General features: G+C 56.6%; 1 protein-coding gene and 1 non-coding gene across 4 annotated transcripts; one reads left to right on the top strand and one right to left on the bottom strand.

Moving 5' to 3' along the window:
- Window positions 1-2,158: 2,158 nt before the first annotated feature.
- On the bottom strand, window positions 2,159-58,883 carry SOX13 (SRY-box transcription factor 13). 3 transcript variants are annotated; one of them, XM_075529201.1, is made up of 14 exons: window positions 58,309-58,883; window positions 16,577-16,778; window positions 15,032-15,143; window positions 14,866-14,952; window positions 12,446-12,618; window positions 11,995-12,063; window positions 11,359-11,473; window positions 8,345-8,430; window positions 7,752-7,914; window positions 7,314-7,423; window positions 7,055-7,202; window positions 6,623-6,766; window positions 4,442-4,658; window positions 2,159-3,822 (listed from the first exon to the last, which is right to left on the bottom strand). In XM_075529201.1, the coding sequence occupies exons 2-14, from the start codon at window positions 16,775-16,777 to the stop codon at window positions 3,549-3,551; spliced, it is 1,899 nt and encodes a 632-aa protein (XP_075385316.1). In that variant the 5' UTR covers window position 16,778; window positions 58,309-58,883; the 3' UTR covers window positions 2,159-3,548. The 3 variants fall into 3 exon arrangements, with proteins under 3 accessions (XP_075385316.1, XP_075385333.1, XP_075385325.1); XM_075529218.1 differs by having other exon boundaries at window positions 7,106-7,202; XM_075529210.1 differs by having other exon boundaries at window positions 11,359-11,470.
- Window positions 14,252-14,354, top strand: LOC142438169 (U6 spliceosomal RNA). The gene has a single exon (XR_012782597.1). It is a non-coding gene; the product is annotated as a U6 spliceosomal RNA (small nuclear RNA).
- Window positions 58,884-61,753: the final 2,870 nt, after the last annotated feature.

Here is a 61,753-nt window from a genome sequence, read left to right as displayed (position 1 = left end):
CATCCAGGGCTGGGCTGCAGCAGAAGCCCCCAGAATGCGGCCAACATGTTCCGAGGTCCGGTGGGTGGACGCTGCCTGCCAAGGCCCAGCTGTCATGGCAACGGCTGGAGTTGTAGGTCCTCCTTCAAGGTCATGGGGCCCCTGTGTGGCAGGAACCAGGCCTTGAGGAGCACCTTAGTGTTGGGCACGGAAGTGGGGAAGATGTGCCCAGAGCTGGGCAGTTGGGCCACCCTGGGTTGTTATGGGGTCAGTGGTGGTGGCCACGGCCTTCCTGTGCTCCAAACAGCATAATTCCTCTGGGCACCACCTGGGCCCTCAGCTCCGCTTCCAGCTGCCGGGCCTCTCCGTAGATGCAGGGCCCCGAGAACAGCTGCCCTGTGCTCCCGGACCCCAGACCCCACCTGTACTCCAGAGGTCACCAGCAGATAACCTCCCCCGATCTAAACGGACCACAACCTCTGTCCCCAGAGGGTAGGGGTGCAGTGGAGGGCCCACTGCTCCCTGCCTGCTCACCCAGTGTCTACCAGGGGTCCTCAAACTTTTCAAACAGGGGGTCAGTTCACTGTCCCTCAGACCCGTTGGAGGGCCGGACTCTAATTAAAAAAAAAACTATGAACAAATTCCTATGTACACTGCACATACCTTATTTTGAAGTAAAAAAACAAAACAGGGCAAAAACACCTGGCAGGCTGGATAAATGCCCTCAGCGGGCCGCATGAGGCCTGCAGACTGTAGCTTAAGGGTTAGAGTCCTGGCTGGAGAAGTGACCTGCAGGGATGGCCCAAGAGCGAGCCTTGCTGGTCATGGCCATGACACTCAGTTCCTGACCTCTGCAATCCACCTGAGACTCCAGAGGGCCTGCCTGATTTCATCTGGAATTCGTCCAGTGAGGACGGCAGTGGGAGGGGCGGGGACCTAGAGATGCAACTCTCCCACACACCACTAGAGGGCAGGCGCCGCAGGCCACGGGCGCCCGCATCTTTCCCACCTGGGTCCCTGAGGACTGGTCCCTAAGGCTGGCCAGGGAGACCCAGGTTGGAGAGTAAAGGGGCGGACCCACAATGCTGGATCAGGTTTCACACTGGTTCCTTCCAAGTTTGAGGCCCACAGGCCTGCACCCACCACGACCCTCCCCAATCTGCAAATCCCTTTTCCGGGGCTTTGCTGGAAAACTCCGGGGTGGGGGTGGTGGTGGTGGTCTGGAAGTGCGCTACCACTTTTAAACACCTCTGTCGTAAATCTCTCTATGCCAAGCCAAAACACCGGCCTTGGAGAATTTCATCTGCGAGACCGGGCTGTACCTCAAGAACTCCTTGTCCCCTGGCAGCTCTCGAGAAAGCAGTCTTGCCCCCACTCCCCCCGCCCCGCCCTATCCAGGCTTCTCTGTTCCCGAGGAAGCACTGCTGGTTCTCTGGCCACTCTTAAGGGCAGGCTCGCCCGATGCAGCTAGCCCCAGGCCTGTGTGCTCCCTGTCACCTGCCTGGTTGTGGACACTGCTGGGCCACTCCTTCTGAACAGGCCTAGCCCTCTCACAGAGCCGCATCCAGGCCGGCTGCCCCAGTCCATCGTCAAGAGATGGATTTCCAACCCAAGAGTGAGCCTCCCAGTGTGACAGGCAGGTTTTTGACCCTCAGTCAAAGCATAGTCTCAGATAGAGCCCTGGGTGGTCATTAGAGGCCCAGCTGACTAAATCAGTACCAGGGGTGGGGGACTCCCCTGAATGAGTGGGCAGTGTGTGTGGGTGTGTGTGCGCGCGCGCCTGGAAACCCTTTTCTTCCTCTCAAGGGACTTGTCCAAAAGATATGGATGAGACCGTCTCCAGACAAGGCCACTGACGCCTTCCAGGCAAGACACCAAGCTCCTGGACGCGGTTACAGCACCCTTGCCCTGCCCCGGGTGGGCACTTGTGGCAACTGGGCTTGTGCGCCCAAGGCAGGGTGGTGGTGGGCATTCGATGTGGCGCCTCTGGGTAGCGTCAGGCCCTTCCCAGGCCCACGCCTGTAGCTCCGCAAGCTGCCACCAGGGGGCAGGGGTGCCCGCGGCACACTTGGGCAAATCTGAGTTCAGGCTGACCCCCGCCCCCCGCCCCCCAGTCCACCTTCCGGAGCCCCAGATGCAAGGGCGGATTCTGAAATGGTCTGTCTTTATTATGCCAGCAGAACACACAGAAACGCCCCGCCCCAGCCCCCCAGCCCCGTGTAAACAGGAGAAATGTGCTGGTTAAGTTACCCCTCATTATCTTATTATTAACAAAATAAAGCACTATCTATGTTTACAGTCATAAAAAAGAGACAGCCTGGAGAGAAGTGGGGGTTTGGAGAGGAGATGGGGAAGGGTGGTGTTGCTGTGGGATGTAGGGTTCCCTTCCCAGCCTGACCCCAGGGCTGTACCCGATCTTTGGGAGTCAGGCTCCTATAGGCAAGGGATTTCCATTGGGAAACACATGGGACTCGCTTGTGTGGAGTGGGAGGAGGGGGCAGGGATGGGGAGGGCAAGGGAGGAAGCCTGAGTCTTCAGGAACGCCTTCCAAGCAGCAGCAGCCCAGCCCCCACACTCAACACACACCAGCTCTACAGGGTAGATTGGAGGCCAGGTGTCACCATTCTCCAGGGCCTCTGCCTCTGACAGAAGGGGGCACCACTGGTCCTCCTCCCCCCCCCACCACACACACACACACACACACACACACAGCCAGGGGCTGGGCACTATGATAAAGACCCTCAAAGGCTGTGGTCCAACTGATGCTGCTCAGAGCCAAACATGGAGTGAAGGAGAGGCAGGGAGGGAACCAGGAGACTGAGGGCCAGCGCTCAGGCCCAGACCAGGGGCCAGCAGAGACCGAGAGGCTCCGGGGGCAGAGATAAGACAACCCAGAACAGGAAGCAGAAACACAGGGCCCTGGAGACACAGGACAGACAGAGAACCTGAGACACCCAGACTGACAAAGAGGTAGCCATTTGGGGACACAGAGGAGCAGGGAGAGGCCCCCAGAGACACGCCCCCGAGAGCTGAACGAGAGTGCCAGCCGCGGTGGGCGCTCGCTCAATAAATACTTTGTGCAGCGACTGACAGATGACCGCGCACACACACAGCAGTCAGGGGCACAAGGGGCTTGGCAGAGGAGGAAGAAGACATGGAGGGACAGCCAGGCCCTTTTACATGAAGTACAAATGGATCCTGGAGACAGGAGTAGTCTGGTGGAGGGTGGGGGTCGTGGTCCCATGGTGGCTGGCCCAGCCAAGGTAAGAATGGAGACAAGAAGCATGTGACCCCCAGGAGGACAGGTCTGTAGATGCCACACCCCGAAGCAGGAGACCCCCAGGCAGGAGAGACTGGTCATCCACTGTGACATGGCCATGGTCTCTCAACTCAGCCATCCCAGGCCCTCCTCTGCAGCCCCCCGGGGTGCCTGCAGCGTGGTGTGGAGGGGGCCTGGCCCCTCTAGAATGTTATGCACGGGTACACAGCTGTACCCAGCTCCTGGGCATAGCCAAGTCCAAGTACCAACAGAGTCCGGGTGGGCTAGCTGTGCACATGGGGGGCGGGGCTCAGTCCGTGAGCACCACCAGCTCCCCATCGCTCTTCTCCTCGCCGTCGGAATCTTCGTCCTCGCTGTACCGGTACATCTCGCCATCAGCCACCGAGTGCCTGTCCTCGGTGCCTTCTCCTTCCTCCCTGAGGCTGCAGGTGTTGACAATGACAGGCATGTTGGGGTCCAGGTTCCGGGGCACATACTCCACCAGGGGCTGTGCCAGGGGCATGCCAGCCGCCCGGGGGTACAGGACATCGGCGGAGCTCAGCTGCACCTGGCTGGCCTGCGGCCTGGGGGTGGAGAAGCAGAAGATGGTTACAGACACACCCTCACTCCCCTCTGCTCTAGCAAGGCTGCCCCGGGGCCTCTGCAGGCCACGTGCCCACCTGGCCTGGCCTGAGTCCGTGGCTCCTACGCCCTGTCTCGTTCTACCTCCTGATGGCCAAAGTCCCTATCACTTCAGCATCACATGTGAACCCCGGCCCTCCCCCTCCCGCCTTCTCCCCAGACAGGAATGTGACCAGCAGGCAATCCTCCGGAGAGGTGGTTGTCGACACAGGGTTTGGAAAGGATCCTGTTTCCAGCACCCCGTGATTAGAGAAGCCCACCCAGCGGACTGACCCCTCTGGGCCAAGTCAGGAACCTTCTGTCTGTCTGTCTGCCTGCCTGCGGAGTGTCTCTGAGTGTGTGTCCTGCTGCTTGACAGAGGCAGGACCGAGAAAACACCTAAGTTACAAAGAACCCACCGCAGCCACGCTTGCCGACCCTGGAGCCACGCCACACCCCACACCCCCCAGGTGTGGTGGCATGCCAACGTAGGCATGCTGCATACTAGCTAGCCCCTGGCGTCAACACCACTCACAGGTGGGCCTGTGGGGAGGGCCTGCCTCCGCCCACCTGCCTGCTTACGGGATGACGTAGCTCTGGCGGGCGTCCTGGCGCCGGGTCCTCATCAGGGCCTTGTACTCGCCCACCCGCAGCCGCTTGCCTTCCACGATGCAGGTGCGCTTGGGCCTCGGCTTGTACTTATAGTCGGGGTACTTCTCCAGGTGCTGCCGGCTCAGCCGAGCCTGTTCTTCGTAGTAGGGCTGCTTCTCCTGGTTGGTCATGGCCTTCCAGCGGGAGCCTGGCCCATGGGGGGGAGGGGGGTTAGGACAGTCAGTGGGGACCTGCCAGCCCCAGCAGCTGTGGGCCCCAGAGTCTCCGGCCTCCTCCAGCATGATAAACACAGTAGTGACTGCCGGGTGTGGGCACCCTCTTTGGACATTGGGCAAATGCACACTTGGGGAATCGCCTGTGAACGTCCGTCCAGTTGCCAGCTGAAGGCCCAACACCATCTGCCTCCCAAAGAGCCCTGGAAGTGGCTCCCAGGCCTCTGCTTTGCATAAGCAAAAGAGCAATGCCCTCCACCCCCAGCCCAGGCAGCCTCTCTGCTCAGAACAAAACCTGGTCTGCGTGGACAAGGGACCTGCTCAGACACTGGAAATGCGCCTCTAAAACTGCTGCCCTGCCCTCCTCCACCCTCCTCGGAAACCTCCAGTTAGGCCAAACCCACTGCCCCGCGAGTCAACTCCAATCCACAGCCACACTGTCCAGGGCTTCTGAGGCCTCGCATCTTTCTGGGGGCACACAGTCTCCTCTTCCTCACGAGGAGCGTCTGGCAGGTTTGAACTGCCAACCTTGGGCTTGAGCAGCCCAAGCCGTAACCCATTATGCCAAGCCAAACCCACCCAAGCCACCAGCTGCCCTGTCAGAAGAAAGAGAAGGCTTTCTGCTCCCTTTCCAGATTTATATTGCATCAGTAAACAACCATGACCACTCTCACACACCACAGAACATTGTGCTTAGCAAACTCGGTCCCTCCCACAAAGACAAATATTTAATGTCACCGTTGCTCTAAGGAAAACACAGAGGAAGAGATGTGGGTCAGACACCAACAGACTGGGCTGTGACGACTGAGGGGCCGGGGGGCACGCACAGGGAGAGGGAGGGCTGGGTTGTCGAGGGGGCAGGACGGGGAACTTGGAGGAAGAAGGACCACAGACATGGAGGGCTGAACAGGATATTGTTGGTTTCGTTTCTTGAGATGGGCTGTGTAAATCTATATGTTTCTGTGTTTAAGTTCCCCCCGTCCTTATCCCGCAAACCTAAATAGTGGGCTGAGTGGCTTTAAAAAAGTTTTTTTAAAGAGGAGGAAAAGTAAAGTGGGAATGAACCTGAGTCTTAGTGAAAGCAAATTCATCTCCAACACACTAGAGGTATAGACTGGGAAGCCCCCAGGGGCACAGCTACCCGGCCCTGTAGGGGTTTCCCTGAGTCTGAATTGATGTTGGTTTGAGTTTTTTGACCAACAGTTGGTGCCCTGATGGTGTACGGCAGGCGCCCTCAACTACGGCCCACGGGCCACATGTGGCCCACTGAGGACATTTATCCGGCCTGCCAGGTGTTTTTGCCCCATTTGCTTTTAACTTCAAAATAAGATATGTGCAGTGTGCATAGGAATTTGTTCACAGTTTTTTTTTTTTTAAACTAGAGTCCGGCCCTCCAACAGGTCTGAGGGACAGTGAACTGGCCCCTGTTTGTAAAGGTTGAGGATCCCTGGTTAGGGGTTAGGTGTTGGGCTGTGATCCACATGGTTGGTGGCTTAAAACCACCAACAGCTCCGCAGGACTGGGCATTCGACTCTTAGACACCCACAGGGGTCGGTATGGGTCAGCAGTGACCCGATGGCAGTGAGACCAACAACTGGAGACCGGGTGGTGGCGCAGGTCTGAGAACCACAAGGTCAGCAGATTGAACCCGCCAGTAGCTCCATGCGAGGACAGTGAGGCAGTCTGCTCCCTAAAGATGGACCTCAACAGTCTTCCCTGCTACCTGCCCAGGGCAGCGCCCAGGGCCTGAGCAGACTAGGGAGAGTTCAGAGGGGCTACAGAAAGCACGGGTGCAACTCTCTCCCCTTGGTGGGTCCTGGGGTCTAGATGCTGCCAGGAGCCCCACAACCGCACAAGACTTAGGTCCCAGCTGCCCCCTGGCCAGACTCCCTCAGGGCAGGTCACCCCCTGCCCTGCGGGCTGCCGTGCACTCACTCACCGAGGATCTTGCTGATGCTGGAGTTGTGCATGTCCGGGAAGGCCTGCAGGATCTTGCGCCTCTCATCCTTGGCCCACACCATGAACGCATTCATGGGCCTCTTAATGTGGCTGCTGTTCCGAGACTCAGGGAAGTGGCGGGAACCTGGAGGGCGGGGGGGAGACTTGAGTCAGCCAGGTGGCCCCTACTTGGCCAGAGGGGGATGAGGACACCAAGGGCCCTGTTCGGCACACAGCAGGACATCAGCAAGGCCCAGCCAGGGACCCCGAGTCCCAGAGGGGCAGATGCCTAAGGCCCCTCGGGAGAGAGCACAGAGGCCCCACAGTCACCAAGTGCAGGAAAGCAGACACAGACGGACAGCACAAGCCTGGCCACCCAGAGAAGACACGGCAGACACAGCAGGGGGTGAAGGGCAGATGGGAAGGGACCCACCCTGGCCCTGGTGTGGCAGCAGCAGCGGGCCGTCCTGCCCGGGGCCCTCACCGTCCATGTCACAGCTCAGCATGGCTTCATCCAGCGGGTGCACACAGCCCTCATCCAGCCGCTCCTTGGCTGGGGACGTGTCCAAGCTGAGGAGGTCCTGGGAGGGCAGGGACAGCCTGTGGGACAGCCACTTGGCCCCCTGCAACTGTCTCACTCCGCTGAGTTTCCTAGCCCAGTCCACACCAGGGCTGGGGAGCTGGGCCCCTACCTTACGGAAAGGTGTGCTAGGAGAGCTGTCCAACGCCCCACCGTGGCCGTGCAGCAGCTGCCGGGCATCCTGGATGGCTTTGGTGACCGCGTCCCCTTCTCCAAGGAAGCCTATTGGTAACCGAGCAAGGGGGATGCTGGGCCCAGGTCCCCACGATCTCCGGCAGCCCTATGAGGGCGGCCTCCTTCCTGTCCCAACAGCTCGGGCCTAAACTCTCACGCAGCGCCCACAGATCGGGAAGCGGGAATGGCACCCCATCTTCCCCAGGGCTGTGCAGTGGGGGGGACCCTGACACCGAAGGGCCGAAGGGGAGGCAGCCTTATGCAGCGCCAACTGTCGGAACTAAAGGGGCCGAGGGGCCTGGGAGTGCAGGTCCAACCCTGGATTGACGGGACTGAGAGGCTCGCCCTGGAAAGGGGCAGGTATCAGAGAGCTTACCCAGCGGCAGGCTGGGGGGGCTGGCCTGCAGGTCCCGAGTCGGGGCACCGTGGCTCGGGGGGCGGGGTCCGCAGTTGCTCATCTTCAGGTTCGGGGGGCTGGAGGTGTTGGGCAGCTCGGAGGCCTTGGGCTTGGCTGTCAGGTTCAGGGGCTGGGAGGGTTCCTGGGGGGGGGCCAGACATCGGAGAGTGAGACACCTCCCCCAGGAGACCCCCACAGAGGGAAGCGGGGACATCGGTGACCCCAGAAAGACCAGCACGCCCAGAACAGACAGACATAGACACACCCATACCCCACACACACCGCAAACTCAGTGCCATCGAGTCGATGCCGACTCACAGCGACCCTGTAAGTCAGGGTAAAATTAGGGAACTCCTTTCAGGAGCAGAAAGCCATCTTCAGAGTGGCTGGTGGTTCTGAACCTTTCAGAATGCAGCTGAATGCATCACCACTGGGCAACCAAGGCAAGGGGACAGACAATGGAAGAGCCGAGGGGCAGGGACCAAGAACAGGATGCCAGGCCGACACGGGTTAAGGAAGGCAGCCAGCATCCAGGCCGGGACACAGCCCCAGGCGGGCCTGGCGGGCAGTACCTGCAGGGAGTGGTGGGCGGCCAAGGCCCCAGACCTCTTCACCACAGGAGCCGGGGGGCTGTGCAGCAGCTGCAGCGGGTACTCCACTGTGGGAAAGGTGGCAAAGAGAAAAGTCCCGGGTCGGCACAGAAGAGCAGGCGCCCGCTCAACGAGCCCCCAGTACCACAAGGTGGGCACTAGAGCCTCCCCTCTTCCGGGGTGGCCCAGCTCAGCCACCACCCTATTGAGTCCTCCCATCTGTTTACCCCATTCCCAGCCCTGCCCTCCACCACATATTCTCCCTGCTCCTAGCAGCCCCCCCTGCAGAGTTGCCAGACATGGAGGCCCGGCCCAGCAATGCCCGAAGTGGGCACACCCTCTCCCCTTCAACCAAGTCTTCTGTCCATGCCAACTGCCTGCGGGCAGCACTTCTCAGAGCACATCACGACCCCATTTTACAGATGTTAAAAAAACAGAGAGAAATAAAACAAACAACAGAGAGGCAAGCCCTGTTGGTGTAGGGTTACACTATGGGCTGCTAACCGCAAGGTCAGCCGTTGAAAAAACCAGAGGGGTCTGGAGCAATCACACAGGTTGCTCACATGGCTGATAAATGACAGAATCGGGATTTGAACCCAGGTCCCTGAGCCCCTTGCCTCTACATGGTGCTCTCTCCTGTATCTCCCTTGCCTCACTTAGCCCGACTTCCAGGGTGAGATGGGACTGAGTGCCCACAAGACAGGCAGGGTGCAGACAGGCCACGAGGGGGTGTCAGGGTGTGAGCGGATGGCAGGAGAGACAGGATGGGCATAGGGGTGAGGTCAGATCAGAGACGTTGGACTGCTGACCCCGGTGTTTGGACTCTACTGTGGGCGGCAATCACCCCAAGTCCCTCCTGGCCTGGCCTCTGCCTTCCTCATCCCTGCAGCTCTGCTCCACAGTCCTCTGCAGTTGTCATGGTTTGGGGTGATTTCCCCATCTTCCCCCATCAGCTCACTTTCTGGGACCCCAGCTAAGTGGAAGCTTCCAGCAACACAGAGCCTGACTGTGCCATCTCCCAGGGCTTCCCCTCAGCCCCGCCCTGAGGGCCAGCCCGCTGGGCTCAGTGCTCTAACCCCGCAGGCCCTTGCAGGGGTAGTTTGGCACATGGCTCCTTCTCACTGGTGGAAGCAGGAGCATGGACCGAGGGGGCGGACCTCACAGCTGTTTGCCAAGTGTGACCCTTCGTGACCCACTGCCACTGAGCCAACTTTGACTGCCTGGAACACTTCCGCACAGCGGAGACTGGCCCCCGTGCGTTCCTGAGATGGTAACTCCACGGGAGCAGAGCCTCTTCTTCCTCCCTCAGAGGAGCTGGTGGTTTCCAACTGCCGACCTTGTAATCAGCAGCACAGCCCATAACCCGCTATGCCACCAGGACGCCTTATCCCTTCATAATTAAGACCTCATAACTCTGTTTACTCCCCCGGTCAGCCCCCAGTTTAACAGTCATCCCCAGTCACCAGCATTGCCTCAGCAGCACCCCCCGCCCCCGCCCCCGCCTCCCAAGCTGGTCCTGCCCCATTCCTCACCACCCCACAGCCAGGGGGACCACTTGCTCAGTCACACAGTCAGATTGCATCTTACAGAGTCGATTCCTAGCTCCACGCGCTGGATGCAACTGCCTTCCCGTCTATGGCCCGTGCCCTCAACAGGGCCTCCCTTCCACCCTCCGTGACCCCCCGCCCCTACTACAGCTTCCTCCCCAGCTGCCTGGGTCACCTTTTCCCCGTGCCCTCTGACCTCAGCCCCCAACATCACTTTCCCATGACCTGCCCGTTCTCCAGGGCCAGATCGAACGGGGCTCCCCAAGAAACTTCCCCTGGTTCCCCTGTCAGTCCTAAGCTTTTCCTTATCCACACAGCCCCCCCCCAGACCTGATTTTATTACTATCACGCCCACCCAAGTGTCTGATGCACGTGGTGCGTGTGTGTGTGTGTGTGTGTGTGTGAGATCTCAGTGACAGGGCGGGAGTGAGTGCGTGAAGGAGAAAGGCCAGCAGCTGCAACTTGGAAGAAGTGCAAGTCTCGGTCGATCCTGAAGGTCCTCGTGTCCACAACATGAGGCAAAAAAACCAGTAATCCTCCCAGCTTAGAGCAATAGGTAACGTTGTGAGAAGCAGAGAAATGACTGACATCAAAGATTTCATTTTTCTTGGACCCACAAATCAGTGTCCATGAAAGCAGCAGTTAAGAAGCAAGCATGTTATATCACGGGAGGTCACCCTCTTGAAGTGCCACATAGTTTTCTGTTTTTCGGTATAAAACTAGGATTGATGAACCGATAGGGACAGCAAGTAGAATAAGGATTTTAGAGGGGGGGGCGTGTAACTTGGGATTGATGAACCGACAGGGACAGCAAGTAGAATAAGGATTTTAGAGGGGGGTGTGTAACTCGGGATTGATGAACCGACAGGGACAGCAGGTAGAATAAGGATTTTAGAGGGAGGTGTGTAACTCGGGATTGATGAACCGACAGGGACAGCAGGTAGAATAAGGATTTGGGGGGGGGAAAGGCGCTGTTTAAAAGGGAGAAGACGTCAAGGAGTCCAGGAAGAAAAAGAATGTTTGGAAACTGATTGTGGTAGCACATGTACAATTCTGCTTGACGTGAATGAACTATGTATGGGATGATATGATATATGTAATTAACTCCCAATGAATAAAAGTAAAATAATTTTTAAAAGAAATAAAATGACATGTTGCGTGCTTTTCTTTTTTAAAAAAGGGCTTCATGTTCAGGGTTCTGCTCCCAGAGCTGGGAAGACACCAGCCCAAGCCGGCGTGGCGGCCCTTACAGCCCGCAGCACCTGACCGGTTCCAAGGTGGTCGTTTCTTCATTCGCCCAGTGGAGCGGGACAGGAGAGTTCCTCTTCCCCGGTCAGACCCAGAAACTGGAGGCCAGAAGAGCCAGCAGGAAAAATGGATCCGGGCGCCTCCTTCCAGACCACCTCACAGCTAGCCAACCTCCCCCACCCAAACCCCACCCACACTCACCTGGCTTGCAGGGGATGGGCTGAATAGGCAGAGCCAGCTGGGAGTCTGGGGTGACAGGCAGAGGTTGGTGGCTTGGCGGGAAGGCTGGGATCATGACGTAAGGCATGTTGACCTGCTGAAGGCAGAGAAACACTGCGTGAGTCCCCAAGGGCCCACAGAGCTACGTAGCTGGGCCAAGCCCAGGGACACTGGTGAGAAGCAGAGCCTAAGGGACAGGGTCTGTCTTCAAAAGGGTCCATCTGCCCATACGCCATCTCCAGGAGCTCCTGTCTACCTGTCCTAGGTAGATACTCTAGGCCCCTCCCTCCCTTGTAACAGAGAAAGAAGACCAGGGGGGGGGGGCAGGGGCTGGAGCAGACATGAAAACCCTCCCACCACAGGGAGATGCATGCCCAAGGGAGCCTGCCCTGGGAGCTCTGACAGAGTGTCCATGGCCGGCTCCTCTCCTCTCTGACCAAGCCCCCACGCCCAGCTCTCTCCTCTCTTACTGAGTCCTCATGCCCGGCTCCTCCTCTTCTCTGACCAAGCCCCCATGCCCAGCTCTCTCCTCTTTAACTGAGTGCCCATGCCCTGCTCCTCTCCCTGCTCCTCTTCCCGGCTGGGGTCAGCCCCTGGCCCCCTGGCTCTCCCCTCTACCTGGATCTGCTGCTGAAGGAGGTTGATCTTATGCTGCTGCTGGATGAGCTGTTGCTGCTGCTTAGCGATCTGGAGGAGAAAGGGGGGGGCATGAGGTCGTGGGCATTAGGCCCTGGTGCCCCAAGTTCCCACAGACACAGAGGCCCCTGGCACTGCCCAACCCTGCCTTCCACTGAGGCCAACCACTGGGAAGCCCAGGCAGCAGGCAAAACGGAAGGGCCACCTCTCCCAACTGACCCTCCTTTTGTGGGGAGCCCACTCTCCCTTCCAGGACAGAGGTGGGGTCCTCAGCATCCCACTACTACCCCTCCTGGGGACTGTGAGTCGGCCAGCTTCCACCCCCCAACCCCCACCCCTGGGCTCAGCCTACAGTGGCTAGACCCACACCCTCCTCATGATCCTCTCCAGAGTGCGACAGAGCCCTCCCCATCAAACGCCATGCTGGGCCTACCTGCTCCTGCTGCTGCCGGGCCAGCTCCATCTGCTGCTGCTGCTTCTCGAACAGCATGGCAGCCATGTTCTTCTGCTCCGAGTGGGCCGTCAGGAGCTGGTCCCGCAGAGTGGACAGCTGGTGGATCATGACCAGGAGCTGGAGCTCCTTCTCAGCCAGGCTCTCCTGGGTCCCTGCCCCACAGAGACACGGTCACCATCACGGGTTACATTGGCCTATCTGTCCACCCGTATCCGGGCTGGCAACTAGCTGGGCCTAGCCCTTCCCTACAATTAGCCACCAGTTCCACTGGCTGCTCGAGTCTGTGCGGACTCACAGTGAACCTATAACACGGGGCAGAACCCCCCTGCCCCGCCCCCATGGTTTCCGAGAATGTAACTCTTTATGGGAGTGGAAAGCCTCATCTTCTTCCCAAGGAGTGGCTGGTGGTTTCACACTACTGACCTCATGGTTCACTCCTAACCACTACGCCACCTGGCAATTCTGGTGGTGGGTCCTCTCAGCACCAGACCCAGACCCGCCCCTCAGGCACCCCACCCTGTGCAGTGCGACATGTGCAGGCTTTGAGGCAAGAGAGACCAGGGTTCAAGCCCCACGTCAACCCATTCCACTCGGGAGCTGTCAGGCCCAGTGCCTGATCTCCTCTGCAGCTTAGTTTCTCTGTGAGGGAGCCTGCTAGGGGCCGCGTTCACAGGGCGGCCTCAGGGTGAGCCGAGGTCCCAGACCGGTGGAAAGATCTTAGTGCAAGGTCTGTGACACCATTCTCCACCAGTAAATGTCAGTGACTTTGCCGCCGTCCAATTTGACTAATTGTCTGATGCAATTATTTATGGCAACAGTTTATTCCTGAGCATCAGGCTGCAGGCCATTTGCAACAAAACCATGCAGAGAGCCTTTGGAAAATCCTGAAGCCTTTTTCCCCGGGACATCTGCCTGGTTTTAAAGATCCCTCTGTGGGTGTACTGATCACACACTGTAAAAACTGTCGCTCTAATAAACTCAAGAGGCAGCCCCTTCATCATCATGTCCTGCTGGCTGAGAGGGGACTTTCGGCTCGTTTTGTAGCCGGGCTCTGGGCGTGGCTATGACATGCTCAAGGTCAAAGAGGAAGAGCCAGAAATCTTTATGGGAGTTGATTCCAAATAGGTCACTCTCGTACGGGAAGGAGCCAAACCTAATGCTTGGGGTCCCCCACAAAAGGATGGTGACCTCTCCCCAGCTTGTTCTGATGACCCCAGAATCCAGGTCTCTGGCCCATGGAGTTGGACGATGGTTTCCTTTGCGAACCCCAATCCTTTATGAAACCATTTACCTAAAGTTCCTTCAAGTGAAGCAGGAGCTCTAGTGGCCCAGTGGTTACACACTGGACTGCAATCCACAAGGCCAGCGGTTCAAAGCTGAGATGAAGCTTTCTACCCTCTGTGACATGTTACCATCGTGGAAACCCACTGTCCTGGGCAGTCGCTACGAGTCACAATGGATCGGATGGCACTGAGTTTGCTTTGTTTTCAGCACATGAACTCCAAGGAGCCCTGTGGCACAGTGGACGATGCACAGGGCTGTTATCAAGATCTGCAGTTCGAAACCAAGATGAGGCTTTCCAGCCGAGGGAAAAGTCTTGGATGCCCTATGGTGCAGTTCTGCTCCATCCTATAGGATCACTATGAGTCAGGATCAACTTGATGGCAGTGGGTTTGGTTTGGGGTTTAGTAAGCAGCTTAGCAAAGCCAGCAGTTCGAACCCACCAGCTGCTCCACAGGGGAAAAGTGAGGCTGGCTGCTCCTGTAAAGATTTAAAGTTTGCAGTGCTCGCTTCGGCAGCACAGACTAAAATTGGAACGATACAGAGAAGATTAGCATGGCCCCTGCACAAGGATGACATGCAAATTCGTGAAGCGTTTCATATTTTTTAAAGAAAAAACAAAAGATTTAAAGTTTGTGGGTTTTTTTTATTTTTAAGCACCTTGGCAGAGGCCCTCTTTGCTTTGGGCCCTGAGTCCTTTTAGAGAATTATGTCTGTGCAGGCAGTTTTTGAGTGGCAGGAGCCCCAGGGTCTGACTGGAAAGTCTATGTCAAGTTCTCAGTGACTCCGTTTCTCCAGCCTCCTGGAGCCGGCCCGTGCATTCTGATATGATCTATCTGACCTGCTTCCACAGCTTCTCTGGGAAATGCCTTCCTGGCAGGTTTAGGCCGAAGCAGCCAGATTCCCAATTCCAATTGTGTCTACTCACGACCTATGTATCCGGTGACACTAACGTTTGGAGTCTCTCTAAGCGTCCATGTTATTGACACCTGCTAGGGCCAGATCAGATCCAGGCAGGCTCAGACCAGGCACGAGGGTGCTGCGACTCCAGCCTCACGGCCAGGCCAGGCTCGCAGCAGGGGAAGGGGCTGTCCAACACCTCTCCCTAAGCCACCCACCTTTGACATCTTTGGTTTCCACAGAACTCCTCCCCAGAAACCTCTCCTTCCAGTCACTCGACAGCAGCTTCTCAATGGCCGGCACAACTGGAAGACAGCAGGGGTCAGTGCGGCCGGCCCACACAGCCCGCCAGGCCTCAGACCCTCTCTCAGGCAGACATCTTACCTTCTTTTAAATTCCGGTTGAAGTCCAGCTTCTCTTGGCTCCCAGAAGCGGCCTCTGTGGCTCCTGGTCTCTTGGGCTCTGGGGACCCAATGGTCTCAGGAGAGCTACAGTCCTGCGGGATACCGTGAATTGTCACTGTCAGCCTCCCAGATGGGGATGAGAATCCCAGAGCCCCCCATCCAGGGCCACTGCACCACTGGACAAGGCTCTCCCCACCCGCACCGCACCTTTCCAATGACCTTACTCCACACAGTGACAAGAACAAAAGGACTTCCAGACTGGGTTCCATCTGGAATGGTGACTCAGAAACCACTAGGTCCCACATGACTCTCTGAACTCCTCTGAACCTGACTTTCCTCTTCTGAACCTGGAAATGCTCAGCCCACTCCCCTCACAGAGCTGCCGACGGGATCAAGGGTTGATGTCCATGAAGCGGGTTGGCCACAGCAGTCACGGGGCTGGGCACACAGGCGGCTAGGCTATTACTGATTCCTCCCTGGGAGACACCCACCACTCCGGCCAGGCTGGTTCCTCGCTGGGGCCCCACCCACGCCCTTTCTTCCAGAAGTCCTCTCTCCCTCTTCTCCGGTAATCCTGGCCATCCTTTAAAGCCCAGTGTAGACCCACTCCTCCTCCAGGAAGTCTTCCTTGATCACTGCCCCCGGCTGAATCCTGCAGACTGGCTCCTCGTCTCCTCAACAAGGGGTTTCCCAAAAATTCAGGGGAAAGAAATCTCGCCATCATTTCATATCTTCCCCCCCGCCCCCCGTGACTTTTTGGAAGCCCCCCTTCATTTGTCTTTTCTTCATGCATCCCTTTTCTGTCTCCCAAATGAACTCACAGAACGCTTGAAACGCTTGTCTTTTAAGAGGGATTTCACTCTTGTTCAGGTCAGGCGGCTCATTCCCCCCACCCCACCACCCCACCGCCCACCCCCTTTCCTCAAAGTCATATGAAAAAGCTGGTTTGCACTGTCAGGTCAAGTTTTATGCGTCTATCTCACATCTCTCCCAAGCTGGGAATCCTGTAGGCATCCATGGGTGGGAGCAAATGGCTGACAGCTAACCTAGGGTTGAAGGTTTGAGCCCACCCAGAGGCACTGGGAAGAAAGACCTGGTGACCTTCCACCCCAAAGCCGGCCATTGGGAACCCTTTAACACAGTTCTACCCAGACACACGGAGCTGGATTCAGCAATGGGGTGGATACAATGGGGACACCCAGAGTTGGATTGAGCAACTCGTTTGGTTTGCTCGGACGGTCGGAGGTGAGCAGTTAATTAACAGCAGGTCAGTAAGTTCATGGGGACCTCACTGCCGGGTAACCAGCTCTCCGAGCCTCAGGCTGAGCTCCTCAACTGCCTCTCCCCACTCACTGAGCAGCGGCTGTCCCAGCCAAGGCAGTTCCTGACTGCACCTGGGGCCCAGTGAGGGGAGGGTGCCTGCCTCAGCCCCGTGAAGTGGCCAAGTGTGGCTGATGGGGTGAGGCTACAGGGGAGGGGGGTGGGGAGGCTGACCCCCAGGGACCCTTGGGAAAGTGCTGGGCACCTGGGCTGGCGCTTGGGGGTCCGCACCCTCCTGGGGAGCCTGGGCCGGGTCCTCAGGTTGGGGCTCCGCTGTGGCGGCAGAGCCTGGGGGCGGCTCGAGGCAAGTCTTCTCCTTCTTCTCCTCCGACTTGACCGTGCAGTTCACCATGCTGCCAACGCCATCCAGGGCCAGCTGGGCAGAGATGGGGCTCCTCATGGACATCCTGCGGGGGACAGCAGGTGTCAGGCAGAAGCCCCACCCGCTCGAGCTCCCACTCAAGGCTCACTTACACAGGGGGTAAACTTTCATTCTGTGCCCGGGCAGGAGGCATGCAGAAAAGGCCCTTAAGTCCCTTTATTTTCATTTTAATAGAAGGGTCTAGAGAGCATTGGGCGGGCCCAACCTTGGCCACTGCTGGCTTTTTGCCATGTTGGGACTGACGGGTGGATAAGTTCACCTATGGAGGTCCGCAACTTAGTCCAGCAGAGCCAAAACCTTTACACAGAGATAACAATATATGTCCACTATGTTTTCTAAAAGAGGAGGTCAGAGGAAAAAGATGTCGACGTCACGCACACACCCTATGACGTGAATGTATCCGTAGCACCGCGCAGACCGTCTCTGGTTCACACGGCTTGTGGGGAGTGGCGGGCCCGAGTCCGGGCAGCTACACTCTCTGGGCGTGTGCCCCTCTCTCAGCTTAGGATGGGTGGAGTGTGTTTGCCCCTGCCCTGGGGACAGGGGTGCCTGAGCTCGGACCGAGGGTCTGCAGTCCTACTTCTGCCCTGAGGCCCCCATGTCCACTCCGGCATGGAGGATATGGGGACGATGACCAGAGGCCTCTCCCTTCCCCTCCTGCTCCACCCCCCTCACCCCCGACCCCCAACTCAACAATATTTCATGACCACCTCCTGGACCCACCCTACCAAGAAGCTCTGCTTCACCTCCCTGAGCCTCAACAAGACACCCCCGCTGCCCTGCCTTGCTCTCCCTGGGGCACTTGGAGGAGGGACTGTCCGGCCTGAATGCCCAAGACATCCGGGAAGTTGAGATTGGGAGCCATGCCTGCTGGCCCCCTCCGAGAGGAAGCTACCCCCACCCGCCCCGAAGGCCTTTCTTCAGTGAGGGTGGGCCAGGACACACGGGTGCTGAGGCCCCTTCTCTGGAGACCCAAGAGTAGGGACACCTTGGAGCCAGAGGTCAGCTTGGTGAGGCCCAAGGAACTGGACCCTGCATGCAGAAAAGGGGTGCCTGGCACTGATGCCCCTGCCCAAGCGGGTGGGCCTGAGCCCTGAGCTGGCAGAGCAGTGCATGGAGATCAATTAATGGGGTGCTACCAGCCATGAGCCCTTCCGTGATGAACTGTCACTGCCAGGCTCTATGGCTGTGGTATGGGGTGAAGGCAGCGAGCTTCTTGTTCCACGCTGGAGGGAGTTCTCCGCGGTGCTAGTAGAGAGGCTTACGGTGGGGTGTGTCCTGACCTCCACCTCACTGGAGGGTGTGACTCTAGTCACTGCCCTTTGCTTCCTGGGGATAGTCGGCTGGAACCCCAGTGAATCAGTGTGCTGTCTTTGGAACCAGAGAGAGGGAGCTCCCGGGACAACCAAGGAAGAAGAGCTCCTTCCAAGTCCCTGCCTGCCACAGCGGATGCAGAGACCAGGGGCCGCCGCAGAGAAAGAGTGAGACAGAGTAAAGGAGGCAGGATGAGACCTGAGACCAGGAGAGGATAGGGTGGAGAGGAGATGGCTTCCCGGTCCACCGAGGCCGCAGCCAAAGGACCAGGTGGATCGGCGCTGCCGGGGACCAATAGCTGTATGCTTATTGCTGACCGATCCTGGCTGGTGGCAATCTGTTTACGTCCTAATCTCACTGCCACGCAGTCTATTCCAAATCAATGTTCCTATAGGACAGGGTAGAACTTCCATGGTGGGTTTCCGACCCTGTAACTCTTTATGAGAGTAGAAAGCCTCGTCTTTGTCACACAGTGCTACTGGTGGTTTTGAACTGCTGATCTGGCTGCTAGCAGCCCAACGCACAACCACGATGCCACTAGGGCTTCTCTACATCCTCACAATCCCCACAAGTGAGTGTTATCTATGAGTTCTGGGTAGTCATTGCAACAGAGCAGAAGAGCAGAGAGTTGGAACAGGGTAGAAAGACGGAGGTGAGGCATGTGGGAATTCTGCCCTGGGGTAGTTGGCCATGGCTGGGATAGTGTTCAATTCTCCTTCTCTCTGTGTAGCCAAAGGGGGGCAGAAGCAGCCTCCGCAGGGTCCTTGGCAAGCAGGAAGGGAAGTGGCAGTGAGGCCTGCAGCAAGTGCATCACTCTGCGGCTGCAGCGCCAGCACCCACATGGGTGGCATGAGCTTCCCATGCTGCTCTGGCTTCCTCCAGTACCGAGACATCCACACAGGCCAGAAACACTCCATCCACACAGAAACGGCCTTCAGCCACGCTCATGCTTCACATGGGACCTGGGCGCTCACCCAGAGAGAAGCCCTACTCACGTGGTGAGTGCGGCCCAGCCCAGCTAAACTTCAGCCAGAGCCCCAACCAAATGCGAGCCGGCAGCTGCACATGGCTGAGAAGCCAGATGCCTGCAGCCATTGTGGCAAGGTTCCCCCCAGTGAGCCCCCTGCTCACTGAGCAGCAGTGCATACACCCAGGCACAGAGCCCCACAGCACAACAAGCTGCGAGGGTCTCGGGGCCTTCTGCGGCCCCTTCCACTTCTTCCCACACCAGCAGGGCCACAGAGGCAGCGCCTTGCGCAAGGCCTTCCCCCAGGACACACAGCTCACCTAGGCTGGTGGGGTGTAGGCGGAGTAGCTGGGCAGAGCCGGTGGCTCCAGAGGGAAGGGCTCCTGCCTGTCTACCCTCCCCCACAGCCGCCCAGCTCTGCACGCCCTTGATCTCCCATTGGCTCACTCTGGAGCTTAAAGAGATGCCCTTAGGAGACCTGGGACATACAAGCTTGTAGTCAGATGTTATCTGAAAGGATGCTGTGGGGCTGAGAACCTGAACAGACAGCAGTTACCTGCTATAAAGTCGTAAACACACTGGGCCGGCCTTGTTCTTTTACCTCAGGTGGAAATGGCCTGAGATGTCCCAGGAGTCTAAAGATAAGTTCAAAGGAATTGCGCTGGAATTTATTAAAAAGTGGCGCTATCAGTTCTCAACATATTCTCCATCTAAGTCTGGTATTAGAGCCTAAATTCTGAGCCCAAATCCATCTGCAGTCCGTTTTGAAGTGCAATGTTATCTCTGGTAGGATCTTACTCATCTGCAATCCAAGAAGTCCAGTCAATACAATGATTATCCAAATTTATGCACCAACCACCAAAGCTAAAGATGAAAAAAAACCACGCAAGAATTCTACCAACACGCAGTCAAACGCATGACAACTATTGGCTATTGAAATGCAAAAGTTGGAAACAAAGGGGGAAAGACTGGCAGTTGGCAAATGCAGACTTGGGGAAAGAAAGGAACCTGGATATCTAATGAAAGAATTTTGTGAGACCAACAACTTGTTCTCAACAAATACTTTTTCTCAAGGACACAAATGGGGACTACACACATGGGCGCCTCCAGATGGAATACCCAGACGACATCCACGTGAAGAGGGGATGGAGAGAAGCTCAGTATCAACAGCTAACACCAGGCCGTGGAGCAGCCGTCAACTGCTCTTATTCCGTTCAAGATAAAGCTGGGGGATTAAAACAAGCCCAGAAGGGCAACCTAGAACCTTGAATCTGCTGACACACTGAACGCCGGTGTGGGGCTGTGAGGAGACACCAAGAAGGTCACGTATGAAGAAAGCGAAAGGTATTCAACAGTCCAGAAAGAAAGAGAAGATCAGAGAATGTCCGAAGAGCCTCATTGGACAGCAGTTCTGGTAGATGGAAAAAACGACGAAATCAAAGAGCTGAACAGACGATTTCAAAGGGCAGCTCAAGGAAACAACGTCCTGTATTAGAATGAAATGCCCAATGACGCAGTTAGAAAACCAAACAGGACGCATTCAGCCTATCTCAAAGCAAGATAACTCAAGGGAAAAGCCAAACCTCAAGTTGCAACACTGAAAGATTCTATGGGCAAGACATTGAATGACGCAGGAAGCACCAAGAAAGACAGAAGGAATACACAGAGTCACCGCACCAGAAAGAACTGGTCAACATTCCACCATTTCAGCGGGTAGCTATGATCAAGAACCAAAAGTTCTGAAGGAAGCCAGTCAAGCTGCCCTGAGAGCATCAGCCAAAAACAAGGCTCCAGGAATTGCTGAGATACCAATGGAAATGTTTCAGAAAGTGAAGAAGCACTGGGAGGACGCACTCACTCGAAATTTGGAAGACAGTCACTTGGTCAACTGGCTGGAAGAGATTCATATTTGTACCCGCTCCAAAGAAAGGTGAGCCAACAGAAGGCTCAAGTTGTAGGTATCACATCTAAGTGACATTCTGCTGAAGGTCATCCAGCAGTGGTTGCCCCAGTCCTCTGCCGGAGCTTCAGGTCAGACTTCGAAGAGGATGTGTTCTTTTATTTATCCCGCATCAAAAACAGCAGTGTGGCCAGCCTCACTAAAGAGACTCTAATTGTTTCTTTAAATGTTCTTCAACTTTGGGGAAGGGGGTGCAGGTGAGGGAAGGACTCGGCAGGGTTAAGATCAAGCCTGTAGGCTGGAGGGAGGAAGGTTTCGCAGGACAGCCCTCAAAGAATGAGCAGCTGCATCTGATGCAACCATATCTTGTCACAACTTCTCTGACATCCCCCCCCACCCCCAACGGTGGAGTTTTCTTTTTCTTCAAACTATTTCCCACTGAGACCTTGCTATGTTCTACGTCCTTCAGGAATATCTGTCGAGATTACCTCTTGAGGGATGAACACACACCAAAGAAAGATGCCCAACTTTCTGAGCTGACTTCTTCGCCTTGCATTTTACCTGGCCCAGTAGATCCCCCCACCCCCATCGGAGGGCAGGAAACTGGGAGGAATGTCTTGCTGCGAGGCCGTGGCTGCAGATGTCCACTGACCACAGACGCATGCTTAAACGGGTTTTGTTTGGGACACACCCATGCAGGAGTGGATTGAAACCCAAGTAGCAATATCTGAACAGAACCATTTGTGGACACAGACTGCAAGCATGAGAGTTGACTGCCTGAGTCTGTGCATGCGTGCGTATGTTTGCGTGGGTAAATGTGTACGTGTTTGTAATTGGTAACTGAAATTTTAAAATACGCATCATAAAAATCTGAACCTTAACTTTGCTTGGGTGTGGCCTTTGGCAGCCAGGATCTGTCAGCCTCCACCTCTCCTTAATGTCTCCCCGCACTTGGAGGTGTCACTCACCTGACCCTATAGGTCAGTTCTACTCTGTCCTATAGGGTCGCTATGAGGCTGAGTCAACTTGACACCGACAGGTTAGCTGTCCAAACGTCGACTGCCCCGTGTTTTACCCGGTTACAAATAGAACTTTGTCCCCTTCTGAAAAAGGAGCACGCCAGCCGACCAGAACTGGAAAGGAACTTCCCTGTGTAAGCTGAGGCCCCAATTTGGACTTCTAGCCAAGTACACAGCCTCCTTTAGACTGGTCTCATGTACTCTGGACCATCCTCAGGAGAGACCAGTCCCTGGAAAAGGTCGCCATATTTGGTCAAGCAGAAGGTCAGACAAAAAGAGGCAGCCCCTCCATGGCATGGACTGCCACAGTGGCTCAGACATAGCAACAGTTGTGTGGCTGGCCAGGACTGTTCGCTGATTTGTTCTTTTTTGTACGTGGGGTTCTGCTGAAAAGCGCTGGAACCGAATAGCAGGAGCCTACAAATTGTGAGATAATAACGTCCCATCTTCAAGGCCATGCTCGTGTGTGGTGTTTGTTACAGCAGCACCAGCATACTAAAACACACACACACACACACACACATGCACACACACACGCGCGCTTTTCCCCTAGGAGCTCTGGTGGAGCCAAGGGTTAGGTTAGCAGCTTTAACCAACCACCTGCCACCCTGGGGTGGGACGAGACCCTCCACTGCTGGAAAGAGTTCGAGGCTCCCCAACTCTACGCAGCCAGAAAGTGGGTTTAAATGCTGTCTTCTATCCGGCTCATGTCTCGTGCAGAGTCTGGCCTCTGAAGCTTCGGAGCTTAAGCAGCTGCATCACCAGGCAGACTGTGCAGACGCGGGCTACTCTGCTCCCCAGCAGGGCCGCCTCCTGCCCCGCCACTGGCTGGGACCTCCAGAGCAGCTGTGCGCTATCACCCAGTCTTGCCAGAGCAGCAGGTGTCCACAGCTCACCTGCCCTCCCTTCAGCCACTGGGCAGGCATCCAAGGGCAGGGCTTGGGAGGCCTGGACTCCAGGGGCATGTTACTCATCCGGCAGCATGAAGATGCTAAGTGCTGGCATCCGGGAACTGGGGTGAGGATGAAGACTAGGGATTTGTAAAGTGTTCAGATCAGGGGCCAGCCTTAGGAAGAACCCTGTGGGCATCCGTCATACCCTGATGAGTGCAAACGGTAATGTGCTTGACGACTAACTAAAAGGTTGGGGGTTCGGTTCCACTCAAGGCCCCTCAGAGGGCAGGTCCGATAGACTACTTGGAAAAGCCATGCATTGACCGGAAACCCTCTATGTGGTGCACAGTTCTACTTTGACACAGGGTCTAGAGACAAAGGCAGCTGTGTTTATTTTATTTCACTGAGAGCATCTTGGAAGACAGCTTCAGCATAACCCGGTGTGTGTGATGGGCAAGGTCATGACTCTCCCCAAGAACCAGAGCTTCTGGAGGCGGGGCCCAGAGATTCTGAGACAGGAAAATAACAACATTTTGGTTAAATCTTACATGGGGATCCGAGTCTTAGCTAGCATGTCTGGCAAAAATCAAGTACAGGAAAATCTCCCCAGCGCATGAGCTATGGTGTAATATTCATGTCAATGCTGTCCAGTTAAATGGCTCTTGTAACACAGAGAACTGAAACTCTGCCTTTCCACAGTGTGGGGCACACCTGAGTCCACGGTCGGTCGCAATTTTTAAATAGTTAAAAGGGCAATAGAGGTGAATGAAACACATATTATGTATTTGACTTGGTTCCACCCTACAAATCAGACCAAACTAGACTTTCCTGCCTGCCCTTCCACCTTCAAATTGCAGGGTGCCACGGGAGCTGGAGGGATATGAAAGGTGGGCACTGTCAGGTGCAGAAATGTGGCCTACATCGCCCATCCCACCTAGGCTGGAGGAAGAGACCCCAGCCCAGCTCGTCCGGCTCTGGGGTGGGGGTGGGAGGTGACCTCCCCACCGCCCAGGGGCCTGGATTGCGTCCAGGAAGCGGTGGCCCAGCCCATCCGGGCCCTGGGAGGGGCGAGCCAGCCGGGGCCCCGAGGGGGAGGGGCGCCGAGTGGGGGTGGGGGCATTATCCTGGAGCCAGGGCAGCAATTACATAACAAACAAACCCCGGGCTCAAGCTGTGAATTAATCAAACCACTGAAAAGAAGACCTTCCTCTCAGGAACTTCAGACAAAAGGAATGAAAACAACCAGGCTGGCTGGAAAATAAAAGGCAGTAGCTCTGAAAGGGGACAAAAGGAAGCCAGACAATAGGGTGTTGGACAAAAGCAATAAAGCCAAAGGAAGTGTGACAGGCGAACAATGCGGGCCTGTGGGCTTCTGATCCCGGCCAGGCTCCAAGCCACCGCGGCCCACACCCACCGTCCCGGGCCTGCGGGCGCTCCACGGACACCAGGCACCAAAGGCTCTCTCCGGCATTTTCGGTTCCGGCCCAGTTTTGAGCTCCTACCTCCCTCCAAACCCTTCTTCCCAAGGCAGCCCAGAGGCCCCGCGGCAGCCGCCCGCAGGAAGCCTGGCCGGGCCCATCCCGGGAGCTGGGGACGGTCCCCCTGCTCCATCCCAGGCTGCATGTGGCCACTGGGCTTGAAATGGGGCCAGTCCCAGGGCAAGTGCGCTCAAAGTGTCAAAGACCCGCCGGATTCCGAAAAACAGAATATGAAACGGCTCGTTATTAATTTCCGTTCCCAGTGACATGTTGTAATTGTAATAATTTGATTACCATAAAAACCACACCCATGGCGACTTAGTGGCCCTATATTGGGTTTCCGGAGGCTATAAATCCTGGAGGAGGGGCTGGGGAGACAGCTTCCTCTTTCTGCTGACCCTGCAGTGAGTGAGCAGCCGGCAGGTGCCACCACATTGGTTTTAATGATGCCTTAGAAAGGTCATGTCCCTGGAGTCCTGAGGCACTCTGCCATGAGGCTACTCCAACTGGGGAGTATTTATTTGACACTGCCCTCTGAGCCAGGTTACAGGTTACAAAGAGAATGGCTCCCGGTGACCAGCCAGTTCGGTTTGACAATGACCCCCCCTCGCAGGGCTTGGTGCCTACCAGATACCACCGCCAGACCCTGCTGCCCGGGCAAGGGCCACCCCCATCCTCGCAGGCTCGGACTCAACTCCAAGGCCCTGGGTCCTGGCCCTGGGTTGGTCTCCTGAGCACATGTGTGGCTGGAGAGGCACCAGTCCAGACTCGATGGATCGCCGAACCGCTGTGCCCCCATCCCAGCCACCCCATGGTGAAAGCACATGTTTGTGTGCCACCCCCACCCCTTCCCAGCACACACCTGCTGGAGAAGAGCCAGCCTTCTCTGCCCTTCCTCAGCCTGCTGTGGATGGGTCTGTATGTGTATGTGTGTGTGTGTGTATGTGTGTGTGTTTCAGTCACAAGGCACCTAGCTCTGGGCTCTCAGAACAGGAGCCTGGTGGTGGTGGTGGTGGTGGTGGTGTGTGTGTGTGTGTGTGTGTGTGTGTGTGCGTGTGTGTCACAAGGCACCTAGCTCTTGGCTCTCAGAATAGGAGCCTGGTGTGCATGTGTGTGTGTGTGTGTGTGTGTGTGTGGCACAAGGCACCTTCCCTCCGAGGGTCAACAAGTTCATTAGCCTCGGGGAGCCTCATGAATGATACCACTGGACAAGTTCATTTGCCTCAGGGAGCCTCAGGCCCCGTACAATGGGAATAGCTCACTTCTCTCAGGCGACTAAGAGGCTTAAATAACCCAGGGCAAGCGTCCACTGCATTGGTGCTCTGTGCTGTCTAAGGAGCCGTGCTGGCGTAGGGGCTTACGCAATGGGCTGTGAGCACAAGGTGAGCAGTTCCAAACCGCCCTGGGAGAAAGGTGGGGCTTTCTACTCCAGTAAAAAATTAGCCTTGGAAACCCACAGCCCTACCCTGCCCTGTAAGTTGGAATTGTGCCCATGGGGATGAGGCCTAGGGAAGCAGAGCAGGGGGCACCCGGCATGGTGTAATGGGTTTACCAGTTGGGCCGCTACCATTCGACTCTCTCAGCTGCTCCTTGGGAGAACGAGGAGGCTCTCCCAAGAGCATCGACAGCCTGGGACATCACAGGGTGCCCCGTCCAATTGGCAGCAAGGAGCCCCTAGGAGCCTAGGTCCTGGGCTTTCACCTGACCTCCAGAAAAGCTGGGCCCCAGGGCTCCCCAGCATCACTGTGTTCACAGCCAGCCTCTCCTAGCATGCCCAAAGCACAGCCTGAGGCCCCACACAAGGAATGTGGGGTCTTCTTTCCACTCAGTGTCCAGCTTCCGGGGCCCCAGGGAGAAACTACGCCCCTGGGAGAAGAGAAAAACTCCTCTGTGTTGCTTTGAATGGGCCCCCTGTCTCCTGCCTGTGCCCCTGTACCTGGTGGCTCCTGTTCCCCAAACGTGGGTACACAGGCCGACATGCGTGATCACCACGGGCTTGAACATCTGGACACCTGACCATCGGCATATCTCCCCACCCCATGGGTGGCAAGTGCCTCTGATGGGGTGCACACACAGGACCCTTCACCTGTGTGGAGACACAGTCATGCACACAGCACTGCTCTGCCCCTCACCTGCCTGGGATGGGGATGCTCAGACCGTGCTGTGCACTTGGATACCTGCCTGGGCCGCCCATCAGGCCTTTCTCACAAGCTGGCGATGTAGGGAGAAGGCCCAGGTTGGAAGAAGTGACCAGTTGAGAGACTGCTGACCAGCAGTTCTCAACCTGTGGGTTGAGACCCCTTTGGGGGGGGCGGTGTCAAAGGACCTTTTCACAGGGGTCGCCAAATTCATAACTGAAGTAACAATGAAATAATTAGATGGTTTTGGGGGTTCACCACACATGAGGAACTGTATTAAAGGGTGGCAGCATGAGGAAGGTTGAGAACCACTGCCGCTGACAGTCAGAGAGAACGTGGGAGGGCTCAAGGTCTCTGATCCTCGACAAGGCAGGAAGATTCCAGGCAAAGTCTGGAGCGAGCTCGGGGCCGGGCCATCAGCCCCTCTGAATCAACCACTCTGAAAGCTGGCTCCCTCCGCCGCAAACTAGGAAGAAGACGCCTAATATGAATGGGGGTGCTCTTCTAGCACCCCAGAGAGGTGCCTGTGCTGCCATCTCATGACACCCTAACCTTGGCCCTCAAAGTACTCATCACGCTGTGTGAGGATACATATGGCACCTGAGTCGTCCCAGTCGTCCCCCAACACGGTGCTATGAGACCTGGTCTGCTCATCCCGGGAGTCCTGGAGTCTATTACAGTGGCTGGGGTGCAGTGGGCTCTCAATGCATTAGGTAAGACACTACACACACAGTCAGCCACCTGGCACAAGGCAGGCCTGTGTGTCACAGGCGAGAGCTAGTCAGTCCTCTCCTTGACAGTAGGAGCTCGTTGCTGCTCTGAGGTCGTTCTGCCCATGTCCACCTTCTAACCTCAGTTCATCCTCATCAGCTGACTCCGCTGTAAGGGACCCAACTCCTCCCAGGAGCACAGTCGGTCTGTTTCCCTCTGGTCTGACCTCCGGACAGGTAAGATGCATCTTCGGCTTAAAGCCCCTGTGGGATCTTAGCACACTGGAAATAGAATAGACGCTCTTAAACGTTATCAACTATATCCGCAGGAAAACCTACAGGATACATTAATCTTATAAATGAAATGCAGAAACCATTTTGCCTGAGAACAGGTATTAAAAAACAATGCCCATTATAGCTACTTGCAATAAAACCGGTATTAGATATGTTACTAGAGATGCCAATGCTTAGTGATTCCGATGCTTAGTGATCCGATCGAACTGGGTAGAACCGTTCCTGTGGGTTTAGGAGACTGTCACTCTTTACAGGGGTGGGAATTCACACCTATTGCCTGAGGAGCGGCTGTGATTGGTTTCGAACTGTGACTTCAAAGTAAGTGGCCCAACTCGTATCCCACTAGGCCACCAGGACTCCCCTGGCCCGCCCCACCCCCCTCCCTCTGTCTACACACACAACGCATACACGTAGACAGTGGTTATACACTGGGCTGCTAAGCACAAGATTCGCAGTTGAACACCACCAGCTGCTCTGTGGGAGAAATACACGGCCTTCTGCCCCTGTAAGAGTTTTGTGGGCAGCTCTACCCTGTCCTATTCAGGGTCACCATGAGTTAGGATTAACTCTATGGCAGTGAGTTTGGTTGTGCGCGCGCGTGCTAGAGTTAAAAAAGGGGAAATAAACTACATAAAGATTTTGCGGGGAAAGAGACAAGACCCCGTTGGGAACCTCCCTGAAGTCTCTTCCAGAAATTAGACCCTTGGAAACCCTTCACCCATTTCTTCCACAGGGAGCTCTCTGCTCTGTTCCTCGTTCCTCAGTGACTCTGCTTTCAGGTCAGGAGCCACCAAGCCCCTTTCCCCAGATGTCCAGAGGCCTCGGGCCACCAGAGATGTGAGTCTCTGAGCTCCTTCCTTGTCCCTTGTCTGATGCCTTGGGCCAGTGGCTCTCAACCTTCCTAATGCCGCGACCCTCTAACACAGTTCCTCATGTTGTGGTTAATCCCTCCAACCATCACATTACTTTTGTTGCTACATCATAACTGTAATTTTGCCACTGTTATGAATTGGCACCCCCTGTGAAAGGGTCGTTCGACCCCCAAAGGAGTCGTGACCCACAGGTTGAGAACCGCTGCCCTGGGTCCTGTCGAGATGCCACATACCCACCAGGCACCCCAGGTACATGCAGCACAGGGCACCATTGTACACACAGGTACAATCTCTCTGCTGCTAGCCCCCTCCAGACAGAGTGGCCAGGGCCACGTGGGGCTGAATCCGACACCCCGGACCCAGAGTCCACCCTCGCTCAAAGATGCCTGGGATGTGCACTGCCATGGCTTGTTGGGGCAGCATGGTTTCGGGGGGAGAGCTGGAGTGTCCCCGGCAGGCTCTGGGGCAGTGTCAGGAAGCTCAGCAACAGTTCTTTCCACTCTTCTTACAGCCTCCCTGCCCCCACGGGCCCTCTGTTCTCCCCTCACCTGAGCATCGGTAAGAGGTGAAGGTCCCCAAGAGGGGAGGGCTCTGGCCAACTTCACTCAGGATGCCTGGGTGTGCAGAGACCCGAGCCTCCCGGCTGCCGCCCCCAAATACAGTGCAGAGGGGACACGCCGGCCTCCACGGAAGCCCGAGGCTCAGAGTGCAGGCTGCAGGTGACAGGCCTCTCCCTTTTCTCCTCCCCACAACCAGTGCTCTCTGGACCCTCCAGCCCCTGCCCACACACAGGCCCCCACACAAAGCCCCTTCCTCCCCAGTCACTTCCTCTGCTACCCTACAGGGTTGGAATCTGAGGGGTTTTCACTCCCAGCCCTTCCCCCCTCTGCAACAACAGGCTCCTCCTGCCCCCAACACACAAACACACACCCCACAAAATCTCTATATGCAGATCGAGATAAAGTCCAGTCATCGCAGCATGATGAGTGACTCAGACCCGGGGTACAGGAAGACAGCCGGCTCAGACAGGCAGACCCTCTGGGAGAGCCAAGGGCAACAGTCATAACCCCCACTGCCCCCAGCCGGGCACACAACCACCACCCGCCTCCTCCTCTTCTTCCCTGGTGGGCAGTGCCAAGGAAGGAGATCCACATGGCAGGGGTGGGGCAGGGCCTGAGTCCCAGGAGAATTGTCACTTCCTCTTAAAGCCCCAGAGAGTCAAGAGCCTCAGGCGGTCCCAAACAATAGCCCGAGGCGTGGGTGCCCAGACCATGCCCCTGTGCCACATCCTGCCATTCTTCTCCCAGGCCTCACCCCACCACCCTTCCTGGCTCCACCCGATCCTATCTCCACTGTTTACTCCAAGATGGGAGGCTTGGACAACGCTTCCTGGCCAGGCCAATTACCCTGTCCAGCCACTGTGGGCTCTGGGATGGTCCAGAGGGGTCTAGCCCCGCTCAGGGAAGGCCACAGAGACACCGAGTCCCTAGGCTGTTTCTGGGCGGGCCCAGGATACATTCACTGGGTGGAACAGTCACCTGTGGCCAGACAGAGGCTCAGTCAGCACCTGCAGAGAAGGCACCCCTCCTGGCCTCTTAGGCAGAGTTCTGCTCCAAAAAGAGCTGCAGGAGCCAGCTGAACCCCAGCTCAGAGGCAACAAGGGCTGACGGGGCTGCTTATTCCCATCTTCCTCTGCTAACAGGTGATTGGTTCACAGACTTCTGAAGCACCTGGATCTTCTCCCAACTTCAGGGTCTATCTTTACGTGCTCTTGAAGGTCCCAGTGTGGGGCGGCCCTGCCCGAGGCTCGACCAGCACAGTGTCTGCAGGCCTCACCGCTCCAGGTGGCCTAGGCATGACCAACAAGCAGCCCCCTGGCTCCCCTGCAGCCAGGTCCAAGGCTGTATCCTGGACAGGGAGCAGCAGAGACTGGGGGGGCCAGCCTGCCGCAGGAGCAGTGCCCAGCCCTGGCCTAGTCAGAGGTTCCCTTTAAGATTAGCCTGGGATATAAGCCGTCGAGACGACTCCAACCTGTAGCAATGCCTTTCTGCCGTTCCATCAAGTTTTCCAGCCTGTGATCTTTTGGAGCAGACAGCCCGGCCTTTCTTCTGAGGCACCTCTCTGTGTGGGTTGACAGCATCAGCCTTTTGGTTACCTGACTGTACCTGATGGGTGAGGGGCTCTCGATTCATTTTCCCCTTTCATTTTCTAGAGAACCCTGGGGAGGGAGGCAGGACGCTCTATCCAAGACCTAACAGAGGGGGGGGGCACCTCAACCACCCAGATTTCACTGGTACCCAAGGCCATGTCTTGTCTCCTACCAGTAGATGCCCTGGCCACTCTCTATCCACCTTGGGCTATATCGGAACTGCCCCAGTGGGTTTCTGAGACTATAACTCTTTGTTGGTAGAAAGCCTCATTTTACTCCAGAGGAGCAGCTGGTGGTTTTGAACTGCTGGCCTAGTGGTTAGCAGCTCAATGAGTGGCCCATTATGCTGCCAAGACTTCTCTCTGGTTCAATGACACCTATGAAAAGAATGTTTCTAAGAGAGTGTTTTAACACAAAACTTGTATCAGAAATTCCCTCAGCAGCTCTCAAGAACTGTTTTAAGATAATACCTTATGACCAACCCTGTGGAGCCTCCTTAGAAATGCCTTTAAACCGATTCAAAGCATAGGCCTCCTTTATGCTTCCGACCCATCATCGAAAAGCCCCAGCCCCTCAAAGTTGCCCAGCCTCTGGCTTCCCTGGTTTTGCAGCTTCCAATCAGAACGCTGTGCCTGAGTTCTTGACTTCGCCTCATAAATAAGGCCGCTGTGTCCACGCCGTTAAGGAACGTTTGATTTCCCTGGTCCAAACTGTACTGACCTTGCAATAAATCTCTCTGCTTCTATTTGAACAGAGTACAAGTTCTCACCCGTCCATACGATGCAATGTGTAATCAACGAATTGGGTACACACTCTGCACTCAGAGAAGGGGGTGGGGGCAGAGAAACCCGACTCTCTGCCTGCCCTGGGAGTACATACATGTGTGTACACATACACAAACACACACGCGTGCACACACATGGAGGCAGAGAGTAGATTCAAGGAAGGGCGGTGTTGGGAACCATCGTGGCCTAGCTAAAAGAAAAGTGGGCTTTGCTGTCAGACAATCAAACAGACGGACATGTGCTGGAAGCCTGGCTCAACCTCACATACATATAAGCTGTGGGAAGTTTTGGTTTCCCAGTCTATAAAACAGCACGAGCACTACCTCCTTCAGAGGGTCAGTGAGCGAGCGGGTGGATTGTGACGATGTTTACAAAGAGCCAAAAATGTTTGCTCCCTGGACCCTCCCACTTCCGCTCCGGGAGGCTTGCACAGGCGGACAAGCGGAAGACCCCCAATGAGCACAACAGCTTCTGGGCCTTATCTGCTCCCCGTGGGTCTCCTTCTATTTATTGTTCCCCTCAACAGGCTACTGTCCAAGTGTTTAGGTGGGTGTCCCCAAGCGCCCCAGAGACTCCTATAGCGAGTCAGGCATGAGCCTCCCTCAGAGCACAAACAGGCTGAAGGGCTCCCATCCGACTGTGCCAAGAACCCCCCCCTCCCCCAACCAGCAAGGCCTCTGCTTATCTGGTCAAGCCCCGTGCCCTCCCAGCCAAGGACACAGAAACTCTGCAGAGCTCAGGAGCTCCCTTGTTTCCTGTGGGGCCCAAGAGGGCGGAGCAGGACACTGTCCACTCTGAAGTCCCCAAGCCCTCCAGCAGGGAGGGGTCAAAAGGAAGCAGTATGAAAGCAGCCTCCTCTCCACCTGATGCCGGTGGGGGGGTGGGCGCTGGGCAGGACTTGGTAACTAGTCTAAGGCCTGTGGACGTGGACGAAGCTTTCATGGGAGGTGGTGGCGTGGAAGCTCTGGGGACAGAGTTGGTTCAAATCCCAGGGCTTCTTCTCTGTATCAGCTGAGTGGACTCAACTCCCTCGGAGGTCAATTCCAACTCACAGCAACCCTGGGTAGAACTGCCCCTGTGGATCTGAGACTTTTAAAGCTTTCAGGGAGTAGACCACCTCATCTGAGGAGCGGCGGGTGGATCCGAACCGCTGACCTTGTGGTTACAGTTCAATGTGTAGCCCACTATGCCACCGGGGCTCCTGCAGCATGAAGGAAGCGAATTTAATTAGCTCTCCTTGCTTCCTTCTTCCTTGACCTAAATCCTGGAACTGGGCCTCTCCATGCACCATAGTGTGCTTCTTAGGCTGGAGGGTAGTGATGCCGGGTGGGGGCGCAGGGCCAGGCTCACGGCAGGGCTGCAGCACTGAGAGACTGGTCTTCAGGGTGGGGTGAGGCTCCTCCATGGCACAGCTGTAAGCAGAGCTCCAATGACTGCTCGAGGGTGAAGCTCTGTACCCCTGAGTCTGTACAGCAGGGCTCACTGGGCCCACCCACCTCTCGGGGCTGTTGTTAAAGCGAGTGTATGTAGGCAGTGGGGCTGGCAGTCGGTAGTGCTGGGGGGAACGCACGCATGCATGAATGTTCCTCTGCCGCCAGAGCACTCGGTCCCGAGCCAGGGTGCACACCGCGTTACCACATTCTCAAAACAAGACCACGCAGTCTGCCAGACAGCACCCAGCAGCCCAGTCTCAAGGTGGACGCCTCCACACACCGCATTTGGGGTGTGTGGAAGCTTAGCAATAGAAATCTATTTCCCTCCCTCGTCCCTCTCCCTCCTCTGCCTCTGCAGCCGGACTCCCAGGGCAGGGGCGCCTGGTGAGCAATCAAGAAAGGGTCAGCAAGGGATACAAGAAGCCAAGCAGCATCAGTCCGTGCCGGCCCCCAAGGCAATGAAGACCAAGTACTACACAACCTTGAACCGCAAGGTTGGCGTGTGATTGTAGACAAGGATGTGCGATTGTCGACAAGGATGCTTGGGCCTCACCCTTTCTAGCCTGGGTGGTGCCTCCCCACAGCGCCACAGAAGACAAGCCTTGAGTGAAGGGCTGGGGGGTCTTCCAGAGGCCTAAGAGGGTGGAGCTTGTCAACCTGATAAAGAGAAACTGGAGCAGCATTGTCCTGTGGCTGAGACCACGGGGCTGCATCTCAGCATCCATCGCACGCCTGGAGGCACCTGGCTCAGGTCTGCTGTTTCCCCGCCCCTTTCTCCTCTTCACCTGCTCCCAAAGGTTCTAGGTGGGACTCTACTCAAGTGTGTGTGAGTCTACTCCCTGGCGTGGTCCCTAAATCAAGCAGGCCCGCCCATCAGAAACCCCAATTTAGCAGCTCTTGCTCAAGCACCGTTCATTCCTCCGGCGAACAAAGTGTTCCGTTCTCTCTCTCTGCAAAGGCCATTTCCTCTCCCTTTATCTGCCCCATCAGCAGCCCAGCCTGCGCACCCGCACGCTCTCCTCTGCCGTCCTTCTGTCGCTTCCATGGCCCCCTGACTCATGAGTCCTTCTGCCTGTTTCCTCCCAGCACCGGCTCCTTTTCAAAGAGGCAGCGGCACGAGGGGAGGAGGGCGAAGGAGAGCTGTCATCCCCGTAGTTAATGATTTCCTCTAGACGCTGACCCAGCGATGGGGACACCCCCTCCAAGCTGCCCTGGGTCCCATGGTCCACCACCAGCACCTCTAGAAACCAAGGCAGGGCCGCCTCAACTAAAAATAATCCAGATCCGGCGAAGGGGTAGGCCGAGGCACGAGGACCCTAGGGGGGACTGTGATGTACAGACCCCATAATTTTAAAAAAAAGTGAGCATTACCACACAGTCATTGTGATGTTATAGGACAGTTAGTGCTCCGAAGGACTGCCAGCCTCGTCTTTCTCCCGTGGAGAAGGCTTGAATCCTGGATCTTGTGATGAGCAATACCGTCTTCAGCATTCGGGGCCCCCCAAAACCCAAACTCACTGCAGTGGAGTCAATGCAGGGTAGAACTGCCCCCCTGTGAGTTACTGAGGCTATAAACTCTACAGGAGAGTGCCTGGTAGCTTCTACTCCCTCTAGGACCAGCTGGTAGTTTCGAATTTCAGACCGAGCTGCCAACTCATAACCACTATGCCGCGAGGGGTCCCCTCACCTGGGCCCATGAGAACAATAATCATCAAATCAATACTGGTACCCTTCCAAGTGTCCAACAAGTAGGGCAGGCACTGACCAATCAGGATAAGAGGGCAGGTGCCGGCTAGGCTTGCCAGACAGACACCCAGTTCAGTTCTGCTGGTGTGATCGGCTCCAGGGTCACCAGCATTTACCAAGCACTGGGCACTGTTTGAAACACGTCTCCTATTCATTTATCTCACCTTGACAGTAATCACCCAAGATGGGTGGTCTTATGACTCCTGACTTAACTGTAGAGAAAGTGAGGCACAGGAGATGTATCCCCTACTTCCCAAGCAAGCCACAGGAATGGAGCAGGAGCACACAGCTAGCCAAGTGTCACCTACAGGGAACGGCTCTTCCCATTCTTCTGACTGCCCTGACTGTAACATAGTTACCGCCGCGATCAGGGCATGGTCTCACAGGGCCAAGCTTCAGCCCACGGCCACAACCAGAAAGGGTGGCCCAGGAAGTGACATCCGACACTGGCTGTCAAGTTTCAAGCGCTGGATGATACTTCCACTTGCCTCAGTTTCCCAAGAGCTGTGTGGAAAGCCATCCTCCCGGAGCCTAAGCTGCCTGTCCTCCAACCCCCAGGCTTTGCTTGGCTGATCCTGCTCCCATCGTGGGTGACACATGAACTCCAGCCCTTGGACTCCACTAAGTGGCAAGAGACGTACCTATACTCACAGATCACGGGCCCCACTTGCTCCGGCCAGCCATGCCAAGCTGCCAGCTGAGAGCAGGTCACTTGCAGAGACAGTGACCAAGCCACAGTATCTTTCCATGAGCCGGGCAAATTGTGGTGTTTTGTTTGTTTTTTTGAGTCACCATGTCCCAGCAATCCAGAGGTGGCCCTGCTGGCTGACCAGCTGGCTGATGTCCACCCAGCAGAGACGCATGGTTGGCTCGCTCGTCTCACTGTGGCACGCACAAGGTATTTCATCTCTTACTGCCGACCCATTTCCTAGTGTATGGGAGTGGTTTGTCTGGGAGTTCAAAAGGAAATAGGCCGTGGCACAGCCATTTGCAATGGCTGCATAGGGCGACGGTGCTCACTGGAGCCCCTCCCCAGAGGAGAGACCTTAGTATCTGCCCCCATAAAGACTACAAGCTAGGAAACCCGACACTTCTGCACCGGGTTCCTAATGAGTTGGGATCGACTTGAAGGCCCTGAGTAGCAACATGGTTGTGTCTCTTCCTCTCTGGAGCTCGCCTTTTCTCTGCTTTACCCCCATGAAGAGTAGAAACAGTTCAACTGAGTGGTGGGGAGCTGGGCTGCTAACCACATGGTCGGCAGTTTGAGGCCACCAGCAGCTCTGCGGGAGAAAGACGGAGCTTTCTACTCCTGCAAAGAGCCGCAGTCTCGGGAACTCACGGGTGGTTCCGCCCTGTCCTATAGGGATGATCTGAGTGGACATCGACTCGATGGGAGTGAGTTCGGTTCTCTGAGCGTTGTAAACCTCCTATTTCTGAAATCTCTCCCTCATTCCCAACATCATCCACCTGTCCCAGGTGAGGGAACAGGGGGCCCTGCCGGTGGGTGAGTGGACTGGGCCTCCTCTGGATGGGCTGAGGTCAAAGAACAAAGCGGGTACAGGCAGGAGGTGGGTGCCGTGCCCGGAGGTCAGAAAGCCTGACCCAGGGTCTGACTGCTCCGGCCATGAGGAGAGTATGCCTTTGCATTGATTTCCCCTGAATCAGACAGCGCATGAAACTGCTCACAAGTTACCATTCCCAGCACCTTTAATCTCGCAGCCGGGCACGGGTGAGCCCATAAACACAGCCTCACAGACGGTGAGAGCCGTCAGGTCCGGCGTCGGGGAGCGCTCGGAGCTGCAGACCTGCTGCCTTGGGAGAACCCTGAGCTCACACAGCCATAATTAATGTCACTAATTGAAGTGTCTAGAAAAGCCCAGAGCCAGACAGTGTCAGACCTGCCCCACCGGCTAGGAGGCCCTCTTCCCTCAATGCCTCCCTCGCCTCTGGGGAGAATCAAAGGCTTCCACCTGCAGCCCAGAGACAAGGTGTACTTAGGATTCTTTCGTGGGGAGTTCAAGGGATCTGGGGAACAGGAAGTGAGGAGAGGAAGAGATTTAGCCTTTCCTCAAAACCATCGACTCGGCTTTCCCGGAAATCCTTCCCTCGGACGTCCTGCCAAGGGTGGCAGTTCCCAGAGACGCCCTGGGTGGACGCCTGGTTCCTAGGATGGGGTGCCCTGGCCTGCCTGCTGTTCCACAGGGGCAAGGCACACTCAACTGCTCCGGGTCTCACTCCACGGTACACGAGGAGGCTCTACATCTCTATCTGGGAGACGGAGGCCATGGGAAGTTGGCCCTGCAGCAGGGAGTGACTGGGAGCTGCTTGGAGACAGAAGGAGGGACAGAGCAGCCTCCCGCTTTGCAAAGAACAACCATGGCAGTGCTCAATGCACTTTCAGTTACCGGCACCGGCTCCTGTAACTGAAAACAGGAACGACAGGCTGGCACCCACGTCCCACTCGGCCCTGAGATTCAGCCCGGGCTTCCACTTCTTAGCACAGGAGCCCTGGGGTGTAAGGTTTACTCAGTGGGCTGCTCATTTCAGGTTACAGCCTCGGAATCTCACCGGGGTAACCCTACCCTGCTCTACAGACTCGCTGTGAGCCGGCGTCCACTCGATAGCAGGGCGTTTGGCTGTTGGTTCCGGCGCCATCGCTGGTAAGAAATCCTGGTGTTGCCATGGTTCCAAGTGCCCGGCTGCTAACCGCCACGCTGGTGATTCGGACCCACCAGCAGCGGTGAGGGGAAAAGATGGACAGTCTGCTTCCATGAAGATGAGCCCTTGGAAACCTGTGGGGTCGTTCTCTGTCCTAAAGGGTCGCTTGGGGTCGGCAGGGTTGCTGTGTTCTAAGGGCCAGCGGCACTCCGAGGTTGGCAGGCCGTGCTGGTCGCAGCCTACCACAAGGGACCCTTGGGCGCTTCCTATGAAACAAACAAACAAACTAAGCCACCGGCCCTCTCTGTCCAATGAGGAAGACAGATGAGCCTCCTCCCAGCCTCCCCTGCCCAGGCCCTCCCTCAGCCCCATCAGCCTTGGAGCTCCATCTAGGCTTCCCTTCCCCCCACAGCCTGACCCAGGGGATGGGGGTCAATGATGGGGTCACTGGAGGCGCCCAGCTCAAAACCAGCTCTGTCGGCTTAGGAAAAAGTTAACCCTCTCCCTCCTGGCTCATGCGTAGCCATTCCCTAACAGACCTAGACAGGCTCCAGGTTAGCGCGAGGGGCGCAGAAACAGCTTTTCAGGCAAAAGGGGCAAGGTGTTTGAGCCCCAACGCTGTCACCAACTGCGAGTGCCACCGGGAGGGAGCCCATGTGCCCACCTGTAAAGCAGGGGCCAGGATACACCCCAGAGATGGCCCGGAGTCTCAGGACAGTCACCGGTGGGGTTCAGGAACGTCATGGAAAAAAACTGCAGTCAAAGGTAATGAAGGTTTTCCACGGGAGTTTTGAATATCATCTGTTCTAAAAGTCAAGGCACGTTACACACAGGGTCGTTCAGAAAGCCCCCAAACACAGGCCAGGGGCTCGGACAGGGTGTGTGTGTGTGTGTGTGTGTGTGTGTGTGTGTGTGTGTGTGTGTGTGTGTGTGTGTGTGTGTGTGTGTGTAGGGGCTCGGACAGGGTGTGTGTGTGTGTGTGTGTGTGTGTGTGTGTGTGTGTATGCATGAGTGCTAGAGGGGGCGGGGTGTGGGCCTGGGGCAGGTCCTCTGGCCTCTCGGGGTCTCAGCTTTCCCATTTGCACACGGAGTGAATTAGCCCTTCTCCTCCCAGAGATAAAATGATAGGTGAGGGAGGGTGTGGCGGCCTCTGATGCTGGGCAACTCTACGCTGCTAACCCTTGATTTCCACCTCCACGCTGCAGCCAAAATCGGGTCACACCATCGTCAAGCTCCCCGATAATAGCAGGGCTCGCCAACTGCCTCATGATCACAACCAGCTGAGCTCGGCACAGCGTGCTTCTGCAGCACCAACACCTAGTTTATAGACGAGGAAACCGAGGCAAGCAACGTGGGCCTGCCTGCCTGCCTCCCACAGGGGCCTCTGAGAACAGAGGCGACTTACTTCCTGCCGGAACGACAGACCCCAAGAGAGGCCCTCTCTGTCCCGTGGTGGCCGAGGGTGGAAGGGACAGCCAGCGCCACGTGGTCAAGCGGTCAAAGGGCGAGACAGCCCCACACTCCCTGCACTTCCTTCCAGACTCCCCGAGCACCCCAAAGTCCAAAGGCTAGTGAAACGCTATTCTGAAACAATCAGCAGATGGGTTTTGTGACTACGGTGGGTTTCATCCTCAAAGCTTCCCCGACAACAAGTGAATGTCACTGGTCTCACAAAGCTAAACGCTGCTTGGTGCAGTGGTCCCCTTAGCGTCCCGTGTAGGGCGCAGAGAAGAGAAGGCCTCATGCTTTGAGCCAGAACCTCCCTTCCTGAGGAGCCCTGGTGACATCGTGGGTGTGCGTTGGGCTGTTAAACACAAGGTCAGCAGTTCGACCGCCAGCCACGGGACAAAGAGGAGGCTCTCTGCTCTGGTAAAGAGTGACAGTCTCACACACCCACAGGCGCAGGTCTACCCTACCCTATAGGGTGGCTGTGAGTCGGCATCGACTCGATGTCAGGGACAGAATGAGACAGAGCCTCTTTGGGACACCTGGCGGCACTCCACCTGCAGCTAGTCTGGGATACTCCTCATGTGGGGTACAGGGGATTCACCCCTGCTCCTCTGTCGTACACCCCTACCCTTGCTCCCAGCTTCCAGGAGAGCAGGGCCACCTTGCTCCCCATCATTTCTTTCAACAGCAAAATGGCAGCCACACCTGCCTAAGATCGCCGTGTGCCAGACACTGCTGTAAACACTTTCTTGGTAGTTGCTCACATAATCCTCTTTCATTTGATCCTCTCAATATGGTAGGGGACACAGTCACTAATACAGGAAACTGAAGCAAAGAGAGGGCTAAGTAACTAGGCCGATGGCGGCCGGCACGTCTAGGTGGCCGTCCTTGAAAGAGGAATATTGTGAGAGGCAGAGGCAAGTGTCACAGTGCCCGAGGTCTGTCCCTTTCCCAGATCCTGCGCGGTCTCACAAGCCTGCCCTGGAAGAAGCACAGTCAGAATGCTCCTTAGAAGCGAGGCCGGTGAGACTTGGAGTACAGCTGCCCTCCTCCCCGGAGAGCGATGGGATCCCTCCTCCCCGGCCTCCCAGGACAGCTGTCAGCATCAACCTCAAAGGCAACAACATCCCCATCCACCCATTTCCTGGATCCCTGTAGGAAGAGTTGCGTGCATCCCATCGAGAAATCCTTTTAACCCTACCAGGTAGGTAGGATTCTTTCCCCGATTTCTAGGTGAGAAACCTAGAGCTTAAGAAACCTCTGGCACTTGCCAGAAACCACTCCGCTCAGAAGCAACATGGCCAGCAGCAAACCCCGGACAGTCAGACTCCGCCTGGCATCCAGTCTATGGAGACGGAAATTTCTCCAGCGCTCCTGGCTCCCAGGCCAGCCCTGCTGAAAGGAGCTTTGTTCTCACAATACAGCTCTGTTTCCCTGATCCCGGTTCACGTCCCAGACCCGACTGGCGCTTCCCTGAGGGCAGGGTCTGCCCTTCTCTGCTGACCTCGCCCCAGTGCCTTCACAGCATAACCACAGCTCACGAAAGCTTGTCCATCCCTGCATAGCTCATTTATTCAAAGCTATACCAAACCAGTGCACTTTCAAAAGGCACCAGGAGCTGAACACTCTGGCTTCTGAGTAGCCTGAGCTTGCCCTGACCAGAAGCCCACATCCCAGGATCTCTTCTTGGGCCACACTCCCATCCCTGGGCACCAACCAAGCCCAAGCCGACATTGTCAGTAGATTGGGACCCCACACAGGGTTTCCGAGGTTGTACATCTTGGCTACAGTCCTGGGTCGGGCAGTGACTGGGGCAGACTGGGAAAGGGAGCAGCTTGTCCCCACCCCCGTGAAGCCCGCTAGCCGGCAAGGAAGAGGGAGCTCTCCCCATCAGTCTCGCCCACTGCGAAGGGAGCAGAAACACCTTTGGACTCGGAGGGAGAGGGGCTGCTTCTCAGTGTTTCCAGCGAGAGAGGCGCCTCAGCCTGACTCCACGGCCGTCCACCTGAAAACCCCGAGACATTCGCCACTGTGCACTATCCACAATGGACTGGCTTCCTGGTCACCATTCAAGGTGGTCTGAGCCTCACTTTCCACCGAAGCCTACACCTTCCCTTCCGTGCAAAGGCTCCATGAGCCCACCCAGCTGGGTTATCCATCTTCCTTCCCGAATCTGGCATAGCAGATGGCCCACCAACACTCATCGGAGCAGGACACCAGGGTTGCTGGTGGAACACAGAGCCCAGCACTAGGCTCGGACGAGGAGCTCAAAACACACAAGTGAAACCGATCCGTGACCAGCGGTGCCTCAGAGCTCATCCTCCCAGGGCTTTGAGCCCATGGGGAGGAAAACTGGTGACTTGAGAGGAGAGGGGACAAGTGGCCAGCCTCAGGATTAGGCCATCATCTACTGTGTATGGAGGACACTGATAAATCGGTGGTCCAAGCTGGCCCATCCTCCCACCAGCTAACATGCTTCCTTCTCCCCCACCGCCCAACATACACATTTTCTGCCCAGGTCCTTCCCCGAGTCCTCATCCTTACAGTGAACCCGCCTCTCTCTCACCAACCACCCGGCAATGCCAAGGTCAAAGACCCAGTAGGGGTACAAGGAATCACCCATCTGGGCCGTTCGCTCTTCCCGAAATAGCCTGCTCTCCCTCCAGACTCTCAGCCATGGGCAGGGCCCTGGGGTTCCAGCACCAACACCATCCGCTGACCCTGAGAAAGCTCCTGTCCTCTGGAGGACACTGATCCCCTTAGAGGAGGCTGGCATCACGACTTCCCTTAAAACCAGAGACGCGGAAGAGAATAAGGAGACAGACGGCTGGGGCCGACTTACGTGCACGCTGGACGGAGGAAGGGGGCTTGCCACCAGGCACAGGGGTTGACGATGAGCCCCGGCGAGTGCGGAGGCCAGCAAGGTGGAGGAGGCACCACAGGTGCTGCCCCTGCCCTCTCCATCCTCTCTCGGGACCCCCACAGCAGGCTGTGTGCACACAGCCAGGCACCCGCAGACCTCTATCTGCCACCAGATCTCACAGCCGGGAAAGCAAAATTCCACCAGCTCAGCGCTTTTGCAGAAAGGGGGTTGTTTTTGGTACACGCCATTCTTTCCACCGGGGCAGGTGGTCTTCTCCACCCCCACCTTTTCCGGGGTCCTTACACAGAGCTGAGCTACTCTGTTTCCTTCAGGGGTCTTCCCAGGCCCTGCCATCTGGAGAAGGTCCACATCCTGTTTCAAGCCTCATTGGCCTGGCCCCATTGCAGAGAGCTGGGAGCCAAGGGGGGCGGAGAGCCCAAGTGCCCTACTTCCCAGGGCCATTCGGGTCTCACTGGGGGTGTCCTGGGTGTCTTCCCACAGTGTGAGGCTGGGCTCAAACTTGCCCCACACTAAGAGCACCGTCCCCACCAGCCAGGGCACTCACTGTCCATCGGTTCCCTTCCAATGTGCCTAACCCTGGCCACCAGGAATCTCCCCCAATACTAGAGGACAGGACGTGCTGGCCTTGAAGAACCCCTCCCCCTGGATGTGATCAATCGCCAATAACAGATTCTCAGTGTGGAAGAAATAAATGAAAAGGCACTTCTGCTCCCCTGGTCCTTGGGTCCAACCAGAAGGGACATAAATGCCCCCCCCATCCAGCCGCATGCTCGCAGGAGCTCAATCCCTCCCACGCTGGGAACCCCGGGGGCTCGCTTCCCCCCACACCAGCTTCCTTCTCCCCGGGCAGAGCCAGGCCTCAGGAGCTGACGTTGACAAGGCACAGGTTGGTTCTCCCAAGCGCCTTCGCCTCCAACAAGCCTCAGTCCTTGCATTTCCTGAGCACCTGTAATGGCAGACAGTCGGAGCGGTGCAGGAAGGCGCCCCACGGGTAGGTGCCACCGGGCCGGGGTGGGGGAGGCTGGCCTGTCTCTGCTCAGAAACAGTGGCTGGTCCAGCCCTCAGCGTTAACCCCCCGGGAGGCAGGATCAATGATGGGGATGACCCCTTGCTGACTCTCTGTGAGACCGTGTGTGTGTGTGTGTGTGTGTGTGTGTGCGCGCACGCGGGGAGTGGGAGGCACAGAGTAGAAGTGGCCATCTTCAAGAACAATGGTAAAAGGCAGACCTGAATGTGCCCAGGGATAGATGATAAAATTGTGTTTGGTGTATTGGTTATATGCAAAATGCATATGTAAATATGCTCAGGGTCCCCTGGAAAACAGAAAGCGTCAGAGCTGTTCTTCCTGCCTCTCCCTGTCACTGGGGCTGAGAGGGCACATGTGACCCCAGGCTCAGCTCCAGAAATCCTCTACTCAGCCTTGCCTCTCACCTCAGAGTCCCCTAGCAGCAGTGACTGAAGGGAAGAGGGCTAGGTCCACTGGCGCCATGGCCCAGGTGGCAGGTGACGAAGAGAGGAGAGAGAGGAATGGTGGCCTCGGCCAAGGCCAACAGCCTTCAGAGCTGCCGTCCACGTCTGGCCTCAGATGGCTCTCAGAAGACCCCATGGGCCACAAGCCTTCCTCAGCATCCCTAAGCCCTTCCAAACACCAATTCCCCAGAGCCAATGGCAAGACCCCAGGGCAGGAGGCCAGCTCCGTCCCATAGCAGACCCTCACCCGAGAGGGCACATGGATCTCTTCCCCCACAGATGCACAGCCCGCAGGCAAGCCCACACCTCCATCTCCTCATGGGCAAAGCGGGAGGATGGCGCGCCCTCTGTGCCACTCATGTGCCAGTTTGCTGCGCTGCTGAAGCTGTGCCAAACGCAGCAGGGTCACCCAGGACGTGCAGCGGGTTTTGGCGGAACTTCCGGGCTACGAGAAACTGGCAAAGAAAGGCCCAACAGTCGGTCTACTTCTAAAAACATCAGCCAGTGTGGGCCTTCCGGAGCAGCGGGAACACTGCTCAGCCCCCCTTGTTTGGGACACTTCTCAGCGGGGATGAACGGCCGGACGACATCACGTTTGGCGAAACAGATCGATCTACAGCCAGGATAGCAGCGAGGATGGATTTGAACATCGATTGAGGAGGGTGGCACTGCGTCAGGCAGCGTTGTGTTCTGTTGTACAGATAGGGTCACCGTGGTCGAGGTGGACTTGACAGCTATTCATCTGTGTGTGTGTGTGATTGATACAGGCCCTGCTTCTGCTAATGTCCCCGGCTTCTCGAGGCTCCCAAGATCCACCTCTCAGAAGCGCCCGGTGGAGGGTACCACACAGAGCAGGCATGGGGGTCGTGGCAAAGAGCTGGTCTCTGAATCCGAATCCTGAAGCTGCAGCGAAAGCCACCGGAGCAGTCGGCACCAGTCTCGCTGGACTCGATTTCCATGACAACGAGCACCCTCGGCTCATCCCAGCAAGAAGAGACACAGTTCCTGCAGATACCAAGTGCTGGCAGGAGGTGCAGAAACCGGGACCCCGAGCCACGGCTGGTGGGGCGCGGCGGGAAGCAGCCGTGGGTTTCTCAGTTACTCCACGGGCCCCCGTGCCACTCCGAGGATGGCACGGAAGCACAGGTCCACACAGAAACTCGGACACAAATACTACTGCAGGATTATTCACGAGACCCGAATGCCATCTGCTCCCAGAGCCGCGGGAACCCACAGGGGCGGCTGCGCCCTGTCCTGCAGGGTTTCGGGCAGTGAGGGGCGTTGGCAGTGAGCGGCATTTCTTCTCTTGGGTAGGGCTGGGAGGGAGGGCAGAATACGGGAGTTATAGCCGAAGGGCTGGGGTTTCTTCTGGAAGTGAGAGTTGGGCATTGAAGACAGGACCAAAGAAGAACCACGCATTTGCATCAGGGTGCTGGAGAAGGGCACCGAAAGACCACGGACCGCCCAAAGCACCAACCTCCTCAGAGGCCAGGAGGGAGAGACCTCATCTCACACACGTGGGATGTGTTGTGGGGAGACCAGTCCCCGAGGAAGGGCATCGCGCTTGGTGCAGGAGAGGGGCAGCGACAGAGGAAGGCCTTCGACAAGCGGGGCGGACATGGGGCGGCATGGACGCTCAAGCACAAGAACATCTGTGAGGCTGTCCCCAGGGCAAGCGCTGTCTCCTTCCGTGGCACAGGGGATTGCTAGGGGTCGGAGCCGATTGGACGGCACCGGCCACCACCACTCGAGGTGGTCAAAATGTCCTAAAATTGACGGTGGCAATTGCTACGTACACATTAGCGGGGTGTGCTAAAAAGTATTGAATTGTACACTTTGAATGGGTGAATTGTTTAGTATATAGATTATATTTGAATAACGCTAGCTTTAAAAACAAATCCCTCCCAAGCTTCAGAGGGGAAAAGTGAGCTTCCAAGTGGCAGGGCTGCGCAGAGACTGCTAAGTTAACGGCAGGTACGCCGTGTGCCCTGGGTGCCACCTGACGGCGGTGCCATTGAGCGGTTTCCTCTTTCTACTAAGCCGGAACGGTCCCAGAGCAGCCACCAAGCAGCAAGGGGGTGCTTGTCCTCAGGGTGCGGGTCCAAGGGTGCACAGGGGTTCAGAATGAGATTCCAAGGCTCCGCTGGGGCAGCAGGACAAGAGGGAAGGCTTTTCTGCAGCCAGATGTCTATTCACCTTGAAATGGTGTGTGTGGGGGGAGGGGGGAATGCAACTTAGAGATTGCCCTGGGTGCTCGATCCCCACCCTTCTCCCCTGGATCTGAGGGCATACCCACTCAGCCACAGACCTCAGACCAGGGCATCGGTCTCCCCTTGACTGCCCACTGCCCCCAACTGGGCAGCCACAGGGAGGGTTCCAGGGCCGCAGCCCCTTTGGCCCAGCAGGACCCAGCTGCCACGGTGGGAAGGGGAGATCAACCTGAAGGCGGCTGCTCCATCACATTTTCACAAACCACGATACCCACGGATGGTCGATCGTCCTTTCCACGCTCCAGGGAGAGGCCCAGAAAGGTTTGATGGCAGAGGCAAGACCACACAGCGAGCAACATCAGCAGATGCTGTGCAACTGCCGAGGAACCCTGGCAGCAGTGGTTATGCCTCTACCGACTGGCTGCAGGGTCAGCAGTTCGAAACTGCCAGCCCCTCTGCGGGAGAAAGATGAGGCTTTCTACTCTCGTAAGGAGTTACAGACTGATTTTTTTAAAAAAGTAGAAAGAAAATGTTTTGAGAATGATGATGGCAACAAATGCACAAATGTGCTGGACACAATGGATGCATGGATTGGGATAAGAGTTGTATGAGCCCCCGGTAAAATGATTTTTTAAAGAGTTACAGTCTCAGAAACCCACAGGGACGGTTCTACCCTGCCCTATGGGGTCGCGGCGGGTCGGCATCGCCTCGATGGCAGTGAGTTTTGTGAGTGCGAGCACACCTGCTGTCCGTCAGGCACTTTCCTCTGATCTTCACAGTACTCCTGCCCGATGTGTGCTGGGCGAAGAAAACTGCCGCCAGCAAGACCCCAAGTCCCAAAGGTTCAAATACAGAACTTTCTGACTGTAAGACACCCCCCCCCCCACTCCTACCGCTCTCTAAGTAGAAGAATGGCCCCGTGTTGGTGAGGCTGTTATGCATCCGCATAATTCGGTGCGACAAGAGGGAAGAAATATACTGAGCGATGGCCACAACTGACCCCCAAGCCTGCAGTTTCCGGCCCCTTCCTGAGGACGCACACTCCCTCACACGCATGCAGTCCCACCACAGCCCTAGCGCTCTCAGCGCTGCACCTCCGACACAGACCTGTGCTCACACATCTCCCTGTCCAGTGCTCCAGGCTGCCCTCCAGGACAGTGTGGGCCAACCAACTCCCACTCCTCAACCAGAGTAAACACCACACTCCCTGCCAGAGTTCATGAGGACTCACGGCCACTCTACAGGACAGGGTCGAACCGCCCCTGTGAGTTCCCTAGACAGTAACTATGGGAGTAGAAATCCCCGTCTTTCTCCCGAAGAGTAGCTAGTGGCTGGTGGTTTCGAACTTCTGACCTTGCAGTCAGTGGGCCAACTCATAACCACTATATCACCAGGGCTCCTCAAAGGCCAGTTCAAATGTGGCCTCTCTCCCAGATGAGTTGAGGGACCCTCTGGGGCATCTAGGAGACCTGGGACATCACTGGTCTCTCAGACTTGACGAGATTATTGTAATTATCTGTTTTACCAGCCTACTTCCCCGGCTGTGACTGGATCTGAATCCTTGAGTAAGAGTTAAAGCAAGAGACTTCTTGCATATACCCAAACACAAACTTTCCGTAGACTCCTGACAAACCTTTATAGGGTCTCCAAGGCTGTCAACGTTTCTGGGAGCAAACAGCCTCATCTGTTCCCCCTCACAGTGGCTGGTGGGTTTGAACCGAAGACCCTGCAGTTAGCAGCCCATAGCTTACCCCCAGAGCCACCAAAGCACCTTATATAGGCCTTGCTCTTCTCCAGGTGTAACTTTACACTTACACCCTCATTGATGCCCCCCCCCAATGATCCCAGGAGGCTGGTACCATTAGGGTCATCCCCATTTTACAGATGAGGAAACTGAGACCCACAAGGAGTAAGTTACTCACACCAAGATCACAGAGGCATACTGGCTCCGGAGCCTCCCTGTCCCTGCCAGGCCTGTCTTACTCTTCAGTGCACCCCAAGGCCCTCAACAGAGAGCCCAGCACGGGGCGGGCGCGCACTAAAGGTGTATTCTAGGTAAGGAGGGAGGGAGGATGTGTCACTGTGCCCCAGTCTCCCTCAGCCTCCAATCCCACCTGGAAGCCCCCAGTCCTCCTACTTTCCGACAGCGCTTCTTCCAAAGGGCTCCTGGGCTTTTCCCGCCTCGGGCGCAGGGCTGCGTGACCATGCTGTCTTTCTAGTGGGTAAACTGAGACCCACAGACGCCTCATGGTTTCCAAACGGGATGCTGCGAGGCAGCGCTCCTGTTTCTACAGCTCGTGTGTGTGTGTGTGTGTGTGTGCGCGCGCACACGCGCGCACAACCTCCACATGGACCCGCCCGCCAGCCTCTCCAGCAAGGAAAGCAAACACCAAGAGGAAGGGGGCGTTTTCCCTAATTCCCAGCACCCTTGGGCTGACCTGGTCACTGGTCTTCAACTGGACCTGGGGGAGGAGCGGCAGGAGGGGGCTGGCTGCTCCCTGGGGCCAGGGAGGAGGAAACAGGAGGCCCTTTGTGTGAGCAGAGCTCCTGAGACACCTGTTCTCCCTCCTGCCTGCCTGCAGCCTCCCTCCCGGCTGCAGCCTTGTTTACCAGGCAGCCCTGCCAGCCAGGCCCAGCCTGCTCCCAGCATGGGGCTCCGGCAGCCCTGCCAGCACCTGCCCGGTCCTGGCAGCCCCGGGGGCTGCCGGCCAAGCACAATCACGCCGCTGTGGACACAGTTGTTGATTTTCAGGAGGGCAGGGCAGGGCGGGTGGGAATGGAGCAGGCAGCGAAGGCATGTCGTGCCAGCCTGGCTAACGTGCAGCAGGCCGAGGAATGCTGCAGCTCCTGCAGCTAGCTGCCTGAGCGAGGCCGGGTTCATACCCACTCCCCCAGTCCAGGGCGCACAGAGCAGACATGGCCGCCCGCGATGCCTGTCTTTTAATACCCACCACACACCTGCTCCCCAAACCCTGAGGTTCCCAGGACCTGGTGAGGGACAGCCCTCTGGGGTGGGACCCGCGGCAGCCTTCTCCTCTCTCTGGCTCGTGCTTATCAAGCCCTCTTGTCTCATCCGTGGGGTCTTGGAAGTATTGTGGCCTTCCCTGATGGCCCAAGTCTGGTTAAGGGGGGTGGGGGGGGTCCTCTGAGGTGCTCCCGAAGCCCCTGACCTAGGCTTCCCTACCCTCCTATCTGCCATGTTCTCCCCTTTGTGTTGTTCAAAACTCCCCTCCATGGGCCTCTGTGCAGCCCCGCACAGGTCCAGGGCAGGCGCTCCTCCACAGCAGATGAGTGGACCCCCAGGCCAGCAGCCATCACCCTCCTCCCCAAGCCCCACCCAGTCACCCTAGGCCCTGGGCAGGATAAAAAAAACTAATGGGCTTCTGGGATTTCCTGTTCATTTGCCACTAACACAGGAGCCTAGGTTGGTCCATCGGATCAGCCAGTGATCTCGGCGAGCCCTCAGAGATGGATCGGAGAGCGGGCCCGGAACGGCAAGGCGCGATGTTGGGAGAGGAAATCGGCGAGGGCGAGAGTGGAAAGACCCTGTGGGTTGAGGGACAGCCACAGGACCTGGGGGAGGGGCTTGCTTCATGTCAGGTGAGGAAAGAACCTCCTCTCTTTTCCATTTGCCCTCTCTCTCTTGCCCAGGTGGTCTAGTGGTTACTCATTTGGCTGCCATCCGAAAGGTGAGTAGTTTGAAACTACTAGTCGCTCCGAGGGGGAAAAACAGGGCTTTCTACTCCAGTTAAAAGTTGTGGTCTCGGGAGCTCACAGGGGTCAGTTCTCCCCTGTCCTGTAGGGTCAGTCACCATAGTCGGCACAGACTTGACGGCAGTGAGTTTGGGTTTTGAGTCTCACTTGAGGAGCTCTGGTGGCCCAGTGGGTTAGACCTTGGGCTGTTGCTAACAGAAAGGTTGACGGTTTGAACTCACCGGATGCTCCGGGGGAGAAAAACGTGGCAGTCTGCATCCGTGCAGATCACAGCCTTCGACTCTGCCCCACAGGTCTCCAAGAGTCACAGCAGTTGGTTTAGGTTAGTGGTTACCAACCCCCTCTCAGGGCTCCTAACCCCCAGCCAGCCTTAACTTGAGAAGCCGAGGTCCCTGTAACACCTGCGGCTGATGACCAACAGGGGCTGGAGGCAGTGAATTCCACAGGCCATCTTGAGAGTGCTCGGCACACCTGCACCCACACACATAATAAGCCTTTCACCCAATTCTGAATCCCCCAATTCTAAACCAATCAGTGCTCAGAAAGGAGCATCAAACAGCCCGAACAGGGGTGTCACATTGAGGGGGAGGAGAAGGGGAAGTACCTATGGAAACCACTGGTCCCCGGTGCGTCCAGCCCGTCCAGTGGGCCAGCGGGCGGCCGTTGCAGACACACTGGACACTGCACCACTGCAGGAGCACCACTCACCCAGGACGGCGTCCTTCCACCGCCATCCTGACAGACAGCAGTCCACTGCATCCCTGAACCCCTCACAGTCCCCAGAGAAAGTCCACCTACTTCCCCCTCCACTGCAGACAGGATTGGACACTGGTCCCCTCCTCTGTTCTCCGGTCCCTGCCTAGGATTTCCATGACTGAAGGCTGAGCCCTCACTCCAACCAGGAGAGGCTTCCCCATCCCTCCCCACCAGCCCCAACTAGGGAACTTCACTGAGGGCCCCACCAGCTCTTTCTTCCAGCCCCTCATCCCACCAGACTCCTCATTGCACCCACTCCCAGGTAGGAAGAAACTGGGTTGGCAGAGAGGGAAAGCCTGGAGGAAGGTGGTCTCCCCGCCCACCAGCAGCACCACCAGCTCCTACTGTGGGCTCAGTAGGGAGAGGAGCTCAGGGAGAAGGCGCCTCTGTTCTCTCTCCTTTTCATCCTCCTTCGCTCCCATCTACTCTCCTTTCTTCCTTCCCACTGGCCTCATGACCTCACTGCCTCCCTGGAGGGAGCTCTTGCGCAGGCACCGCCTGCTCCCCAGAGGGGGCTGACTGTTTCCCACAGCTATGCCCCCACCCCCCCACCCCACACACACACACTGTCTTCAACCCAGAGAAGGGGAGCCAGGCAAGCCAGAGAAATAGCAGGGGCTGGAGGGGCCACTCCCTTCTGCTTTCAACAACTCCCGGTTCGTACCCCACTCCCATCACCCCACCTGCCGGAAGAGCCCACAGCCCTAGCACACTGGCTCCCTCCAGCCCCTCCTCACCAGCCTTTTATCCCCCCTTCCTTCCCAAGGATCCAGCAGGGAACCGGAGCCTCCCAGGGACTAGTGGTGGGGAAATGACTGGGGGCTGCTTCTCTGGGGCAGAGCGGAGAGGGGCTCCCACGGGTGCAGAGGTAGAGGACTCCCTTGCTGCCCCCAACCCCCCACTCCGTGACCAGGAGGGCACAGGCCCCGCCTGTGTGGCGAGGCAAGAGGTCATCTTCCTGAGTCAGTGAGAGCAGCTTAATCCAGAGCTGGGCTCCATTTCTAGCTCTTCCCAAGTGCCGGCACCAGCCCAGGGGGCCTCACGGGTGGGATCCCCGGGTGCCACTCCCAGCCCAGAGCCAGCCAAGGGCCAGCTCAGTGGAGGGCAGGATGGCCGGTCCATCCTAGTAACTTCCTCCAGCGGCTCTCCCACCAGGAGCCCCTCTGCCTGCTCTTCCAGAGAAGACATTCTTCTTGTTCACTGTCCGGCAACGCCGGGTAGAGTTCTACACCCAGCCTGTCTACCCCATCACAAGGGTCACACACTACTCTGGGACGAAGCATGCCCACAGGAGCCACGTTGTCAAAAGAGAAGACTAAAGGGGGTGCTGGAGGTGGGCCAGTCCTGGCTGCGGGGTCTGGGCAGGGCCTGCTTTGCCTGCTCTGCCTCTGGCCTCTAACTTGTCGCTCACCCACCCCACTCACCTCCACTTAAAGAAATCCCCTGAATACTCCCAAGTTGGCTGCTCCCGGGTACCCACCTCTGCCCCCTATCAGCCCAGGGCAGGGCTTAACCCTTAGGTTCCCATCCCCCCTTTTTTGGGGGGGTTGCCTAGGGAGAGGCTGAGACCAAGGTCCTGTGGCGCTAGCTCCCACCCCAGCCAGTTCCACAGGCTGCACATTCCATTCTGACCTAAGCAGGGGTGGGGCCTGGGGGAGGTAGGGCCCAGGGAGGAGAACAGGCTGGCCTCCAGGGTGGGTCCCCAGGGAGCTCCAGCCTGGCAGGGATTACAGACCAAAACTAACACAAGAGGCAAGGGAGCCAAGAGTGGCCCTGCCCTATCTAAGGTGGCTCCAGCCCCCGTCTCCTCTGGAAACCCTACCTTGGAGGTGTTCCCGAAAGACTCGTGTCACAGACTGATACTCCGTTCTCTCAGTGCGACCCTTACCCCTGGGCCTGTGGATGGGGCTTGGTGCCAAAGGCTAAGGCCACTGCTAGGAGGGAGGGCTTGGATGCTGCCAGCATCCCCAGGAGAAGGGAATTCCAGTCTCCATGAAAGGGCCCGCTTCCGGCTTCCCAGTGCACCAGCAAGGGCCTGGGAGGTTTGTGCTACGTAGGAAAAGGCTGGTGATTGGCGATACCTGCCCACTTCATCCGTCCTCTGTCCCCTACTCCCCCTCCACCCCCCCCCCCAAAAAAAGCCCCCTGGCTGGCTGGAATCCTCTACTCCTCCCCTGGCTTGGCCTGCCTACCTGGGCTCTGGGATGTGTCACACACACAGCACGTCCTGGGCTGTCAGTGCCGGGTCCTGGATGACTCTGGGCGGAGGCAGGGGGAAAGCCCTCTCTACCGGGCAGCTCAGAGGCAGCCCACTGGTGGCCAGGGGTCCGTCTCTGGGTCCATTCGGATCCTCCCTGACATCACTGCTCCCTGTTTCTCTTGGAAGCTGAAGAAGCAGGAACAGAGGCGGCTTCCTAAGGCATGGAAGTCTTCCTACCACCTCCACCCACTTGGGCAGGACTCTAAGGCGGTGCTAGATCCCCTCCTGAAAGAGCAGGAGGAGTGTGAGAGCCTCGATGTGGGCCTGGGCCACGCAGGGGGCTGAAACCTTGTCCTGGAGGGTCTTTTCGGGGGGCCCTCCCTCCACTGGCTCCCAGGCATGCACCATCGGGAGGGATCAGAGCAGAGCCTGTCTTGTGTGTCTTTGTGTTAGGTCCAGGGCATGCTAGGTTCTCGAAGTTGCCTAGCCTGATTAAATGAACCAGCCCACCACACTCTTGAGGGGAACCCCCGTCTCTGGGGTGAGTGGTGGTTCTGTGGTAGAATGTTCGTCTTCCATGCAGGAGACCCAGGTTCGATGACCAGCCGATGATGCACTTCCTGCACAGCCCCCACCCACCTGGCCGTGGAAGTCTGAGGGCTGCCACCATGCTCGAGAGGTTTCAGAGAGTTTCCAGACTAACAGGAGCTAAGAAAAAAAGGCCCAGCTACTGAATTCCAAAAAAAAATCAACCCGTGGAAACTACAGATCGCAGGCGTCTGGCCCTCAACCAACCACGGGGCTGGCAGGCACAGGCTCTGCCAGGGCTTTGCATGGAGTCTCCCTACGTGGCTAACAGCCCTATCATGGAGAGAGAGCACTCGCCTGTTTTAGGAGACATGGTCACCCATGAGCAAGAAGCTAGTAGAGGTCCGAGGTGGTCCTGCTGAGCTGGCCTGACGGGAATCTCATCATCAAGCCTTACAAGATGGAAAGGGGGCCTCCAAAGGGGGTCGTCAGAATGGGCGTCATCGAGGTAAAGACCACCACCAGGGTGTGCCTTCCTGTGCTTGCCGGGAGGACAGGGCCAGCCTCCAGGTTCCAGGAAGGAGACTAGCTCTGGGTGAGGACAGCAGCGAGTTCAAGCAGGAGCAAGCCCTCTTAAGCAAACACGGAGCACAAAAATAACTCCCATTCAAAGCACGATTTACTGTGTGCCTGGCTGGCCTTCCAGGCACAGAGGCCTTTTCAAACACAGCTTGGCCCCTGAATATGGCTGGGGGAAGGGGTGTAGGGGGTGGGCAGCTGCATTTGAATTCCACTCTTTCCGGGTGGCCTCAGCTTCCTGGAGACCTACCCAGCGAGCTGCCTAGCCAGGGCCAATCTCAAAGCACCCTCAGAGAGAAGCAAACTTGGGAGACTGCAGTGACAGCCCTGCCAGGGCAGGGCAGGCGCACCTAGATCTCCTGGAATAGGCTCAGCTCAGGTAGAAACATGTCCGACCCCAGGGGCTCTTACCATTGAGCCTGGAAGATGGTGTGACATGATCAGACTATAGGATCCCATCACTTCCGATGGGTAGGTCCTGTCACTGTCCCATTTCAAAAGTGAGAAAAGGGGACCTCCAAAACCCTATGTTGACGATCTTCTCTCTGGGCTAAGCTGCCACGCGTGCATCCCCTTGACTCTAAATCTTACTAATTACCGAGGAGGGAGCAAAGCGTCAGGGAAGACAGACCAGGACAAAGGACTTAGGTTGAATCTGAGGCATTGCCAAAGCTGAAGCAGCGAGGGAAGGTACCTTTAATCATTACTGGCCCCAACACTCATCACAGAATCTGAGGCGGGGGTAGAAAGCCCTTTTCTACAGGAAAGATGATCGAATCACATTAACTGATATCGCATGGCCAAATCTGGTGGGCTCTCCCTCCAAAAACAGATCTCTTAACACCACCCCCGACCCGACCCCCACCCCCACCTACGTGAGCCTCTCTGGTCTCCTCGACTGTGCACCCTTCCCCTAACCAGCCTCCTCTCTGCCCCCCTGCCTTCCCCTTTAAGCTCTTCCCACTTAGCTGACACGATCTCTGCTGGACAACACTTGTCTCACTTATAAAAATAATTCAGGACTATCATAGGAATTGGAAAATGTCACAAGATGACAAGGAAAATTTAAAAATTCACCTACATGGAATGAGTTGATGGTGGCCATCATGGTCAATTGACACAGTGCAGCCCACAAAGACAATGGTGCACACCCTGCTGTAGTGAGTAGGGACTGGGGTATTAGAAGCTGGGGAGTGGCTCTCTAAGGGGCAACTATTGGTCTCTCCCCATCCAGGGGCAAAGAATGCAGAAACCTGAAGATGCAAGAAAACTATTCGTCCAATGGATCAGACCACGTGAATCCCAGCCACTACAACCCTGAGGCTAGAACAACTAGATGGTGCCCGGTTACCACCATCAACAGCTCTGAGAGGGACCACAATGAGGTTCTCGAGAAGAGTGGGAAAGAAATGTGGACCCAAACTCAAAATGGTTTTAAACACACACACACACACACCTTACTAATGTGATTGAGCTTCATGGTACCCCTGAAACCATGGCTGCCGGTCACCCTTCCTGCCTGAAACCACGCTCGTTTGCTTGGCTCAACTTTCAGCCAGTCAAGGGGGCTATCAGGTGAGCAGGAGCACCAGGAAGAACCATCAACTTTTGAGATGAAAAGGGGCAGCACTTGCCCTGGGACCACGCTGAGAAGCAGGAAGGGAAGGAGGAATAGAAACTCGGAACACAGGAAGTTGAAGAGCGCTCTGACATGGTGGGGGCCGTTATCAAGATCACAAAACAAAATGTGTGGGAACTGCTGAATGGAAAATCAAGTGGTTCTGTAAACTCTCATCCCAATCACAACAAAGGCTTAAAAAAACAAACAAGACACTCGTGCCTTGTATGGGTAAATTCTTTGCTTCTTCCTTGTTCATACTGTGTGTGTGTATGAGAAACTTGTGTAGAAATATACTGTCACAATGAACTGTAAATGAAATAGATATCCCACCACTTAGGTGTATATTCTAAATGTGAATTGTTTGCTTTTTTTAAATATAATTTGGCTGCTTATGGACAGGTTACAAACTATCTTCGTGAACTCCGTTTGTTGTCGCTGTTTTGGTACAGTTAATACATATAATGGTACTAAATTCCAAACAATACAGCCATCTCCAGAGGAAAAAAACGGTCATTCCTCCATCTGGTCTTGTGGCCACCCAATTTGCCTCCCCAATGGCAACTATGATTCCTTCTTGCATACCCAATCACCATCTAGAATCCTAAATCAGACCCTCTCATCAGCCCCTGCTTCAAGCCCTCCAATGGCTTCCCGGCGCCGGAGCAATAAGACCTAGAATTCTTACAAAACCCCCAGTGACCAGTCCCAGCCAAGTTGCTGTTGTAGACCCTGACTCGCCTCAGAGAGGTTCATTTGCTGTTCCCTGTGCCTACAAGCCCGGCCTCCCGGTCTCTGTGGGGCTGACCCCTTCTCTCTCGCGTCATCTACCCCAGCCTCCCAAAGCTAGGGCCACCCTAGCCGCCCCCTGGCCGGCTCCAAACATTCTATCCCATCACCCCGTTGTATTCTTGCCCTGCACATATTAGGACCAGGGATTGTCTGAGCATCTGTATTCCTTGCCCATCCGTCCGTCTCCTGCTAGAAAGAAGGGCTCTCTGAAGGTAGACGTGTCACCTGCCTGCTTCATCCCTGAAACCTTCCAGTCCAGCACACATTACTAATAAGTGTCCAAGAGATTTCTGTTACAGAAATGAATGAGTGGGGGTGAATACAACGCTGTTTTCCATCACCTGAAACTACCCACTTGCAAAATCTTCAAGGGGCGAGAGCTAGCCCCTAGGACCCTCTGGCTCCATGCACAAGGACGGGAGCGTGTGGTGCTCAGCGCGGTGTGGTGTGTGTGGTGTGCTTAGGCGGCAACAGCCGGCTCTCCCTCCTTCAGGCACCCCACCTCCTTGTGCTACCTGTTTTTAGAGCCCAGAACCAGACAAGAGAAATCTAAATTCCCAGAAAAGCCTCTGGCCACAAGTGGAAACTTGGAAGTAAAACTTTTGCCCCTCACTTATCTTAAATCCCACTTCCTACCAGCCAGCCAGCCATGTGTGCAGGGAACAGGCTCCTCCTCCGGGAACAGGCCCTTCCCACCTGACTCTTCCCAGGGGCCCCAGACACCTGGGCTCCCTCTCTGTGGAAATTCACAGAACCCCAGAGACACAAAAGCACATCCAATCCTGAGCCAGCAGCCCAGGCCCTGGATGCTGGGAGGACCCTAGGGGCCTTCCAGAAGGCGAAGCTTCCTTCCTGGGGCCAGATTTCCAGAGAGAGAGAACACGCTATGTCGAGGTTGAGGAGAGGGGGCGAAGGAAGGGTTTTTTACTAAAACTGTGAGAGGAGGGAGGGAAGAAAGAAAAAATAGAAACAAAAACAAGAAAAAGAGAAGACCTCAGGAGCAGACTCAGAAGAGGGTGGAATGAAGTGTGAGATCTTGCCTGGTAGCTGGGAATTTAAACAGGTGTCGCCCTTTCAGAAATGGTGAATTATAATCTTGTATTAAGCAAGCACAGTCACAAAGTGCTCTTCTGGGCTCTGTACAAGGGCCAGTTAAGCAATAGTGACAAAAAGGGCTAACACTTGTCCCGATTTATGTGCCAGTCCCCAGTCTATGAGCTTCGTTTGATTCCTCAAGGTAACCTCCGAGGTAGGTACCATCCAGACTAATCCCATTTTACAGATGAGGAAAATGAAGTGGCGAGAGGTTGAATTAAATGCCCAACAAGAATATTGCAGTAGCGTGATAACGCCAGAGTCCTAGTTCTTATCACCTGAATGTGTGTGTGTGGGGGGGGGGGGTGCTGTATGCTCCTGAATCCATGCCTTGGAAAAGGGTATCCCTCAACCTATCCGGATGTGCCAATGCCAACGAGTTGGGCATAACGTTGCCCATTCCGCAGAGGAGAATGCTAGGAAAGTGGAACCCACACTGCTCGTGGGTGGGGAATTACGAGCCACACCGGCTAAATCCTAGCATCTTGCAGCACTTCCTAAGGAAGCGGCCCTGGAAACTAGGGAACTAGGGTCCCGCCCAGCACAGCAGCATCTTCTCTGGCTGTCTGCTGCCAAACCCTTCGCCAGCGCCAGCACCGGGACGTCCAGCCGGAAATTCCCACAGAGTCAAAGCAAACTTCCCAGGAAAACTCCCCGGCTTCCTCCTACCCCAGTCAAGGAGGTGGCTGACCAGAGCACTGGCGGAGTCCTTGCAGCTGCCAGCGGCCCTCGAGGGAGGGAGCCGCTGCTCGTGCGCTCCTCGGGGTTCCCCCCCCTCCCGGAAAGATCCAGGGCTGAAGTTCAAAATTCACTCCCCGCCCAGCCACAGTTCACAGCTCACCGCCCAGCCCCGGGCTCACGGCAAGCGCCCCCCCCCCCGCCCGCTCCCCCTCCTCCCCTGCCTCTCGCCCTCCGCGACTCCTGGGAAGTCATGGAGCGCCTCCAGTCTGGCAGAGCCAGGCGGGCAGCGGGGAGAATTCCCAGAGCGAGTCCTTCGCATCTGGGGATTCGAAGCAGCAGCCCGAGCAGCCGGCACTCGGATGCGTGCGCGTGCGTGCGTTGTGTGTGTGTGTATGTGTGTGTGTGTGTGTGTGTGTACACTGGGTGGGGGTGGGGGACGGTGAGTGTGTGTGTGTGCGTGTGTGTGCGGTGTTTACGTATGGAACGCGCGCGGGGTGGGAAAACAATGGCGAGCCGCTGGGAACCGAGCGACTCCCCCCACCCCGCCATCTCCCTAGTCCCCGACGCGATCTGCTCCCGTAGAGAAGCAGAGATGAAAAGGTTCTCCCCCGAAATCCCGGGGCGGGAGGTGGGGGTGGCAAAGAGAAAGCTGGGGGTGGGGGGGAGCGGGGGTTGAAACAGCAGCAGCCCGAGCAGAAAACAAACAGGATGCAGCGCCCGGCGGGTCCGCTGGGGAACCGAGCTGGAACGGCCCAGAAGGATGCGTGGCTGGCCCCGGGCGCCCCCACACAATCGAGGGAGAGAGGGGGCCTGAAACGCGCGCCTGGTCCCTGGCACCCGAGCCCCACACGCGGCGCGCACCCGTCGCCACGAGCTCCCGCCGGGAACCCCCGGCCCTGGGCGCTGAGAGGTTAGGGAGCAAGACCGCGTTTCTCAGGCAGGTCTGCGAAGAGCCGGGGAAGGGGCCACTACTCCAAGGCCGGTTCGCACGAGCGCACACGGACGCCCACGCCTCGCCAGGCTGCCGCCCCGCCACCAGCCGGCGTTGGTGGGGGGACTGGGAGGGGGGGCTGTTCTTCGTGGAAAACTTTGCAAAGGGTGGAAAGTCGCCGCGGCGAGAGCCGGCGTGTCCCCACAAACCCGGGCGGCGAGTGTCAAACTTCGGAGGGCCGGGGAGAGGGGTGTTAGGCGGCGCGCTCGGGGCGCGGCGGGGGCGCACTTACTACTCAGCCAGGCGCCAGGCTCGGGGCTCGCGGCTCCGCGCTCTTCCTCCTTCCCGGGGCCGGGCTTCTGCGCTGGCAGCTGGGCGGCTCGTTCGCATGCCCCGGCGGCGCAGCCGGCGGCCAGGCAGCGCAGTAGCGGCTGGGCTGGGAGGGGGCACGCCCCCCGCCGTGGGCCGGCGACGCGCGGCCAGCCGGGGTCCGCGCCGCGCCGAGAGTGCGGTCCCGGGCGGCGAGCTCGGGTTCCGGCGGGGCGGCGCCCTCGGCCGGGCCAGGCCGCTGTCTGCACTCTGCCCTCTGCCCGCAGCCTCTCCCTGCCTTCCGCGGTCCGGCTCCCCGGCTCGCCCAGACGCCGCGCCGGCCCGCCCGGATCTCGGGCTCCCCGTCCGCGCTCCGCGCCTCGGCGGCGTCCCGAGCAACGCCCCCGAGGCTGACCGCCGCGTCCCGGGCTCACACCTCCGGCTGACCGCTCCCAGGCCCGAGCTCCGGGACCGGCGCTCACAGTTCAGTTCCGAGCCGGGACTGGGAGCAGGGCGCTCGCAGCTCGCTGCTCCGCGGCGACTCGACAGCCTGGGAGGAGAAAGAGGGAGGGAGTCGGAGAGCGGGCAGGGGGAGGAGGAGGAGAGAGGGAGGGAGGGTGGGGAGATGGAGCAGGAGGGAGGGACAGAAAGTTCCCTCCTCCTCCCCGCAGCCCAGTCCAGCCAGGCATCCAACAGCTGGAAACCTCTGTTGGGAAGGAGAGAACCGAAGTTCCCGGGGCGGCGCGGGTAGGTGAGGGTGGCGCGAAGGGGCGGTGAGACCACACGGACCACGGTGGAGTCGTTACCACTGCCAGGTGTGGGAATCGCTGTAGACAATCTTCACTCCCCAGAGCAAGATCTAAAGTTATCACTTCAGCCTCCTAATCCCTCCAGACGGACAGCCTTGATTTGGTCTTTTTCTTTTTTTAACCTCATTTAGGAACCTCCCTTAGGAACCTGATTCCAGAGGAAGATAGGAAACTTTCTAATTAATGTCTGGAACCATTCCCCAGCCCTGTCATTTTGCCCTTTCTCCAGCAAGTCCTTGATGTTCTCCTACCCGGCCCTGCAGGCAGTAGATGCCTTTAATCCAATGCCTTTATTAAATGCCTGCACTTTGTCTGGCTCATCTGGGTGCTGGGGAAGACGCCTAGATGCTCCTGTTCTGTCTGGATCAGTGTGTGAAGGAAACAGATGTCTATACACTCAATCACAGTGGAGAGAGAGAGAGAGAGCAAGAGTGCACGTGACAGGTCAAATCCATGACGCGGGAGACCACCAACCCAAACCCCAAACCAAACCCCCTGCCATCCAGTCAATTCCTCAAGTTTCCGAGACTGTAACTCTGTACAGGGCTAGAAAGCCCCATCTTTCACCTGAGGAGCGGCTGGTGGTTTTGAACTGCTGACCTGGAAGTTAGTAGACCAATTTATAACCACTACACGGTCCACCCCACCCCCATCCCCAGGGCCCCAGGCTTCGGAAACCCCGGAAGGCAATAAGATGTGGGCATGGGAATCCAAATCTTTAAGGAGGGCTTATCTGAATTGGGTCTTGGAAAGAAAGGTATGTAGGCAGAGTGGCAATTGTGGAATCACAAATGTGGACTGTAGGTGAGCCCTGTGTGAGCAGGTGATGGTGAGACAAGCTGCAGACATTATGAGGACCACCTCAAAGTGGAGACCCTCATGAAGCTGTCTGTGGCCTTTGGAGTTCCCACTCTCTTGCATGACCGACTTCTTTCATTCTTTTAATCTCAGCCCGGATATCCACTTTCCAAGAGCTTCCCACATGCCAGGTATCCCACCTATGTTCTCTAAAGAGCACACACATACACACACACACACACACACACACCGTACACTACCTTGTAGAGCACATGGTAACCATTCATCCATCTATCTCTTCTATGAGGGCAGGACTGTGTCTCTGTGGTTCACTGTTGCCTCCCTTGTGCCTAGCCTGGATTTGGCACAGAAAAGGCTCTTAAGGATGTGAATGTGAATGGAGAGCCACTGAGGGATTCCAAGCAGGCCCTCTGATGAGAGGTAAGGCAAAGGGGACGGCGATTAGACAATGGCAGTCACCAGGAGGAAAATAATGCAGGTCTAAGCTAGCCTAGGAGTCAGAAGCATAGCTAGAAAGGAAAAAAACTGATAGAAGTGAAAGGATACAAGAAATCAACATTAGCTCTTAAGGGGCTGGGTGTTCACAAAATGAATGAAGCTACTTCAGAGACCACAAAAGAGTTACACAGGCAAAGGTGTGACAGGGGTCTTAAAGCTCATGAGTAGCCATATAAAGGAAAACTATTGGTCTCTCCCTGTCTGGTGGAAAGAAAAGTGGAGGGGGGGGGCGATGAAGAGTCATGGAAACAATTAGTCCAATTAATCCAATGGACTAATGGGCCACAGGGCTATCAATCGAGGTGACCCGGAGTGAGAAGAACTAGATGGTGCCCAGCTGCCACTTCCACGGCACTCAGAGGATCACAGTTGAAGGTCCAGGATAGAGTGGCAGAAAAATGTGGTCCCAAAAACATGAGACCAGGCTTCTTGGTCAGGTGAGACCAGTGGAACCCCCAGACTATTAACTCTTACTCGCCCTTCAGGCTTGGAAGAACTCATCCCTGCGGCTCCATTTTCTGCCAAACAATAGACAGGTTTATAAAAGGAACCATCCCACTAGTGAGGTCGCACACCGAAGAATCATCAACCATTCTGAGATGGAGAGGACAGTGTTTACTCAAGGACAAAGTTCAGAAGCATTAGGACAGAAAGAGGCACGGAAACAGGAAATGCAAGGAGGAAGTTGCATCTGTGCTGTTACATTGAGGGGACTGCAATGAATGAGATGAAAGGAAACGTGAATGGACTGCTGAATGTAAGCCTTAGAATCTGCCATGCAAACCTCCCAATTCTCTCTCTCTCTCTCTTTCTCACCTACACACACACACACACACACACACACACACACACACACAAAATACAGATGCCACCAAACCTCACCTAGTGCCAAACTCTACCTTCCATATGCCTAGTGGTTTTCCTCTGGCACCTGGTCAGCTCTAACGGGGTACATTGACTGCTGGTTCCTCCTGCAATTATCTGCCCGTAGCCGTAGCCGTGGCAGATTGGAGACACTTTTCTCCATCACCCCATTTACCCCATCTCACTCATTGGTGTCCTCTCTGCCCCATCACTGTGACCAAATTAAGGTTTGTTTGTTTTTTTAAAGTATCTGTCACCTCTTGGTCATTATACTGCTTTCATACACAATATGTATTGGTGCTTTCTATCAATTCTGTGACACTGGTATCAGCCACCCCATTTTAGAGGGTAAAGTCATGGCCAATAATGGCTGGGAGGGTATTTGACCCTGAAGATGCTTTCCACACCTCGACACCACTGCCCAGGAACACCCACGAC

The sequence above is a fragment of the Tenrec ecaudatus genome, chromosome 1 (assembly GCF_050624435.1).
Source record: "Tenrec ecaudatus isolate mTenEca1 chromosome 1, mTenEca1.hap1, whole genome shotgun sequence".
In the NCBI taxonomy this organism is placed as follows: domain Eukaryota; kingdom Metazoa; phylum Chordata; class Mammalia; order Afrosoricida; family Tenrecidae; genus Tenrec; species Tenrec ecaudatus.
The sequence above is the reverse complement of the archived record's forward strand: the minus strand, read 5'-3'. Positions and strand labels throughout refer to the sequence as shown.

Excerpts from the sequence above, each read along its gene's own strand:
- SOX13 (XM_075529201.1), bottom strand. The coding sequence starts at position 16,777 with ATGTCCATGAGGAGCCCCATCTCTGCCCAGCTGGCCCTGGATGGCGTT. Across the intron at positions 14,953-15,031 it reads CAACCGGAATTTAAAAGAAG|TTGTGCCGGCCATTGAGAAG; the intron begins GTAAGATGTCTG and ends GCTGTCTTCCAG. Across the intron at positions 7,424-7,751 it reads CCCCCCCAGCCTGCCGCTGG|GCTTCCTTGGAGAAGGGGAC; the intron begins GTAAGCTCTCTG and ends GGTTACCAATAG.